This window comes from Mytilus edulis, chromosome 6 (assembly GCF_963676685.1).
Source record: "Mytilus edulis chromosome 6, xbMytEdul2.2, whole genome shotgun sequence".
NCBI classification, from domain to species: domain Eukaryota; kingdom Metazoa; phylum Mollusca; class Bivalvia; order Mytilida; family Mytilidae; genus Mytilus; species Mytilus edulis.
Window position 1 is genome coordinate 90,285,814 of NC_092349.1, and position 72,089 is coordinate 90,357,902.

At 32.4% G+C, this 72,089-nt stretch overlaps 3 protein-coding genes across 3 annotated transcripts; all 3 read left to right on the plus strand.

Annotated features, from left to right (window-relative positions):
• The first annotated feature begins 671 nt into the window (after positions 1-671).
• On the plus strand, positions 672-27,249 carry LOC139528867 (uncharacterized). Its single transcript, XM_071325092.1, has 6 exons — positions 672-815; positions 8,771-9,019; positions 9,736-9,965; positions 19,868-20,060; positions 22,558-22,632; positions 24,675-27,249. The coding sequence occupies exons 3-6, from the start codon at positions 9,897-9,899 to the stop codon at positions 27,158-27,160; spliced, it is 2,823 nt and encodes a 940-aa protein (XP_071181193.1). The 5' UTR covers positions 672-815; positions 8,771-9,019; positions 9,736-9,896; the 3' UTR covers positions 27,161-27,249.
• A 6,696-nt stretch (positions 27,250-33,945) lies between these two features.
• LOC139526749 (putative ankyrin repeat protein RBE_0220) lies at positions 33,946-35,913 on the plus strand. Its single transcript, XM_071321914.1, has one exon. It carries the CDS (start codon positions 33,946-33,948, stop codon positions 35,911-35,913), a length of 1,968 nt encoding a protein of 655 aa, XP_071178015.1.
• Positions 35,914-49,637: 13,724 nt separating this feature from the next.
• LOC139526750 (uncharacterized protein MCAP_0864-like) lies at positions 49,638-51,446 on the plus strand. Its single transcript, XM_071321915.1, has one exon. It carries the CDS (start codon positions 49,638-49,640, stop codon positions 51,444-51,446), a length of 1,809 nt encoding a protein of 602 aa, XP_071178016.1.
• Positions 51,447-72,089: the final 20,643 nt, after the last annotated feature.

The window sequence follows — 72,089 nt, forward strand, 5'->3', positions numbered from 1 at the left end:
ATTTTATACAAAATAACATGATACATCAACAAGGTCATGGTACCTTCCGATGACATTTTTAGGAAAAAGGACGAGGTTCTTTGACGTACCCCTGGTTCATCCACTTACAGTTCAGACACTGGTGACGTTTTAAAAATCCTTGAGTAGTTGCAGCATGCTCTTGAATACCGAATAAGTTGAGGAAATGTATATCCCATATGCAGGTGAAGTTGGTATTTTGTTACTAAGGTAGAGGAAGTTCTCTAGATATAATGTTGACATTTACCAAAAGAAAATTTATTTAAAATTAATATTATACGAACAGCAATAGTAATTTAATGTCTATGGCCACTAATGTCCATAAATTTTCTAATTCAACTATCCTTTCCTAGATTCAGATATTAAGTTTCACACTAGATATTTTTATTCTATTTATACAAACATGTCTATTATGCCTGCAACTAAAGTCCCAAACTAAATATTTGTATCTGTGAAAAAAAGTTAAGTAAACGTTTTAAGAGATCTGTGATTACCTAATCCCTGACTTAATATTGTTCAATAATACATGTGTATATAAGTCTCTGGTTTTACTTAAAGGGAAATAAGACTGAAGAGAACATTAAAAAGGCATCCGGTCATATAAAGGATGTAATATTAGGAGTGTTCTAACTTCCTGACCGAATATAGTTTACAACACAAAGTTTGACAACTATCTTATTTGAAGTGAATAATTATTATGTACTCGAAATTACTTTAAAAAAAGTATTTTACAGATGTAAACACACTAATCACTTGACAAGTTGGAAGCGCAGCCAATCAAAACTCAAAATTCACAGGTATGATTAGATAGTTTTCACAAAAAATAGGCATAACTTTGCAATAACAGCGCACTAGCAGCTTTCAGGATACTGTGATTTTTTCAACAGGAGTTAGACAGGATACTTGAATTTTATTTTGCATTGTTTGCCTCACAAATTCAATTTTATATGGTTACGTACATATTTTTATGGAGTTCTAGGTGAAGCCCTTTTTAACCACCAATCTAACTTGGTGTTTTGTAATTATACAGAAAGGAAATACAATATCTGTTATCAACCGCTTGTGCTTTTGTTAATGTCAGTTTTAATTGGATATTATTTTGATGGAGATTATTAACAAATATATATGACTGCATTACTTGATTTCAGAAATATAAAATTAAACTGTTATTAATGAAATAAATGTATATCACTTAACTGCAAAATGATATATTTTTGTTATACATGAATGATATTCTAGAAAGAAATTATTTTTAAAAATAAATCAAAATAAAGTAATATAAAAAGAGAAATCAAGAAATATCACACACGAATGATTACAAAAAAAATCACTTGATTAAGACAAGGGTTTCATGATTTAAAATCTTGAACTGTAGTATTATCGATAATCACAAGTTAGCCCCAAAAGAACATGGAAGAAAATAACACGAAAAAATCTTTTTTTCAGTACCCATAGTATAAAAAATTCAAAATTATAGAAATATGCTTTTTTGGTCGGGTTGTTGTCTCTTTGACATATTCCTCATTTCCATTCTCAATTTTATAATTCATTAAACATTTCTCTTAATTTTTTTTTACTGAAATAAATGGAGCATTATGAATGTAGCGTGACCGGATATTGTATTTCTTTATTTGTTACGTCGATTTACTTTTTAAATTCAAGATGTGTTTTGTGTGCATGTATTTTTTTATTTTATTTATATGAAATTACAATATGGCGAAACCCGATAATTAAATTAAAAATGTATAAGTCCTAAAGAAAACGAAGTGATAATACATACTACTTGTTAAGGAGGCTCGAGGGTATAAAAAATTCAGAAAAAATTTAAACATTTGTTTTTCATTACAAATTTTATATTTTACCTTTTGTAGTTGTTACTTTATCATATAGTACAAAAAAACATTCAAAACAATTAACTCGTGTTGGCCCCAGATGACTTTTAAAATGTAAACATCATTGAAAAAGTTCCAAATTATCTCCCTTTGGTGGAAAAATGCCATTTTTTGGCTTAAAAATTGAAATATCTCTTTTAACTCATCGGTGACCTATATTTTTTAATATAATTTCGATATATGCTGTACTTTATTAAATTATTGTAAAATTTGAGCGATTTTTGTAATAAATTTCCTTTTTTATTTCGATATTACCTTTATTTCTCCTACTAGTTCAACAGAAAAAAAAAAAACACTTTTACAAAGATGTATGCTTCTTTCGAAGGCAGATTGTGAGCGCAAATGAACGGTGACCCCATTTTTTTTTATTAACTATAAGATAAAGTTCATTTATAGAAAAATATAGAGAAAGCCTATATAAATGATTTAGACCCGCGAACCCCCTTAATTGCACTGAATTGTAAATTGTCGATTGTCTGACATCTGCAAATACATGTATTCAAACAGATATGCATTTTTTTTTTAATTTTTGGGGAAAGTTTGGCTGCACCTGTAGAAACCTAGTTTCACGGAATATCAAATCCTCATTTTTGTCGAGCCAGCGTCTTTTGTCCCAAAAGCGCGACATAGCGATCCTACATTCAGTCGTCGGCGATGTCGTCGTCGTTCACAAATATTCACTCTGTGGTTAAAGTTTTAAAAATTTTAATAATTTTCTTAAAAACTATCCTGGATTTCTCCAAAACTTGGACAGAAGCTTCTTTATGATTATAAGATAGTACTCCAGAAGTAAATTTTGTAAAAATAAACAAATTCTGTTTACCCGTGTATTTTACTTATAAAAGGACTTAGTTTTTCTGCCTTTACTCTGTGGTTAAAGTTTAAATTTTTTTAATAACTGTCTTAAACTGTCCTGTATTCGTACCAACTTAAACAGAAGCTTGTTTATGATCAAAAGCTAGCATGTAGAAGGAAATTTTGTATTATTTCCTGTTTTCCGTATATCACTTTTTCCAGTAAATTTGCCATACAATCTGCATTTCAAGTTTTTAAAAACATTTATTAGATTCATAAACCATCCTGGATTTTTACAATGAATAATGGTATTTAGATGAAAATTTTTAATATTTATTTTCCCATTTTTGTTGAGCCTGCGCCTTTTGTCGCAAAAGCGAGACTACTTAGCGATCCTACATTCTGTCTGAAAATATAGACAACAGCAAAATTAGGCGAACCACTGCATGGGTTCCACAGAACCCTTACACATTTTTACATGGATGTTGTTTGAAACATTTAAATTGTATAAACGATATTTACAATATTACATATATATGGTCTAGTCAACACCAAATTTACGAAAAATACATATAATTTATTTGATATACCGCATAAAATTCACTTCTGAAATAAGCAAAAAGAGGCCAATAAAATTCATGATTGCTTTTTATATGTCATTATCTTAACCTTCTAAAGATAGATTTAGCCGGACTTTATGTCAGAATAGTCACAAAGATTGACAATTATCTTTTTTGAAGTGTATACATATTTTTTCGAAATAAGTTTAAATCAGTTTATTAACAAACGCAAACACACTATAATCGTTTTACGAGTTCAAGCTTCAGATGTCGGATATAATGAAAACGCATCCAGTCAAAACGGTCAGGTAATCAGGTAAGACCAGGTAATCTTCTCCTTGTAAATGAGTGAGATACATTATGCACAGGTATGATTAGATAGTTTGTAGCTTTTCACAAGCAAATAAACCTAACTTTGCAACAGTATTGTACTACTATCTTCGAGGGTAATGTGATGTCCTTCAGATGCGTTTGATAGGATACTTAACCTTTTTTGTTATTGTTGACCTAAAAAATTCAATTTTATATGTTTGTTCATAATAGTTTTACTTCGCATGTCTCCCCTAGTTTCAAGTGAACTCTGATACAACCCCTTGTTTTACTACCATTATAACTTGGTGTTTTGTAATGATACAGAAAGGAAATATAATATATGTTCCTAACCGCCTGAGCTTCCTGTTAGTCTCAGTTTCTGTCGATATATTATTTTAAAGGAGATTGTCAACAAATATTCCTACAATACTTCATTTTATAATTGATTAAATAAATGTATATTGCTTAACTGCTGCAAAATGATATATATCGTTTTTTTTATACTGAAATACTATTTTAAAAACGAAAATATATTGATTGACAATTAAATCAAAACCGTTGCATTTGTTATATTAGATAATTTTATATTTGATAATCTTAATGGAAGCTTCTAATAAGATAATACTGATTTAGTAGATATTTCTTAAAGTATGTAAAACTTTATTTTGGTACTAGCAAACACTACATGAAGCAGCTGTATAAATATGTTAAGGTACAAGTCGATGTTTTCGAACAAATGTACAGATTTTAATAAAATATTATTAATTAAAAATAATCTTAATAAATTAAAAAAGAGAAAGTAAAAAATATCATGCAAAAATGATTTAGAAAAATAACTAAAATATTTTTTTTTAATTAAGACTATGTTTTCATATTTAAAATCTTAAACTGTGTGTATAATCCGATTCTTAAACAGTTGAACTCAATTCAAAGATCACCGAAGAAACAACTAAAGCTAAACACATCAGTACCCATAGTGTAAAAAGTGTAACACAGAAACATGCAATATGAATTATATATACTTTATTACATTTTTTTATTCGATTTTTATAGTAAACAAAATTTTCATGAAACTATTATTTCTATTTCCGTACTATGAAAGACGATCCTGGCGGGTTAAATGTAAAGGAAAAATTAACCATTCACAACAATGAAATATAAAGATTCAAACTTTGCATTTTGTTATTGGAGCACCCATTTTCTTAATAGATGAAATATAGTTTGGCAAATAGCAATATCTAGTCGAACTTTGAACAGTTATTGCCTTCATTTACCAAATGTTTACTTGATCCTTAAAATTGAAGCCCTGCTTTGTAAAGATAAAAATGATCATAAATAAACTCATCATATATACTAGGCTTGAACGTTTGTATTTGCGTAAGCTCATTGGTCACTTAAATCTGAAAATGGATGTATTTAAACTGGTATGCAGGTTTTTTTTTAATTCAATTTTTGGGTAAGTTTGGTTGTACCTGTAGTAACCTAATTTTGCGGAATATCTTATCACCATTTATACGTGGATGTTGTTTGAACAATTTTAATTTTATAAATAAAGGCAACAGTAGAATACCGCGGTTCAAAAGTCATAAATCGATTGTGAGCAAACAAATTCAAGTAACACACAAAACCGGAGGGAATACATCAACAACAAATCTTCGAAAAATACATAGAATTAATTTTAATAACTCATAAAATTCACCGAAATTAGCAAAAGGGGCCTAATAAAATTCATCATTGCTTCTTAAATGTCCTTATCTTAATCTTCTTAAACTTTAAACAATTGTCACACAGTTGGGCAGTTAGGCTTACTTTAAAGCCACCATCTTTATTCGGAAAATATCTGCGCAAAGTCAGGATTTGACGCTTGCTTTCCGTTTGTTCCGTTGATTGATATAATTTTACGTTTTACGTTTTATCGACCTATCTTTTTAGCTCACATGGCCTGCAGGGCCAAGTGAGCTTATACAATCACTTGGCGTCCGTCGTCGTCCGTCGTCTGTCGTCGTCTGTCGTCGTAAACTATTTCAAAAATCCTCTCCTCTGAAACTACTAGGCCAAATACTTCCAAACTTTAACTGAATGTTCCTTAGGGTATCTAGTTTATAAATTGTATCCGAAGTTCTGATCTATCAACAAACATGGTCGCCATTGCTAAAAATAGAACATAGGGGTCAAATGCAGTTTTTGGCTTATAACTCAAAAACCGAAGCATTTAGAGCAAATCTGACGTGGGGTAAAATTTATTATCAGGTCAAGAAAATTATGTCCGGTGACCTGGCCAACCAACAAAAATGGCCGCCATGGCTAAAAATAGAACATAGGGGTAAAATGCAGTTTTTGGCTTATAACTCAAAAACAAAAGCATTTAGAGCAAATCTGACAGGGTTAAATTGCTTATCAGGTCAAGATCTATCTGCCCTGAAATTTTCAGATGAATTGGACAACCCATTGTTGGGTTGCTGCCCCTGAATTGGTAATTTTAAGGAAATTTTGCTGTTTTGGTTATTATCTTGAATATTATTATAGATAGAGATAAACTGTAAACAGCAATAATGTTCAGCAAAGTTAGATTTACAAATAAGTCAACATGATCGAAATGGTCAGTTGACCCCTTTAGGAGTTATTGCCCTTTATAGTCAATTTTTAACCATTTTTCGTAAATCTTAGTAATCTTTTACAAAAATCTTCTCCTCTGAAACTACTGGGCCAAATTAATTCAAACTTGGCCACAATCATCTTTTGGGTGTCTAGTTTAAAAAATGTGTCCGGTGACCCGGCCATCCAAACAAGATTGCTGCCACGGCTAAAAGTAGAACATAGGGGTAAAATGTCAAAAACCAAAGCATTAAGATCAAATCTGACTGTGGTTGAATTGTTTTTTAGGTCAAAATCTATCTGCCCATAAATATTCAGATGGATCGGACGACACGTTGCTAGGTTGCTGCCCCTGAATTGGTTATTTTAAGGAAATTTTGCAGTTTTTAGCTCACCTTTCCTAAAAGGAAATGTGAGCATTTCTCATCACTTGGCGTCCGTCGTCGTCGTCTGTCGTCGTTTACAATTTTTCAAACATCTTCTCCTCTGAAACTACTGAATGGATTTGGATGAAGCATGATTGTTCCTTAGATTGTCCTGCACAAAGTTTGTGCTTCGATTTTTGATCCGTCAAAAAACATGGCCGCCGTTACTTAAAATAGAATATAGGGGTCAAATGCAGTTTTTGGCTTATATCTCAAAAACTAAAGCATTGAAAGCAAATCTGACATGGGGTAAAAATGTTCATAAGGTCAGGATCTATCAGCCCTGAAATTTTCAGATGAATCAAACAACACATGGTTGGGTTGCTGCCACTTAATTGGTAATTTTAAGGAAATTTTGCAGTTTTTGGTCATTATCTTGAATATTAATATAGATAAAGATAAACTGTAAACAGCAAAAATGATCAGCAAAGTAAGATCTACAAATAAATTAATATGAACAAAATTGTCAATTGACCCATTAAGGGGTTATTGTCCTTTCATGACAATTTCTCACAATTTGTTCATCATATTTGCTAACTTTAAAAAATCTTCTCCTCTAAATCTATTCAACCAAATTCAACCAAACTTCATTTAAATGATCAGTAGGGTGTATAAAATAAAGTTTGTGTTTTATTTTCTATTTCGTCAAAAAAACATGGCCGAAGGCATTGTTTAGCAGGTGAGCGATTCAGGCTCTTGAGAGCCTCTTGTTTATTTACCTTAGAGTTTGAATATTACTATTTCATAACATCATAATGGACACAATTTACTTGTTTCTAACATCTAACACAGAGTGTTGATAAGTGTCCGACCTTTTGTCAGAACACTTCCGTTTAAACAACAAAGTTTCACAAATGTCTTTTTTTAAGTGAATAATTATTATGTATTCGAAATTACTTTAAATCAGTATATTTACAGACGAAAACACACTAATCACTTGATCAGTTGTCTGATATAATGAAAAAGCAGCCAGTTAAAACGGTGACTGGTCAAGCTAATCTTATCCTTGTAAATGAATGAGATATAAAATGCACAGGTATGGATAGATAGTTTCTAGCTTTTCACAAACAAATAGACCTGACTTTGCAACAGTAGCGCACTGGAAGCTTGGAGGAGAATGTAATTTCCTTCAGATGCATTCAAAAGAATACTAAAATTTTATTTTTCTTTGTTTGCTTTATATATTTAATCATTAAACACATATACAACTGTTGTTTGAAAATGTTTTTAATTTTATGAACGTATATCACTCATTTTAAATGTTTGTGTTAAAGGTTATGATTTTAATACTGTGGGAGGTCATTTTAATTGTCTTCATCAATATTACGATTGATGTCAGTTTGAATTCACTTAAAACAACTAATATTATAACAAAAAAACCTGATTAATTGAAAACAATGAGATATAAACAAACTATGGCAGACATCAACCTTGATTACAACTCACCTCAGGATCCTGACTCTGTATAGCCACTTATGGAATCGTTGGGCTAAATATTTTTGCAAGCATTTATTACCCATACTTGGACTAAAAGGGCCAAGTGAGCTTTTCTCATCGATTGGCGTCCGTCGTCCGTCGTCTATCAACTTTTACAAAAACTGCTCCTCTGAAACTAATCGGCTAGATAAAATCAAACTTAGCCTAAATCATCTTTAGGGTATCTTGTTTTAAAAAATGAATCCGATGACTCCGCCCATCATTCAAGATGACAGCCATGGCTAAAAATAGAACATGGGGGTAAAATGTCGTTTTTGACTTATATCTCTAAAACTAGAGCATTTACAGCAAATCTGACATGGTAAAAAAGTTCACCAGGTCAAGATCTATGAAATTTCAGATGCACCAGACAACCCGTTGTTCGGTTGCTGCCTCTGAATAAATATTTTTAAGAAATTTTTGCAGTTTTTGGTTATTATATTGAATATAATAATAGATAGAGATAAACTGTTAACAGCAACATTGTTCAGCAAATTAAGCACTACAAATAAGTCAATACTATCATGATGATACAAATTGTCAATTGATCCCTACCGGAGTTATTGATGTTTATATTGTACTTGGCGTTAAGCTGCCGTAAAAACATATAGTATAATTGATGATAAATATAACTTGATATGATTATTAGTGTAAACATTTTAAAGTATTGTGAAGTTTCACTCTTTATACCATGCAGATGATGTTATAGTTAGAATATTTACCAAAAAGATGACATCTGTCACTCAAGAGGAAGAAAACTATGCCAGAATGGGATTGTTACTGACAGGGATTTCTCTTCGTACAGCACGAGCATTGTTTGATAAAGAATTCCACCCCTTCTCTTTAAAAGCAGCCCTCAAAGAAGAGTACAACAAACTACAGGAACTGAAGAAAAAACATGTTATAAATGAGAACCATTGAAATCTTTTATTCCCAAAGTCTTCCAGTAAGTATCAGTACTATTTTTTGTGTTTTCATGTGCCTATAATAATGTTATGTAGGGGCTTTCGTTTCACTTGTTTAAATCCTTTTGTGCATGATAGGGCAAATGGCTAGTCCTGTTTACTCTGTCTATATGTTTAAAGCTATAACTCTAAGATAATGAAGATTATGTGTTAAACTGACGGGAATACATATTAAAATATGTCCCATCTTCAGTTAGCTCGAGGTCAAAACATTGGAAAATCAACTTATTTGTCTTTTCAGAGTCTTTTGTATTTTGTGGTTTGACTTTTGAGGTTTGTTTATTTTCCTCCTCTTTTAGTATCGCAGGCAAATGAAATCAGGCTATATGAATAACCCAAATAACAATTACAAGACGAGCAAAAAGTAAAATCACAAAAATACTGAACTCCGAGGAAAATTCAAAACGGAAAGTCCCTAATCAAACATTCAAATGGCAAAATCAACAGCTCAAACACATCAACCTACGTCCATTTGGTGTTTATGTGCATACAGAGCTGGAGACCGAAATACATGCTTCAATGTGACATGTTTAATATCTTGTTGTGTGTAATGATCTCGTGATAATAATTGAAAAAGATATAATAAAAGGGTTAAACAAATGTGTTGAACGAATTTACTCCCATTTCACCTCAAAGAACCCTTTGTCAACAAAGATCATTATTGTATATAACTTTGATTTTTTTCCCTTATAAACAGGTGTTCCAAAGTCAGAAACCTTTGACCTTACTTTGATCATACTTTTATTGCGAAACTTGACAGACTTTAAATCTCCACATGGTGGCTTTGACCGTCTTCCTACAACAATTGAGACAACGCCTGCTTCTGATTTGGCGAGGATAAAGTATTACAGGAACTATATGGCCCATCGTCATGACGCCAAATTAGACAATCTTTTTTTCAACACTGCCTGGGAGGTAGTCAGTGAGGTTAGTAATATACTATGAATACTATGAATATGTTTGTTTAGTTTTTTATCCATATCAGAGTATAGGTAATAGGTAAGTGTGGTAATATCATTTGGAACAGTTAGCTACCGAGCCAACGTATACAATTATACTGCTAATACCGTTGACTGAAGCTGAGACTTATCACATCATATAAATTACAGGAATTTATTTGTATCAACATTTATTAACACGTGACAAAATATTCTGTGGTTTAACAATACAGTATGACTTTTCATCTGATAAATACGATTTATCGTGCACGTGATAATGCACTTTTCCTCATGTTAATTTTGAGACACTTATTGTGAGGCTGGGGAAGAACAACCAAAACCCTACATTGTGGAAAAAATCTTAACAATGTCGTAGGAATTAAACGTGTCTTACAGGCGCAGTCATTGTTGCATAAGTTATGCAAATATTCAAAGTCAATGAACCATGACTGAGATAAATGGCTAAACACTCTCCATGTAAATGAGATGTGCCAATGCTAATGAAACTGCATACCAAATAGAATTGACTTATTATAAGTCGTTCCCTGTAAACAAACCTTTCAAACACAAACATTAACTTATAAACTATGTAAAAGTTTCAAGGTCTATGAACCATAAAGAGTGGGTGGGCTATATAATTTTCATGGAAAATATACTTGATAATGCCAATAAATAGGCATACCGAAGATAATTGACTTAACATTTGCAGTTCATCTTAAACTTATATAATCACAAACTAATACATGTAAAATAAGAAAAAAGTTTTAAAGTCAATAGACCATGACTGAGGGGTAGGGCAAAGTGAGATGTGCTAATGCTCATACAACTGAATACCAATTAGCATTGCCCTACCACTTATAGATCCCCTTGAACTGACCTAATCACAAATTAAGTACAGCTATTTGTAAGATCCAGGCAGGGGGGATACATGAATGTCTCAGAACAGCTTTATTCTTTTATATAATAGGAAGCTAAGATTGGAATAAAGTTTGCAAGCTTTTTTTTGAATTTTGTTGAACGGTTGCTATGGAAACATGCAGCCATTTTTTTTAGGAATTTGTGATGAAATCAGAAATGAAAACTGGAAAATGTCTACTTTTTGGTTGCAGCAATTTTATAATAATGACAATTTAAAGAAAAAAATAATCTCAACATATAATTGAGCATTATTTGAAGTTTATATATTGATGTTGAGGTTGTGATTTTTTTTTGTGATATAAGGCTAAAATGGTATTTAAAAAGGTGCAACAATCTGTATTTTGACATTTTCTGAAAATAGCTTAAATATCATATTTTAAATCAAGAAAAATTGACATTGGGCAGACAAGTTTTTCTATAAACTATGATTGCATCTTATAGTTCATATATTGAATTATTAAAAACAGGAAAAAAACATCTGTTATTTTTTGAAATTTTGTGTAACAAAAATTGGTAAAATTCATAAAAATGACAAAACACAATACTTGTTCATTATCAGGATTTTTGCTATTTTTTATATTAATGTAATTTAACAGACAATAAAACTTATAATTTGTTTGAAAATGATAAAAAATATATTAGCTTTAATTTAAGTGGCTGAAAGACCATAGCAACATAAAAAGGCAACCGGTCTGAAATTGCTGAATTAATTCAGAATCAGCATCAAATACATAATTTCTAGGTATCGGATACATATAAATAATTGAATTTGAATTGTGTACTCTGTATATTTCCAGCTAAATGTCATTATTTGTTTTTGTCATTAGATTGCTGTGTTATTAGCGTATAACCTACATCTCGTACAGTTTTAGTTTCGTTTTGGTTTACTTTCAAATTGGTGTATGAAAAATCATAACTGAATATAGATTTATTGCTTTTCTTTCCCTCAATAATATGCTTAGAGAAAGAAGAGCCAAGGAGAAATGTACCTCAACTTAGAAAGTTAAATAAACAGAAAAAAAGGTTTTACTTTCCAATCTTAAACTCTCCCTATTTGTTTTCCATATTTTCGTTCAATAAGTTGTTCAGTATATTTATTGACGGGAGCCCTCTTTAATTTTGTATACTTTTTAGGTTAAGGAGAAATGTGATTTTATCCATAAACAAGAGGCTCTAAAGAGCCTGTGTGGGTCACCCGTATTTACTGATGCTTTGGAAATCATGTAAAATAAGGTTAAAATCATAATTCATAGTTTAAGATATCATTAGATACTATAATAATATATAAGATAATAGCAAAAAACTGCAAAATTTCCATAAAATACCTTACTCAGGGGCAGCAACCCAACAACTGGCTGTCAGATTTGTCTGCAAATTTCAGGGCATATATATCTAAATCTAATGAACATTTTGGCCAGCAGTTAGATTTGCTCTAAGTGTTTCAGTTTCAGAGATATATATCAAAAACTGCATTTTACCCATGTACTATTTTGATACATGTCTGCTATCTTGGTTCGCGGGCAGGGTCATTGGACACATTTTTTATACTACAAACTCTTTTGATGTTTGTTGACAAGTTTGATTACATTTTGTCTTAGAAGTTTTAGAGGAGAAGATTTTTGTAAGATACTTATTTGTAGATCTTACTTTGCTGAACAGTATTGCTGTTTACAGTTTATCTCTATTCATAATAATATTCAAGATAATAACCAAAAACGGCAAAATTTCCTTAAAATTACCAATAAAGGGGATCGGGTTGTCCGATTCATCTGAAAATTTCAGGACAGATAGATAGATAAACAATATTAATCCATGTCAGTTTGGCTCTAAATGCTTTGGTTTCAGAGTTATAAGCCAAAAGCTATATTTTACCCCTATTTTCTATTTTTAGCCATGTCGGCCATCTTGGTTGGCTGGCCAGGTCAACGAACACATTATTAAAACTACAAACCCTAATGATGATTGTAGCTAAACCTCTCAAGTTTCCTTATAATGATCTATGAAAGATTCAAACAAAAACTAACCAACCTCCAACCCTCCCCCAAAATGCTACAGTGTATATATTTAAATTTGTTGAGTCTTGTTAATGAGCAAAGACAGTGATGACAGTACTGAGAGTGAAACAAAGTAAAGCATGCAGTTATATTCTCATTAGACAAACGAACATTATTAACATAATTATATGTAATATTTTACATAAAATTATATTAATTATCATTTGATTGGCTGTTATGGTTGATATTTGTTACCGTGGCAACTGTTGTAATAATACTTAACGATTGTAGTTTATAGTTTATATATGCTTCTAAGTATTTTCAGAAAGGTTTGGAAACAATTGAGAACATTGAATTCCCTATACTGCAGAATTCAACAAATAATAACTCTGTTTTGAAGGGGAAAATACGTTAACATGGTAATAAAATTCAAGAGAGCCCCACGCAATGTTTAATTTATTTTGGTAAGGAAGTATTCAAACTTTGTTTCTACAATGCTAGCTATACTTTACATATTTTCATTTTTCGGAAAAACAAACGAGAAAATTTGATCATTTCACAAAACTTTATGATTCAGAAAAAAATAATGTTTGTTAGTATATTTTAACAAAAATCTAAAAGTCGGGATTGAACTGCAATATTAACTAAGCTCTGAAGCTAAAATCAAGTTATATCGATGTTATATATGAAATTTTTGGGGAAAAAATTGATTCTTTTCATAATCAGGCTCTCCAACTAAACAATATCTTTTCAAGAATCTACATATATGATTTTTCTTTAAATAAACCTACCCCCCCCCTTTTTTTCCAATGTTACATACTATATTATCTTTGTTGAACCTTCTGAAAAGAACAGACAAGACTGTGAGTGAAGAAAAGCATGCAGTCATATTCCAATTTGAATATAAACACCCTCTATATATGTATTTTTTTTACATAAATTGCTATTGATACATTTGAAATATATATTGCTATGGGTAATATAAATTTCTATGGTGACAATTGAAGTCAGCAACTCTTAACGATAGTAATTTAGAGTTAGCTTATGCTGATATGTATTTTTGATCAGTTATGAAACAATTCAGTACATTTAAGTATAATTTCTCACGTTTCGTAGTATAGGGAGAAATTATTGTATATACGGTACTAGCGTAGTAGTTTTATAAGTTTACGTCACTGGGTATAAGACACGTGACTTATTTTATAGCGGGAATTTTTTTCCCTGATATTATCACTTTCTAGCCCGCCGCAGACAGGGCAACATTCAATAATGGACACCGGAATATCTAGTACAATTAAAGACGCCATTTCGTTTGAAGTGGAAAATGCCGTTTCTAACCTTCAACAAGATATATTGAATAGCATTTCTACTATAATGGATTCCAGATTATCGTCTTTCCAATCCAACATAAGACAATCTCAACAGGACATTTCACAGTCTCCGATGTACAAAATCGAGCAGACCGTTACTGATGATTACTCATTCAAGAGAAAAGGCAATGAGAACCAGTTCAAACATGAATCCACGATACTTTCCAAGCTGAAAGAAGCAGACGTGAACTTAGAAGGGCCAGATTTGAGTGTCGATTCCGTACAAGTCGCTGAAGCCAAGATAGTAGAAGGTATGGGATTAGTGAAAGAAAGACAGACACTTATCAAAATGGCAGATTCCTCAGAACTAGGGTGGAAGGTTGTGAGTGAATATGTGACAAATCCTATCGCCGACGATTCGGAAGAGGAGAAAAAAATAATCAGGGCACAAAACAGAGCAAACAGAAAACAGAAAGCAGAGAAATCCAAGAAAATTGTCAAAAGAAAAACACCATACACAAGAGAGAAGGCAGAGAATACCAACTCTTCTTGGAAACCTGGCAGGTGTTTCAACTGTGGAGTAAGAGGCCATTGGACGGACAATTGTTCGGATAAGAAGAAGATAAGTACTTTTTAAACTTTATTTAATTTTCCAATCTTGACTAATAGTATTTGTTCAAATTTAAATGATATTGAACAGAGTTCAATAGAAACTGTTGGTCACATGACAGTCTATTGCAATGATGTGGTCAATAATGAGGTCAGTTTTAAATAGCCGTTAAATGTCACGGTTGGTCAGCCTTCATGCATTTTCTCACCTGTTGGTCAGTTAAAATCTAAATTACCTGAATGGAAATCAATTACAAGCAATACACATATTTTGGATTTTATCGAAAACGGATTCAAGATACCTTTCAAGAAGAAATAAAAAAAATTAATTGAGAAAAAATGTATTTCAGAAATAAAAGAAATGCCTTTTGTTGTACAATTAGAACAAACCTAGGCTGTTTTAAGATTGTCAGCATTTCTGCCCACGTCTTTTTAAATTTAGATTTAAGTACAAAGATACAGAAAATGCACGAGACTTTTTTTAAAAAGGGTGATTTTCTATTTAGCTATGATTTGAAATCGGCATTTCACCATATTGGGATAACAGAAATGCACATGTCTTTTCTTGGTTTTGACGGTATTATGCGTTATTTTGTGTTTAATGTATTGCCAATTGGTATTGCAACAGCTGGGTATATATGTACCAAAGTGCTAAGAGAAGTTGTCAAACGCATGAGAGCAGAAGGTAAACGTGTCATCATGTTTTTAGATGACGGTCTCGGAGAAGACAATGATTTTGAAAATTGTATGAATAGTAGTTTTGAAGTTAAAAATACACTCGAAAGATTAGGATTTTTAATAGCTCATGAGAAATGCCATTGGTTACATAGTCAGAGTATGGATTGATAAGGTTACACATGGGTACCAAAATAGGTAGAGTTTTTATTAAGGAAGAAAATATTAAGAAAGCCGAAAATAGTATTTGCAAATTATGCAGAGAAACTACAAACGGTAGATTGTTATTCAGTGCTAGATTTTTAGCCAGTATTTTGGGTCAAAAAATTTCAATGATGATTGTTTAAGGTGACAAGGTGAGATTGCACACACGATACTTATATGATTGTATCATGGGACGAGCAAGTTGGGATGCTCCTGTAAAGATGAACCCAGATGCTCTCACAGAAATTTTATTCGCTCAGAAATTAAATAAGCAGGGTGTTGACATTTGCAGAGTTGATCATGATTTTGTGTCAGATGTTGACATTTTTTGTGACGCCTCAGATGTAGGCTTCGATGGTTATTTATCCACTCAGTGTAGCGTTGTTACTTGTGTTGACAACAGTGAAATGTCAGGTAATTGGACAAGTGATGAAAAGTTGGAAAGTTCAACATGGCGCGAATTGGAATGGGCAAGACGATTATTATGCACTTATGAAAATAAATTTAGTTTAGATAACAAGTCGGTTAGCATTTCCTATCATGATTTTCTTGATAGAGGGTTGCTGCTCACAAGGAAGCTATTAAACCAAGAGTTCCAAATAGTGAAGTTGAAATCATCCCTTCGTAAATTTTACGGACACCATCACGGTTGGTTGACCGTTATGGAATAACCGTATCACAAATGATATCGGATATGTTCCTTACGTCGTAACTACAATCCCATTCCCTTTCCTGAATGTGACCTACCGAATTAGACTATTTACCGGATTTGTTATCACATAAGCAACACGACGGGTGCCGCATGTGGAGCAGGATCTGCTTACCCTTCCGGAGCATCTGAGATCACCCCTAGTTTTTGGTGGGGTTCGTGTTGTTTATTCTTTAGTTTTCTATGTTGTGTCATGTGTACTATTGTTTTTCTATTTGTTTTTTTCATTTTTAGCCATGGCGTTGTCAGTTTGTTTTAGATTTATGAGTTTGACTGCCCCTTTGGTATCTTTCGTCCCTCTTTTAACATTTATTCGGACAATGAAAACGTTTCACGTATACTAACGGTCGGCAGTAAGAAAGCATACTATAAAACATAGCAGTAGATATTCACAATATTTGTTCAGAAAAGAACATTACTTTAGATTCTAAATGGCTAGCAAGGGCAGACAATCAATACGCAAACAAGTTGAGCAGGAACACTGATAACGATGATTGGGGTATTCATGGCGAATTGTTTAATTATTTCAATGGTACATGGGGACCATATAGCATTGAAAGGTTTGCTACTCATTATAAAACACAATGCACACGTTTCAACTCAAAACTTTGGTGCCCAGGTTCAGAGGGCATAGACGCATTCACTCAAATTTGGGGTAACGACACAAACTGGTTCCACCACCATCTCTTGTTCTTATGGTTTTACAAAAAATTCAGAATGACAAGGCTGCATGTACCTTAGTTATTCCGGAATGGAAATCGGCCCCTTTTTAGCCGCAGATTTACAGATGAAAAGGTATAGCTGATTATATACAAGACATAGAATATTTGTTTAGAAAAAGGGGGATAGTAAAAGGAGCAGGGCAAAAACGGAATATTCGTAAAATACCAATTAAATTTAGAATGCTAGCTTTGAGAATAGATTTTTAATAATACAATTGTTATTTGCAGATGTGAACCTTAGACGAAACGTTGGAGCTGCTTTAGTAGAGAGTGGCGTTTCAAAAAACTGTAACATTTACAACTTAGTTAGAAAGATAACCACATTCCTTGTTGATTCGAGAAGTGAGACTACCTTAAAAAAGTACTATACAAGATTTAATAGATGGAAGAAATTCGCAATAGAAAACAGATTAAATGAATTGCTTGACGAGCCTGTTCATATAGCACTTTACATTACAAAATTGAAAGATGAACAATGTTCTCCAAGTGTTGTAAATTCAGCTGTATATTCAATCAAATGGGCCCATGATCTTAACGGTTTTAATGATTTATTTGTAAAATACCTTTTAGAATCCGCCAAAAGACGTAATGGTAGACCTGTAAACAAAAAGGATCCAGTTAACAATGACATGTTGATTGATTTATGCTCCATGTACACAAATAGTTCAGATTTACTTATAGTATGATTTTGTTGTCTTAATCAGGTTTTCTTAGGTTCGATGAGATTAGTAAATTAGATGCAAAGATGTTAGTATTTACGAAGATCATTTAAATCTTTTTATTTCTCATAGCAAAACGGACCAATACAGACAAGGGAATGAAATTCTTATTTCTAAAGGTATTACTATCGCTTGTCCAGTTAACTTGTATTTGCGATATTTGTTTTTAGCTGGTTTAGACGCACAATCTGAACAATTCATATTTGAACCTATTTTTAGATCCAAAGGGGTAGACAAACTTATTTATAAGAATAAACCTATTAGCTACACTGCAGCTAAAGAAAACATTGTAAAGAGACTTAAGCTGGTAGCTCCAAGTTTAAATCTTGGTCTTCATTCTTTACGATCGGGTGGTTCAACTGCAGCTGCTAAATAAAAGATGTATAAAGCGACATGGGAGGTGGAAGACAGATTTTGTCAAAGATGGTTATATCGAAGATACTTTAGAAAAGAGAATTTCAGTTTTACAAAAAATTGGTGTTTGATATATTTTTACTACACTCCGACCCTTTCTTTGGTATTTTTATGCTTGCTGGGCTATCGGAAACACTATATATTGTATTCATTCATGCCTTATAATAGATATGAGCGTATAGGGTATGCGTATAATTTCTCACGTTTCGTAGTATAGGGGGAAATTATTGTATATACGGTACTAGCGGAGTAGTTTTATAAGTTTACGTCACTAGGTATAAGACACGTGACTTATTTTAAAGCGGGAATTTTTTTCCCCTGACATTATCACTTTCTAGCCCGCCGCAAACAGGGCAACATTCACGTTCCATCAATATTATGAATATATTTTGAAACATGCATTCATATATACTTTTCAAAACAATATATATAACTCGTCTAAACATCAACCCAACAATGTTAGATCTGTTAATTTGCTTTCGCCAATGTTTTGTTCTTCCCTCGCCGGGATTCGAACTCATGCTCCTGAGATATCCAAATTGCCTGCACTGTAGCCGTCCCGCTAGACAACACGATCACCTGGGCTTCACAATAATAAAGCTTTCAGTGTCCGTGTGTTACCTTTTCTCGTCAGTTTTAATCTAGCGGCGTACTACAGTACATGATATATAAGACATGGAGATGTTATTGTTACAGATCAGCTCAATTATCTATAGTAAAGGATCCTACAAATTAATGCAAGATACAGTCACAGAAAATAATTATATTAATAAGTACGTCTGAGTCAGTGACAACTCTACAACAGATTTATCCATAGGATACATATATATATATATATTAAGATACATGTATGTAAATAAAGTAATAAATTCCGTTGTTCACTATGCTTGCTGGGCTATCGGCAACACTATATATATTGTATTCATTCATGCCTTATAATAGATATGAGCGTATAGGGTATACGCTTTAAAACTGCAATATTCTGCAAATAATAACTCCGTTTCAAAGGAAAAAATCAGTTGATATGGTGATAAAACTAAAGAAAGTTCCATGCATTTTTCTATTTAATTTGGTAAAGTAGTATCCAAACATTATAACTACAGTGCTAACTATGCTGTACACATTTGCTCTTTTCTGAAAAACACCAGAGAAAATTTGATAATTTCGCAAAACTCCCAAGTTCAGAAAAGTTGAAAATATGCATTTTTTGGCAAATTTTTTCAAAAAATTTACAAATTTGATTTACATGCAATCTTAACGAAAATGAAGCTTAAACCAAGTGTTATCAATGTTACATTATTATGAAAATTAATGAAAAATGCTTGATTCTATTCAAAATCAAGCTCTGAATTGTAGTGATTTAGCTGATTTTTTTTAAAGATTTTACTATGCTTCCCAACCAAAAAATAGAGTGTCCATTATCATGGCAACCACTCGTATTTTCCCACTCACATATATTTTTTTAGCAGCATTCAGTTACTGCTTCTTCTAGGCCATTTACAAATAAAATTTGAAACCCTCATAATCACATGTATATGGCCTGGTTCTTATAAAGAGTTGTACTTAATACATGTTAAAACTAAGCAAAATCTTAGCTTCATTTTTTACATTTTGTAGGCCGTCGGCAGATTAGGTGGACATTCAATGAAGCACGAATGTAATCAATTAAAGAGTAAAACACTTGATCGTAAAACAAATGAGGTTATTAACGAGTTGAAACAGTCATTAGAGAGTCACAAGGCCAAGCTGAAAAGCACTGTGAAGAGGATGAAAACGTCTTATAGGATTGTAGTTCACGAGAAAGCAAAAGGTAATTACACAGTAGTTTATAAGTAAACAAACGATGAACCAAATTCAATTTTCAAGTTTCAAAGTTTTATTTAGAGTCGATATTCCATAAACTACATATACACAAGCTCTAGTGAGCTTTTCAAGTCGACCAAAATGATCTATACGATCGTATTGTTTTATTGACTGCAAAGGTCAATGTATTATTTCTATAAGGCAGGTTTTTAACAATATTAACTACACACAAGGGTCTCGAACGGTCGAGAACGACTTATTTAAAGTTTGATTTGCAATTACTGCCACGAATTCAAAAAGTAAAGAGTAAAATAACAAAAATACCGAACTTCGAGGAAAATATTAATCGGAAAGTCCCTAATCAAATGGCAACATCAAAAGTTCAAACACAACAAACGAATGGATAACAACTGTCATATACTTGACTTGGTACAAGCATTTTCTTATGTGGAAAATAATAGTGGGCAAAATCTGATTTATAGCCAGAAAGACCTCTCACTTGTATGATAGCCGCATAAAATTCCAGTACGATGTGAGAAATAAAATAACAGACATTATAGATAAAAATTTCAAATTGTGTGAATCTCATGGGCAAATTTATACATGAATTTCACGGAAAATTTCCAAATAAAATAATGAAATTTTTCATGATTTTAATTAAATTTGAAAATTATTTTAAAATATCACGTAAAAGAAAAATCACAAAAATACTGAACTCCGTCAAAAAAAAAATAAAAAAAATGGCAAGTCCCGAATCAAAATCAGAAGCTGAAACATATCAAACGAATGGAGTTTCACATGAGATTCATTTGAAACTCTCATGAACTGATTTAATTTGAGTTTCACGTATAAGCTCTTTTGAGGTGAAATTCACGTGGAATTTCTGGTGAGATTCACATGAACTTAAATTAACGTGTAATTGACGTTAGTGAAATTTCCCTGTGTACAGAAGTAAACATTGTGATATGATATTAATCCCTGAAAAACAAAACAATGTATGATGAAGAAAGGTTTCAAGTCATTTTAGAACACAGTATGTTACATTTCAATTTCACATATACTAAAAAAACAAAAATCAACAATAAGCTTTTTATACAATAATGGTTCATTGGAGGAATAACTTTGAAGATATTTAGCTAGATTGCATGTAGTTTACCTTGCAGTATTTTTACATCAGCTAAAAATGTAGTTAGCATGCTAAACTTTGGTTCTGACCCAGATTTTGGGGTTTACTGGACTCACTTATGTGATTGTCTGAGATTGACAGGGTGAATTTTAAGAGTTTATGCAACATGGTAAACACATTTATCTATTGAACTTCTTCGTATTATGTAGAGCTTATGTAAGCTGCTTCTAGAAGAGTCGGTTGTCCAAAAAAAAAAACCAGAAACCTCACCAATCACCGATACACAGCTTCTCTGCAATTGAGTCATATTTTGTTCAAAATAGAGATGGTAGTTGTTTGCTATAGATTACATAGTATTATTTAGACATAACCATATATATATGTATGTATATATATATATATGCAAGTCTAAATTGAAAATTACATTCAAACCTATGATTGCGTTGGATAAAAACCGCATTTTTTTATAGGTGTGCATGTAAAACAAATTTCGTTGTAGAAGGGTCTAATTAACTCTAAATACAGCACAAACAACATTTCCCAAAAGACCAAAAAAGTAAAAAAAGTATATTTAAACAAAACGCATTTGACTAACAGGTTGAACAACGGATGTTCTTTAACCCTGTTGACTGCCATTGGCGATTGCCAAATAAAATTGATCACGAGATGTACCAAAATGGATCTTATAATAAATTTAATACTTAACAGAAAACAATAAACCTGTGGCCGAGATGTTATGCCACAAACATAAGGTGTCAATATTTTTTTTGTACACCAGATTTAGATTTCGACATATATGTCTCTTCAGTGATGTTAGGGATCCAAACGGTATTTGGAAGGCCATATAATTTACCCTCAATTTTAGACACTCTTGAATTTTAAGAGTCAATATAGGATGAACGAATCATATAAACCGGAGGGAAAATATGATACAAGCCCAAACGAAAAAATATAAACAAGTCTAAATTGAAAACTACGTTCAAACCTATCATTGCGTTGGATAAAAACCGCAATTTTGATACGTGTGCATGTAAATCAAATTTCATTGTAGAAGGGTCCAAATACAGCACAAACAACATTTTTCAAAAGACCAAAAACGTGAAAAAGTATGTATGTATATACCACTGTTGCAGTTGACATAAACGCACTGTACCAGCGGATATTGACGTGTTGCTCACAAACCTTATGTTATATTCTATAGGAAACATGCTAACATACTACAACACATCGTTGCAACTATATCTTCTCCGGAAGGTTCAAGCATGGCGTAGATGCAGCGAATAACAATTTTAATTTCCGAGTTTGATCTGATTATGAAAAAACACATATTACTTGTTCTAAATACGCAAAATATGGAAATTAATATTATTATTTTCAGTGAAACAAAAACTACAGTCCGTTCAAGAACAAATGGCAGCTGAGCAAGATGAAGTGATTCCAAGACATATTAGAGGTATTTTATCATACAGGTTTTATCTTGATACGAAGGCAGGAAATAACTGCTTAACTCTTTTAATCTAGAGCCACAGATGAGTCTTGTGCAGAAGAAACACGTTTTTGTGTACCTACATGCAAGCCTGGTATCTGTGATGAGTGTTTACGTCTACCCATACTTATGCAATATGGTCCGTTTGCGTGTCCCCCTGCGATTTCACAGCAACTGCAAGCCAAATTTCCATGATATTATATCACATATACAAGATGATATCCTGCCTTCACCTAGTCAATCATTGGTCAATTCCTTCCTCAATATCCATCCATCTGTTTAAAACTTCTGTTGCATATCAATCTGTTTTTTTTTTTGTCGAGCTTGCAACTTTTGTTCCAGAAAGCTCGACATAGGGAAAGTGATCCGGCGGCGGTGTTAGTTAACTTCTTAAAAAGCTTTATATTTTAGAAGATGGAAGACTTGGATGCTTCATAGTTTGTATATAGATGCCTCATGTTACGAAGTTTCCGTCATTTACATGTCCAATGTCCTTGACCTCATTTTCATGGTTCAGTGACCACTTGAAAAAAACGTTTAATATTTTTTGAAATGTTGAATACTCTCTCTTGGTGTATGGAAATATTTTATGATCTATATGTTAGTCGTGCAGGTTTTATTTCACCTTGACCTCGTTTTCATGATTCATTGTTGCTCAGTGTTAAGTTTTTGTGTTTTGGTCTATTTTTCTTAAACTATAAGCAATAGGTCAACTATATTTGTTGTATGGAAGCATTGTTAGCTGTATGTGTCTGCCTGGCATGGTTATCTAACCTTCACCTCATTTTCATGATTCGTTGATCAATGTTTATTTTCTTGGTTAATGTTAAGTTTATGTGACAATCGTAATAAAGTTTTGTATTTAGTAGTATTAACATAATATCAATGATAAGTAAAGAAGGCGAGACATTTCAGTTTTTGCACTCTTGTGTTTAATTATCGTACTAACTTTATGGTTTCAACTCCCTCAGGCAAAGTTGGCTTTAGATGAATTTGGCCATTTATTTTAGTTATTTTCGACATATAGCTCTTCAACCGTTTCAGTACTTATACATCTTCGGAATTTCAGATGTTTGGCTTTGAGCGTTCCTGATGAAGGTAAATACAGAAAAGCGCTTCTGACGCAAAAATCTATTTAACGTGTTGTTTTCAATTTTTTATGATGAACTATATTAGCCTGAAAACTGCACATTAGAGCTCTTGATATTTTGGTATCAAGTGTAATTGTAATTTGCCAGACGTATATACTCAATCAAACGCTCATTTAATTAACCTAAATGTACACAGATGAAATTTTCGACACATTTTCCTCAGAAAGCTAATTATTTGGTAATTTGCTTTTTGTGTCTGCGTCCTTCTTATTTCCTTCTCATTATTGAGCAAAACCATTTCCTTTTACTCTCGAGCTAGCAATTACTAGTTAATTCGTCCAAAGGGGAATCGTCCCGTAATGTATATCACCGATTTCCATACAAATTAAAAGGTAGTAAGTCGCTTTAGGTAGTATCACAATCCAAAAGATAAGAACAAGTGGTCACAACAGGTGGAAACATATCCGTTTTCAAATGTGATACAGATATTTTATAATGGTCAACCAAACCATGACGGCGTATGTAAAAAATTCTCAATAGTACTATCAAAAGTGGAAAATGATCAGTCTGACATCTTAAAGACTATTGAGGTAAAAAGTAGAGGATTTAAACTTAACCTTAATCACGTATTCTTGTGAGGGAGCTAGAACTTTTGTAATTCATTAAATTGTCATCTTTTCAAGTATTGTTGATAATTGTAGACCATTGTAACTTGAGGTAACAATATCAACAAGTCATTGTAGAGTAAATGGAATGTATTCAGTTCAAACTGTCATGTTATACAATTGCAAATAACTGCACAACACAAAACCACTTCGTTTAAGTCACTTTTTCTATGTCCTTACTCCACAATGTTATGATTCTATTTTATCCGTATAATTAAACGTATTCCAATCATTTGTATTGGTTTTTTTTCAGAGCAGATAAAAGAACAAATTAAAGACTGGCAAAAGAAAGATGATATGTTTGTGGCCACGAGAGCGAGTGATTACGTCATAAAATGTTTAGAAAATCACAATTGTGTGACATTAACAGCACCACCAGGAGTTGGTAAATCATTTATCGCAAGACATACAGCTCTGCTTTTACGGAGGACAGGGTACAAAATAATTCCTGTGTATTTACCAATAGACATCAGAAATTATTATCAACCTGCTAAACAAACAGTCTTCATTGTTGATGATATTTGTGGAAATTTCACTGCAAACCAACAACAAATTGAGAATTGGAAACAATTATTACCTCTGTTAAACACGATAATAGCAGACAAATGTTGTAAGATTATTGTATCTTGTAGGTTACAAGTCTATAAGGATGATAAATTCAATATGTTACCCCCTTTTAAATCATGTGAATGTAACTTAATATCAGATGAGCTACGGCTCATATCTGAAGAGAAAATACAAATTGCAAACATGTATATGGGTACAAGTTGCGAGGGTCTAAACGAAGCAGCAAAGCAGTGTGAATTCTTTCCACTTTTATGTTATCTTTATCATGACAAAGGAGATGTTGATGCGACAGAATTCTTCAAAAATCCATTTGATGTCTACAAAAATGAGTTGGACAATCTTTGTAGGCATGGCGATGAAGGAAACTATAAAGTTTGCAGTCTTGCATTATGTGTTCTATTAAATAATCAAAATATTGCAAAATGGTTTCGAGGTAAGGTTACAAGTGAACAACGAAAGATTATAGAAGACACATGTGAGGCCTGCAAATTGAACAAAAATACACCAAAAGCAGTACTTAAAGAAGCACTTGATACTCTAGATGGTACATTTATACATAAAAAGAACGGTATTTATAGGACTTTACACGATAAACTGTTTGACTTCCTTGCTCATTACTTTGGTCAGAAAATGATTGAATGTTTGATAGATCATGGTGAAAGTGATTTAGTACGCGAACGTTTCATATGGCACAAATCACCAGATGACAAGGATAACGTAGACTTTATCATTGAAATACCAGATGAATATATAGAATCTTACTTAGAAAGGTTGATAAAGGACTGGTCGTTTGGAAGGGTGACATGTGTTTTTGATAACACTAATGTGGCGGTATCATCATTTAGAAAGCAGTTAGTACGGTACTTACTACAACTAGACAAATCACAACAGGAAGCTTTGGCCAGTACCAAGGATACGGCGATACCAAAGGGGATCAATGGATCAGGTAATACTCCACTGATATTGTCTTGTTATCTTGGTTTCACTGATATGGTTCAATGGTTGTTACATAATGATGTGGATGTGGATCAGTGTAGGGATGATGGAGTATACGGAATGTACATGGCCTGTCCGGAAGGGGAAACTACTATTGTTAACATGTTATTGGAGAATAATCCTAATCTTGATCTTTGTGACAATGAGGGGGTCACTGCACTTTACTGGGCATGTTATGAAGGCCATACTGCTATTGTAAAGATGATTATAGAGAAGAATTATCAAGTTAATATATGTAACAATAATGGGCGTAGTCCTCTGTACCGGGCATGTGTGAATGGATATACTGATATTGTTAGGTTGCTGCTAGAGACGGATGCTTATATTGACCTATGTGACAAATTTCACTGTAGTCCTTTATACATGGCAAGCCAGAGTGGACACACTGACATTGTGAAGCTGCTGTTAGAGAAGGATGCTAATGTTAATCTATGTGACAAAAGTGGCAATAGTGCTCTGATACAGGCATGTCGTAATGAACATACTGAAATAGTAAGGTTGCTGTTAAAGAAGAATCCAAATGTGGATCTGTGTAACAATGATGGCAGTACACCCCTGATCAGGTCATGTATTAAAAACAACATGAGTATAGTACAGTTGTTAATAAATCATAAACCAAACATTAATGCTCAGACATATGATGGTGGGAATGCTTTATATTTCAGTGCATTGAACGGAAACAGAGGAATAACACAGTTGTTATTAGAGAACAATGCTGACTGTAATATCTGTATCCATAGTAAACAGTGTATAGCAGATACACTGACTAACCATCCAAGGATAACATTAGAAAAAGAAAAACAAGCATTCTTGTATAGCTTGGATAAGAGCACATCTTCTTATCTAAAAGATTATGTCAGTAAGATGTCAGTAGATTATGCCTTTGATGTAGTAGCTGGTTCTACCCCGTTGCACATAGCCTGTTTTATGGGTAGGACAGATATTGTTCTTTGTCTTCTAGACCACAGTGCTAACATCAACATGGAAAAAGAAGATGGTGCCACGCCATTGTTTTATGCATGTGAAGTAGGACATCATGACATCGTACGTATATTGTTAGATAAAGGAGCAAATTTAGAAATGTGTCGACTTGACAACAAATCTCCTCTAAACATAGCAACAGATAATGGACATGACAGTGTGGTAGAAATGATAGCAAATTACCAATTAGAATAACATTCTAATGTCGGTTCTGTTCAAATCTCCTCTTAACAATCGCAACAGATAATGGACATGACAGTGTGGTAGAAATGATAGCAAATTACCAATTAGAATAACATTCTAATGTCGGTTCTGTTCAAATCTCCTCTTAACAATCGCAACAGATAATGGACATGACAGTGTGGTAGAAATGATAGCAAATTACCAATTAGAATACAATTCTAATGTCAGCTCTGTTCAAATCTCCTCTAAACAATCACAACAGATAATGGACATGACGGTGTGGTAGAGATGATAGCAAATTACCAGAAAAATCAACATCAACATTCAAATGTTGGCTATGTTCAAATGAATTGTGGCTGTGTAATTTTCATAAAATTCATTTGAGAACAGAAAGATAGAATTAACCTTGAAAGGAAAGAAAAATATATATGTAACAAAGACAAAAACTACAGATCATATATCATTGTACATCACTTGATAAAATACCAAAACATAACGAAAAAAGGGGACATTTCAAGATTTGACTTCAACATCAAAAGGATACAAATACCAAATAGTCAAAAGAACAAAGATCTGACACCAACAAAAAATCGTGTAACAAAAACTTCCTTTGGCAAATGCAAAAAATAGTAGGGGAAGGTCTAAAGAGCTGACACCACCAAATGTTCGAACACGCAACTTAATGTCATCCGAAGATCAGACATCACCGTATTGAATACAAAGTAATGACAAACGTTATGCGAATAGCTGACTTTAAATAAGTACTCGAATAAGAATAATCACATGTCTCATCATTCTGGTGTACAGCTGAAGATACCAACAGTCATTTAAAATACAAAGGCTGGAATAACATACGATATATAATACGAAAATGTATAATGCATTTATAGCCTGGGGTCAGTTTTTTATTTTGGAATTATATGAATATCAATTAAGACCAAGGGTCTTCTGGTCTATAATACAGATATTATGTTATGGAAATTTGGTTTACAAACATTTGAACATATTTTTTGATTAAGGGATATGTCTCCCTCACGCAAAGCTCTGAATCGTTGACCGGGTTTGGTTGCATGTTTTGTCATATTTTATTCCTAAACTTGTCATGTCTTTAATAAACTTTTGAATTTTCAAATGTTTGGCCTTGAGTATCACAGGCGATACCTTTATTATCGAAATCCGCATCTGATGTAAAAACATTAATTTAGTTATGTTAAGATTGTGATTACTTATTCTTAAACACGTGCACAAGGATTAAATTATCCCATATCTTGAAGGACTAAACCCTTCTTTATCTTTCGATCTTGGTGTTTCTATTTTTGTATTAGTCTCTATATTTAATTTTCGTTTTGCATGACGGTCTTTTTAATAGTCAATATTTATTCTTCTTTTGTACATTTATACAATTGTATGTTTTATTATTCATCTTTTAAACTTGGTGATCATTGTCAAAAATGTGCATGCAATAATAAAAATATATGTAAAACAAGCAATAATTATTTGATTCGCATCAATGTATCAATTGCTTTCTACACTGGCTTCAACTGAGTCGCATTTGTTTTAAAGCAATTGAAAGAGTTTTCATATTTCTAAATCTAACTTGTAGAAAATATGTATACCATAATCATATAATTATGTACTCATTGTAATCATTATGATTTAATACGATTAAGTGTTGTGCTTACTGAGTGTCTTTACACTTCAGATTGTAAATGAGCTGCGACTGATAGAGATATTATGCAAAAGAGGGACGAAAGATTCCAAAGGGACAGTCGAACTCATAAATCTAAAACAAACTGACAATGCCATGGCTTAAAATGAAAAAGACAAACAAACAAACAATAGTACACATGACACAATATAGAAAACTAAAGAATAAACAACACGAACCCCACCAAAATACTGGGGGTGACCTAGGTGCTCTGGAAAGGTAAGCAGATCGTGCTCCACATGTGGCACCCGTGCTTTAATAAATGATCATACATGTACATGTATAAGACTTTGATTAGTTTTGGAAGATACAAGAAATGGAACATTAATGTTGGTCTGTTTAGTTACCCAATTTCAAAACTGTTACAGACTTTGCATAAAGAATTTTTATGCCCCACCTACGATAGTAGAAGGGTAGTATGTTTTCTGGTCTGTGGTTCCGTTCGTCCGACCCCAATTTCACGGTCCACTGAAGTTAGAAAATGAAAGTGGGAGTTTCAGGTTAAAGTTTTAGGTCAAGGTAGTTTTTGATGAAGCTGAAGTCCAATCAAATTGAAACTTAGTACACTTGTTGCTTATGAGATGATCTTTCTAATTTTAATGCCAAATTAGATAATTATCCAATTTCACGGTCCATAGAACATTGAAAAGGATAGTGCGAGTGGGGCATCCTTGTACTTTGGACACATTCTTGTATTAACCTTAAATAAGTTAACAGATGCATTGATAAGTACTGATTATCAGGTTTTCTGGCTGTTGAAATTGTAAAATATCAGCTGCGCATAACAATATGAAGCTTTTTGTCAAGTAAGCGCAGCAAACGAGATCAAAAATCTTCATATTGTGTCGAGCAGCTGGTATTTTAAAACTAAAATATGCAGATAACCTGATAATTGATCTATCCTGCTGTTTTGGCGCCTTTTGAAAGTATTTTCCTACCTGTACATCTTTAGCTTTATATTTTAGAAGGTGGAAGACTTGGATGCTTCATAGTTTGTACATAGATGCCTTATGTTACGAAGTTTCCGTCATTCACATATCCAAAGTCCTTGACCTCATTTTCATGGTTCAGTGACCACTTGAAAAAAAAACTTAAGCTTTTTTGTAATATTGAATACTCTCTTACTATAAGTAATAGGATAGCTATATTTGGTATATGATCACCTTGCAAGGTTCTCATGCCCGTTGGACAGTTTTCACTTGACCTTGACCTCATTTTATGGATCAGTGAACAAGGTTAAGTTTTGGTGGTCAAGTCCATATATCAGATGCTATAAGCGAAAGGTCTAGTATATTCGGTGTATTGAAGGACTGTAAGGTGAACATGTCCAACTGGCAGGTGTCATCTGACCTTGACCTTATTTTCATGGTTCAGTGGTTATAGTTAAGTTGTATTTTGTTTTGGTCTGTTTTTCTTATACTTTATGCAATAGGTCTACTATATTATTTGTATGAAATGATTGTAAGGTGTACATGTCTAGCGGGTAGTTGCCATCTGACATTGACCTCATTTTCATGGTTCAGAGGTCAAAGTTAAGTTTTTGAGTTTAATCTTTTTATCTAGTACTATATGTCAAATATATATGGTGTATGGAAATATTTTATGATCTATATGTCAGTCGTCAGGTTTTATTTGACCTTGACCTCGTTTTCATGGTTCATTGTTCAATGTTAAGCTTTTGTGTTTTGGTCAATTTTTCTTAAACTATAAGCAATAGGTCAGCTATATTTGTTTTATAGAAGCATTGCTAGCTCGAGAGTAAAAGGAAATATGATGCTGCGTGTAGAATGAGAATGCCATGATATATGTATGTTAAAGAATCCTTTGCTGCAATAGTTTAGGTTTTTGTCGTTTGTGGCATGTTGCAAATATCATCAATTGACATCCTTAAGTGACGGTTCTTCTTCTTCTTTCGAATACCAGATCGAGTAGGCTCGTATGTAGGAGTGTAAAACCTCTCGGAACTATTAGACGAGTGACATTTTCAGAAAAGACGAAAGCTTGCATTTTTATCTGCAAACGTTTTGACTGCACAAACGTGAGTGAAACTAAATGCAGTCGTAACAAAAAACATGTTAAAAATTACAGTGTTTGTAAAGTATATAATCCCAAATGTCAAAATAAAGGTCACCGTGGGACCTAACTTTAGTTTGTAAATCACCGCATTCTAATTTTGCATCTGGGGTCAGTTTCACAACAAATCTTACGACTAAAGCTGGTCGTAAGTCATGAATAGATCCGTTTACTTACGATTAATCTTGTCCTAAGGTTTTTTGTGAAATCCGACTTCTGTATCTAAAGTTTAGTAAACCTTAGTTTTGCAGCTATATATGTCGCGGACAGGATTCCGTTATGATTGGATCCATATCATAGTGACCTGATTTTAGTTTATGACCACTAGAACCCCTATTATATGATGTATATGCATACTTAGTTTGGAAAACCCAGGTTTAACGGTTCAAAAGATATGGACCGGACACAAACAAGACAAGAACGAATCAAACAATGTTTGAAAACTTGACGGCTCAAATGTCAATGCCAATGTCAAAATGAAGTGATTTATGAAGAACCACTGGCCATCCCATAATACATCTCTGAACTAAGTGTGTTTAACATCAGTTCTATAGTTCAAGGCAATGCATTTTATATTTGAAATAATTGGTTTTTGTATGAACTGTATATCTGTATACATGTATAAGTTACCTGATTTAATTCGACACGGGCCGCAAACAAGTGGGGACTGACGGACGGACAGACTTAAGATATGATTCATATATCCTCTTTAACTTTGCTTGTGGTTGTATTAAACATGTAAGATAGTGATTTCCGATCTTTGACACGGTTTGTAGGCTGTTAACAAACAGGAGACTATTGTCACTGTTGATGTGACAAAGATGTCTACTTTTTACCCTATTTATTTCGTTGTTTTCTCTCCCTTTTACTAGCCCAACTTACAAATATTTCATCATGTTTTTTTATTTTGCATGGCACACCATCAATTATAATAAATATTAACACATTTAAGGTTAAATATTTGTTATTATACGTCGTTTTTGTAGAAAGTACCGTTTACCTATAGCAGAGTGAAAACCTCAAAATGACGTCAATTATCGCCAAACCATGAACGATATGCAACTTAGAATCAGAGAGACGTTATCATAGTATCGTGTAAAGAAAATTTGAATTAGCTATATTACTAGCTGCTTCAAATAAGACAATAATACTACAAAAGTGTTATTCTTTCAATTTTTTATGAATGACCTTTGACCCAAATTTAAAAAGAAATGCACCACATTTCACTTTTACGACCGGGAAAAATGGAATCTACACATTTTTTCCTTTCGAATTATATATAATATAGCTGTGTGTTAGATAGGTGCATTAAAAACATATTTTAGGTCTGAATGTCACTCGCCTATTTGTTATATGCACTTATAAACTTAATTAGTATGACTATAAACAATTAAGTAAATTAGGTTGTTAATATGCGTCTTTCTGATATGATCATGAACTGTATAACCGAAAGAAACTTAAATACCAGAAATACAAACTGGACAAGACAAAAATATAAGTAAACAGTTGACCCTTGTAGAACCACGAGGATTTTCTCCCCTTTGGTTTACTTGAATATATGAGATATAACATGGCCACCAAAGTTTGAATTATTTAGTGAGATTATATTATCGTAAGAGCGGGATGCAAGTTTCAGATACTTATCGTAAGCTTCTTTCTATTCTTCATGGGAATCCCCTGTATACAGTCTGTGTCATACGAAAAACAAACCAAGTTTGCAGATAGAGCAGCATATTGGTTTCCATAGGAATGCCATAGAGGTATAGGGGAGGGATGAGATGTCACAGTTTTTCTCCATTTATATGTTTCTGGGTTTAGTGTGGCGTCCATTTTTGCTGAAATCGTACACAATTTTGTTTAGGAGCTAGCTGAAGCCCGCCTCCTGGTGCGGGATTTTCCCGCTGTTTTGAAGACCTTTGTTTGTTTGCTTTTGGTCAGGTTGTTGTCTATTTTACACATTCCCCGTTTCAAATTTCAATTGCATGACAGTTTTTAAAAATGTCGTCAAAACGTATCTAATATTGTGTCAAACAAATCTAGCATCTTAATAAATCAGTTTCAGAAATGTTTGTTTCAAACAGTGTTTTAAAGTACAATTTATTCCTTCCTACAACATGATATTTGTATTTATGTTTATATTTCAAAATAAGTGTTCATATTTGAATGTTTTTGTGCCAAGCGAAATGATGTTTTACTGTATACCTTGAGTTTTAAAATGCTTTATCACATATTGTTAATATTATGAAATCATTTAAGTTAATAAAACTCCGAGTGAGAAATTGTCTGTTTAGATGTAAAGGCCTTGGATTGAAAATCTGTGATTAGTATTGAACGTTTCTGTGTAGTTTTAGGAAATGAAAGCCTCGATGGGTATGAGAGATGTTGATGTATTAATTCGTCCAAAGAGGAATCGTCCCGTAATGCATATCACCGATTTCCATACAAATTAAAAGGTAGTAAGTCGCTTTAGGTAGTGTCACAATCCAAAAGATAAGAATAAGTGGTCTCAACAGGTGGAAACATATCCGTTTTCAAATGTGATACAGATATTTTATAATGGTCAACCAAACCATGACGGCGTATGAAAAACATTCTCAATAGTACTGTCAAAAAGTGTAAAATGACCAGTCTGACATCTTAAAGACTATTGAGGTAAAAAGTAGAGGATTTAAACTTAACCTTAATCACGTAGTCTTGTGAGGGAGCTAGAACTTTTGTAATTCATTAAATTGTCATCTTTTCAAGTAGTGTTGATAATTGTAGACCATTGTAACTTGCACTAACAATATCAACAAGTCATTGTAGAGTAAACGGAATGTATTCAGTTCAAACTGTCATGTTATATAAGTGCAAACATCTGCACAACACAAAAACACTTCGTTTTGGTCACTTTTTTTATGTCCTTACTCCACAATGTTATGATTGTATTTTATCCGTATAATTTAACGTATTCCAATCATGTTTTTTTTTCAGAGCAGATAAAAGAACAAATTTAAGACTGGCAAAGAAAGATGATATGTTTGTGGCCACGAGAGCGAGTGATTACGTCATCAAATGTTTAGAGAATCACAATTGTGTGACATTGACAGCACCAACAGGAGTTGGTAAATCATTTATTGCAAGACATGCAGCACTGCTTTTACGGAGAACAGGGTACAAAATAATTCCTGTGTATTTACCAATAGACATTAGAAATTATTATCAACCTGCTAAACAAACAGTCTTCATTGTTGATGATATTTGTGGAAATTTCACTGCAAACCAACAACAAATTGAGAATTGGAAACAACTATTACCTCTGTTAAACACGATAATAGCAGACAAATGTTGTAAGATTATTGTATCTTGTAGGTTACAAGTCTATAAGGATGATAAATTCAATATGTTACCCCCTTTTAAATCATGTGAATGTAAGTTAATATCAGATGAGCTACGGCTCATATCTGAAGAGAAAATACAAATTGTAAACATGTATATGGGTACAAGTTGCGAGGGTCTAAACGAAGCAGCAAAGCAGTGTGAATTCTTTCCACTTTTATGTTATCTTTATCATGACAAAGGAGATGTTGATGCGACAGAATTCTTCAAAAATCCATTTGATGTCTACAAAAATGAGTTGGACAATCTTTGTAGGCATGGCGATGAAGGAAACTATAAAGTTTGCAGTCTTGCATTATGTGTTCTATTAAATAATCAAAATATTGCAAAATGGTTTCGAGGTAAGGTTACAAGTGAACAACGAAAGATTATAGAAGACACATGGGAGGCCTGCAAATTGAACAAAAATACACCAAAAGCAGTACTGAAAGAAGCACTTGATACTCTAGATGGTACATTTATACATGAAAAGAATGGTATTTATAGGACTTTACACGATAAACTGTTTGACTTCCTTGCTCATTACTTTGGTCAGAAAATGATTGAATGTTTGATAGATCATGGTGAGAGCGATTTAGTACGCGAACGTTTCCTATGGCACAAATCACCAGATGACAAGGATAACGTAGACTTTATCATTGAAATACCAGATGAATATATAGAATCTTATTTAGAAAGGTTGATAAAGGACTGGTCGTTAGGAAAGGTGACATGTGTTTTTGATAACTCTAATTTGGCGGTATCATCATTTAGACAACAGTTAGTACGGTACTTACTACAACTAGACAAATCACAACAGGTAGCTTCGGCCAGTACCAAGGATACGGCGATACCAAAGGGGGTCTATGGATCAGGTAATACTCCGCTAATATTGTCTTGTTATCTTGGTTTCACTGATATGGTTCAATGGTTGTTACATAATGATGTGGATGTGGATCAGTGTAGGCATGATGGGGTCTATGGAATGTATATGGCCTGTCAGGAAGGGGAAACTACTATTGTTAACATGTTATTAGAGAATAATCCTAATCTTGATCTTTGTGACAATGAGGGGGTCACTGCACTTTACTGGGCATGTTATGAAGGCCATACTGCTATTGTGAAGATGATAATAGAGAAGAATCATCAAGTTAATATATGTAATAATAATGGGCGTAGTCCTCTGTACCGGGCATGTGTGAATGGATATACTGATATTGTTAGGTTGCTGCTAGAGACAGATGCTTATATTGACCTATGTGACAACTTTCACTGTAGTCCTTTATACATGGCAAGCCAGAGTGGACACACTGACATTGTGAAGCTGCTGTTAGAGAAGGATGCTAATGTAAATCTATGCGACAAAAGTAGCAATAGTGCTCTGATACAGGCGTGTCGTAATGAACATACTGAAATAGTAAGGTTGCTGTTAGAAAAGAATCCTAATGTCGATCTGTGTAACAATGATAGATGTACACCCTTGATTAGGTCATGTGCCAATACCTACACCAGTATCAATAATAACATCAGTATAATACAGTTGTTAATGAATCATAAACCAAACATTAATGCTCAGACATATGATGGTGGAAATGCTTTATATTTCAGTGCATTGAACGGAAACTGAGGAATAACAGTTATTGTTAGAGAACAATGCTGACTGTAATATTTGTATCCATTGTAAACAGTGTATAGTAGATACACTGACTAACCATCCAAGGATAACATTAGAACAAGAAAAACAAGCATTCTTATATAGCTTTAATAAGAACACATCTTCAAATTTAAAAGATTATGTCAGTAAAAAGTCAGTAGATTAAGCATTTGATGTAGTAGCTGGTTCTACCCCGTTGCACATTGCCAGTTTTATGGGTAGGACTGATATTGTTCTTTGTCTTCTGGACCACAGTGCTAACATCAACATGGCAAAAGAAGATGGCGCCACGCCATTGTTTTATGCATGTGAAGTAGGACATCATGACATCGTATGTATATTGTTAGATAAAGGAGCAAATTTAGAAATGTGTCGACTTGATAACAAATCTCCTCTAAACATAGCAACAGATAATGGACATGACAGTGTGGTAGAAATGATAGCAAATTACAAAATTAGAATAACATTCTAATGTCGGCTCTGTTCAAATCTCCTCTAAACAATCGCAACAGATAATGGACATGACGGTGTGGTAGAGATGATAGCAAATTACCAGAAAAATCAACATAAACATTTAAATGTTGGCTCTGTTCAAATAAATTGTGGTTGTGTAATTTTCATAATAAGGTCGAACATTCATTTTCTACCATTTATGTTTTTGTTATTGTTTTTAGATTCAGAGTTAGTAATGCGGTGTGTAAAGTTTTCCCTTTTTAGACCAATTTAGTATCGCTCCTTTTTAATTCATCAGCTGATTGACACTTTTTGTTGGTACACAATATTCTCAAGAAATCATTGATTACCAGACGTGTTGAATGAGTAGGGACAATGAACATATTAATTTCGCGGTCATATCATATCAAGTTTAAAAAGAAAAATAGTAATCTGGACAGAAGTGTAAAAGAAGGACGAAAGATACCAGAGGGATAGTCAAACTTATAGATAAAAAATATACTGACAACACCATGGCTAAAAATAAAAAGACAAATAAACTAATAATAGTATAGACGACACAACATAGAAAACTAAAGACTAAGCAACACAATGATATCACCGAATTGAGAAAGAACCCAAAGGTTACGATGTAAATCTCAACACTCCATGCGGAAACACAGATTGAATGAAGTGTCAACAGTTGATCGGACATCTCATAATGGGGAAGAAACAAAAAGTAAGGAAGTATTAATAAATGATGAGACATACACAAATACAGACAAAACACAATACATAATATTTAACAACACGTATGAAATCTAACGAATCAACAACTAAATGGTATTAAATTTATAAACGTGGATCTGGATCATTATAATGGGAAACAATCAAAAGGTTGGATATGAAAACAGATTCTAATGCAACAACGTTTGTAACGTTCATTTTGATTGGATAACGTCACTTTTTACATGGCATCGATTGACAACTGATGCTATGGGACGTACGCCCAAGCGCAGACGGCATATGACAGATTTTAATTACATGTTTTAACGTTGTTTTCTGTCAGTTTCATTAGAATGGAGATAACAATATTGTATTTTCAGCTCCGACGGCATCAATTGGGGATGATGGTCGCAAATACCCGTTTACTGTCTCCGCTAACGCGTCGCCAGTAAACTTAATTTGCGACCATCAAATCCCCAATTGATGCCGTCGGAGCTTAAAATACAATACAGTTATCTCCTAAATATAAGACATCATAAAAATGTGAGACATTCAAAAAGTATGAATATGTGAACAGACGATATGACATCATCAAAATGCGAAACCACCAAAGTGTATAAATATAAAAATCGAAGATCTGATATCTGTAGAATGTGAGACCGCCAAAAAAAAAATGAATATAAGAACAGAGAATCTGACGTCATCAAAATGTGAAACAGAAAAAAGTATGGATATGAGAACAGAGAATCTGACATCATCAAAATGTCAAACAGCCAAAAAATATGGATATGAGAACAGACGATCTGACATCATCAAAATGTGAAACAGCCAAAAAATTTGGATATGAGAACAGAGAATCTGACATCATCAAAATGTGAAACAGCCAAAAAATATGGATATGAGAACAGACGATCTGACATCATCAAAATGTGAAAAAGCCAAACAATATGGATATGAGAACAAAGAATCTGACATCATAAAAATGTGAAACAGCCAAAAAGTATGGATATGAGAACAGAAAGATAGAATTAACCTTGAGAGAAAGAAAAATATATGTAACAAAGACAAAAACTACAGATCATACATCATTGTACATCGCTTGATAAAATACCAAAACATAACGAAAAAATGGTAAATTAAAGATTTTACTTCAACATCAAAAGGATACAAATACCAAATAGTCAAAAGAACAAAGATCTGACATCAACAAAAAGTCGTGTAACAAAAACTTCCTTTGGCAAATGCAAAAAATAGTAAGGGAAGGTGGTCTAAAGAGCTGACACCACCAAATGTACGAACACGCAACTTAATGTCATTCGAAGATCTGACATCACCGTATTGAATACAAAGTAATGACAAACGTTATGCGAATAGCTGACTTTAAACAAGTACTCGCATAAGAATAATCACATGTCTCATCATTCTGGTGTACAGCTGAAGATACCAATGAAAACAGTCATTTAAGGTGGTACCTATTGTCGAGAAGACCGCCGGACCGGCAACGTCTCGGAAGAAACATTGTAACCAAGGTCGACGTCACAACGGCGACGTCACCTTTATCTGTTAGCCACATACGAAAATCTACAACAGAAGAAGAAGTTACTCGACAAACTGAATGAACAAATTGAGAACGCATCGGAAACAGAGGATATAGAGACGGAAATCGTAGACACAGATGAGTAAACTACAAATTTTGTTACTAAACTGAGACATTTTAAGATATTCATAGATAAAACATCACAACCTATTTCCAATCAACCATCACATTCGTCTTATCAAGTTTTAAATGTAGACAGTCCACCGTTCATTCCTACTAGCTCACCCGAAATTGCACAGACAAGTTATGCCGCCCCGTCATTGCCACAGTCAAATGATGCCGCTCGAATTTTAACAGAGACAAGCCAAATTGCCACATCAATTCCCACGTCAAGTTATACTGTCCCGTCCGCTATATCCATCAATCACCGTTTGCCAAAATTAACTTTACCTACATTTAATGGCAATATTTTAGAATGGCCGAGCCTTTGGGATTCTTACGAATCGACAGTTCATTACAACCCAACATTGACAGATGTTCAAAAGTTTAATTATTTGAAGGCCCAATTAGAAAACGAAGCCGCTCAGACAATTGCCGGATTTTCTCTGACTAACGCTAATTATGCCGAAGCCGTAAATGTTCTGATAGAGAGATTTGGACAGACTCATAAAATAACACAAGACCACCTACAAGCACTGCTTGATATTACGCCACCCCGAAATGACCTCATAAGCCTGAGAATGTTTTATGACAAAATGGAGAGTTAAGTTAGAGGACTTGAATCGCTTGGACAGACACAGGACTCATACGGTAATTTATTAGTCCCGATTATAATCAACAAACTGCCAGGCGAAATTAGAAAGCATCTCGCTCGGGAGCATGGTACAACAAGATGGCTATTACGAGATCTTAGAAGAAGCATACATAAAGAGATACAAATCATGGAAGCCGGACAAGTTACACAGACAGCAAGTACTAGAAATGATAATCAGCATTTAACAGAAAAGCCGTGCATTTTCTGCAAAGATATTCATTCGCCTGCCAACTGCCAGAAAGTACGCGATTTAGATGAACGCATCGCTATTGTTAAACGTAACAATTTATGCTTCAACTGCCTCGGTACATATCACATAAAAGAATGCAAATCGAAAAGCTCATGTCGTAACTGTGGTAAACGACACCACACTAGTTTATGTAATGAAGTTGGACTAACCGCGAACCCCGACCAGAGAAGTGAAAACCGTTTCACTGACACGAAAGATTCCGCTCACAGTTGTACGAACGCAAGTACGACATCTACACCGACTGTAGTAAATCTCGTGAAGGATACCGAGATACAAGAAGACTCAACAATATTACACTCGTCAGCACAATTTTACTCAAATGTATAGTTGAAAACTGCCGTGGCCCCCGTTTGGTCAGTTCATAATTGCACAGATACGAATATTTTGTTTGATGAAGGCGCTCAAAGGTCTTTTATAACGGAGAATATTGCGCGAGAATTAAACCTGCAGAGAGAAGGAGCCGAAAAGATTCAACTCTCATCATTTGGAGAAACCAACACTAATGCTAGGCAACTCGATAAAGCCACAGTTTATGTTGAAACTGAAACTGGACATAAAATCCCAATACATGCATTAATCGTTCCAATGATAGCTACGCCGTTACAGAACCACATTCGTTACATTGACAGGAACAATAACTATTTGAAAGGACTAAAGCTCGCACATCCAGTTACGCAACAGGATACATTCGAAATTTCACTATTAATTGGAGCCGATTTTTATTGGGAAATAGTTGAAGATAAAGTTGTATGCGGAAACGGACCCACCGCAGTCAAATCGAAATTAGGGTACTTACTTTCTGGACCATTAAATTAAGAAAAATCACAGCTATCAACAGTGTCAAGTATTTCCAATGTACTTATTTCACATCAAACAGAGGAACACAACTTAGAAGCGTTTAGGAAAATTGAAGCTCGAGAAGTAGAATTTCAACAAGTACACGACGACAATGAGAACTATATAAGAACTTCAATTGAGCTTCGCGACAACCAAGATTATGCAAAGTTACCATGGAAACACGAAAACGATTAAAGAGAACATTAAACTTGTTTTATGGACTTTTGAAATAAAGTGAACAAGCATATTTATTTAAAAATGTGTTACGAGATGAATATGGACTGTAATGCGAATTTGTTTTATGAACTACGTTAGTTCAACTGTGAAAGAACTGTGAATTTTTTATTTTGAGAGACTTTAATCTTAATTTAATGTTATTTATATATTGTATTTCAATTTTCTTTTCTACGTAAAGTATTTTTTTTTAGGCCCCGAGAATGTCGAGAAGACAGCAACGTCTCGGAAGAAACATTGTAACCAAGGTCGACGTCACAACGACGACGTCACCTTATCTTTTTCTTAGTAACTAGTAAACGTCAAACTACAAAGCTGTTGTGTATTTTATCAGAGTTATATTATAAGATATCGTCCCCACACCTTTCACTACAGGGAGATAACTCTGTAAAATCAGCTAAACGTTTTAATTACGTGTTGTTAAGGGAATATTAAGCTTCTCAATGATCAACATAAGTGTTTGTCAAACTGCTATATAACCAGTGTAATTTTTCTGATAAAACGGTTGGTTCAAATTTTTTGAAATTTTTATATTTTTGTAAAAGGGTAAAAGTAAATACATTGTCAAAATGTTAAGAAAATTAAACAACCTAAATTAATTTTAGCTAAAGTGTTGGGTACCACCTTAAAATACAAAGACTGGAATGACATACAATATAATACAAAAATGTATAATGCATTTATAGCCTGGGATCAGTTTTTTAATTTGGAATTATATGAATATCAATTAAGACCAAGGGTCTTCTCGTCTATAATACAGATATTATGTTATGGAAATTTGGCTTCCAAACATTTGAAAATATATTTTGATTAAGGGATATATCTCCCGCACGCAAAACTCTGAATCGTTGACCGGGTTTGGTTGCATGTTTTGTCATATTTTATTCCTAAACTTGTCATGTCTTTAATAAACTTTTGGATTTTCAAATGTTTGGCCTTGAGTATCACAGGCGATACCTTTATTATCGAAATCCGCATCTGTTGTAAAAACATTAATTTAGTTATGTTAAGATTGTGATTTCTTATTCTTAAACACGTGCACAAGGATTTAATTATCCCATATCTTGAAGGACTAAACCGTTCTTTATCTTTCGATCTTGGTGTTTCTATTTTTGTGTAAGTCTCTATATTTTAATTTTCGTTTTGCATGACGGTCTTTTTAATAGTCAATATTTGTTCTTCTTTTGTACATTGTATACAATTGTATGTTTTATTATTCATCTTTTAAACTTGGTGATCATTGTCAAAAATGTGCATGTGATAATTACAATATATCTAAAACAAGCAATAATTATTTGATTCGCATCAATGTATCAATTGCTTTCTACACTGGCTTCAACTAAGTCGCACTTGTTTTAAAGAAATTGAAAGAGTTTTCATATTTCTAAATCTAACTTGTAAAAAATATGTATACCATAATCATATAATTATGTACTCATTGTAATCATTATGATTAAATACGATTAAGTGTTGTGCTTACTGAGTGTCTTTAAACTTCATATTGTAAATGAGCTGCGACTGATAAGGATATTATACAAGTGCTTTAATACATGATCATACATGTAAATGTATAAGACTTTGATTGGTTTTGGAAAATTCAAATAAGAAATGAAGAATTAATCCTGGTCTGTTTAGTTTCTCAATTTCAAAACAGTTACAGACTTTGCATTAAGATTTTTTCAACCTGAAATAAGTTGACAGATGCATTGATAAGTACCGATTATCAGGTTTTCTGGCTGTTGAAATAGTAAAATATCAGCTGCGAATCACAATATGAAGCTTTTTGTCGAGTGAGCGCAGCGAACGAGATCAAAAAGTCTTCATATTGTGTCGAGCAGTTGGTATTTTAAAACTAAAATATGCAGGGAGGTTTATCTAACTACAAAACCAGGTTCCACCCTCTATTTTGTCTTTAAATATCCTGTACCAATTCAGGAATATGACAGTTGTTATCAGGTAGTACGTTTCTATGTATGTTGGCCTTTTTACTAGCATGTTGAAGTTCAGTGTTTCTGTTGTTCCTTTGATTTCCACTCATAGTGGATGTGTTTCCATCGGTTTATTTTGTAAACCAGATTTGTTTTCGCTAAACCGATTTATGACTACATGGACTACTAAACAACATTGTACTACTGTTGCCATTATTGTACAAGAGTAACACAGCAGCTGTTGCTAGTTGATAGAAGCTGATCAACAGTTTACTATGGGGTAGGTCATGCTTTGTCTTTAGTTTTCAGTGTAGTATTTTGCAAAAATTTGTCTTCGTCTAATTTTAAATTTTTTGAGTTAAGTGTGGCATCCATTTTGCAGTGCTAGTTTACATTATAATTAACATTAAAGTCATGCCGTAGTGTTTATCTCGTTATAATTCAATTTTACATTTTGACATTATTTTACAGCTTACTCCACGAAATTGCGTCTTTCTCAGTTTGTTAGACTGGATGTTAACATTTAGTTGATGACATCCGCATCATTAAGTTTCTTATGGATAGGTATTATTACGTCTCAATAAATGAAGAGTCACAAAAACCAGTGAAACCTAGAATTTAACAAAACAAAATTTTAGTTTGCCAAGTTTACAAAATTAACTCGCAGTCCGATTTGATAAAGAAAACTTCAATGTTTTATATTCTATACAGTTTGTTAATTCCAGTCACTTCCGATTAAATGTTCTAGTCTATACTTTAGTCAGCACTACTATTGTTCTAAAGTGAAGTATAATTCATCATTTATTTACTGTTAATTTGATGTTGAATTATTCAAATGGATGAATGTTGTTGCTCTTAGCCATATTTGATACAATTATTCCGAATCTTTAGTTTTCAATGCAATTCAACTTCGAGGTTCGTTCATTAATTGAAAATAATTTCAATTTCAAATTGCATTACAACAAATTCCAATACAACAAAATAATCAAATATGATGAAGGAATGCAGGAAAAGGAATTTACCAGGCGGGATTAATGTATGTCAATAGATAACATAAATGCTTATCATTTGAGAAATTTTAAAGCCTGTAGACCACCATTTCTATGAGAAATTGAAAAATCGTCAAAAAGAACTAATCCACAATGCCTTTCAACATAAAAATAGTAGTATACGCTATCGTCCATGTCCCACACCTTAGTTTCAATATACCAACTTCACCTAAATATGGGATATACATTTCCCAACTTGTTCAGTATGTTTGCAGCTTCTCTTCACCAGTGTCAGAGCAGAAAGTTGATGAACCAGCGGAATGTCAATGAACGTCTCGTACTTTTCTTTAAAAAAAGTTCATCGGAAGGTACTAAGGCCTTGTTGATAACAATTCCATATCAAATTTCACAAATAATGCACGATGGTCTTGAAGTATAGATTCTGCGTACTGACATTATCTAAATACGTGATATAGTTTTCTTTTATGTGTCTTTATTAATATTACTTTTACTGTTTGGTCTGTTTTTTGTGATATCCTTTTGACTTGGCTCTGTACTTATGCATCCCGTCATTGTGTTGTTTGTATTGTATTTCATTTTTGCTTTGTCCATGTGACCTTTTTTGTTTCTTTGATACAAATGACGTAGCTCTGTACTTAACATCATGCTTTTGTGTTATTCTTCTATCATAGTTTTTTAGTATTTTGGTCTTTCATATTTGCTTATGCTTTGTCTATATGCCCTTCTGTGTTTCGTTTATACATAACGACGTGGTTCCGTTTCAGAAATACAAAATAAGTATATAGACATGTGGCAAGAAGGAAATAGTAGGGTGCCCAATCAACAAATTTTATCGATTTGCCTAAACGGAATAACATACGGCTATATTTTATATCGTTGGAAAGAGGAGAACAAGCCTCATCGAAATAGCGTTGTCGTCGTTGTCTGCCGTGGTCACGTTTTTTTTTAATCAGGGTCAAAGGTCAAAGCAAAAATCAAGAAAAATGTACAGTCACATTTAGATAGCTTGTTTCTCCTACAAATATGCAATTTGAGCAAAATAAAAACAACCAATTTGTAGAAAAATATCTTTTGTATCTACATTTAGAACTTGTTTTATATTCTTATCGCCAGAAATGACTTTAGATTGACTTTTTGCATATAGGGTGCAAATTTGAAATTTTCAAAAAGCTGTTAAATAACAGTGACCTTGACCTATTTCAATTTCTAAATTTGATTTTTTTGTATTCAATTCGGTACAAGTACCATCTAAAGATGTTTTTAAGATCTTAACTTTAATCATTTGTCGAAAAAATAATTGTGATTTTCACGTCTTTTGATAGTTAGGTGTTCGTCAATTTCTAGGCAAAAATCAACTTTCTGTTATTGGGTGTTAAGGAGTATATATAAATGATTTGTTTCGAAATTAACGTCGAATTCGGTTGAATATAAAGCTCTTTGTATAGCTTCGCTTTACAGAAGTACAAATTACTACAAACAGAGAAAAGGGGGGAGGGGTAAAAGTTTTGAAAACAAAACATGTGATTATATACAGGTAAAACACCTTATCCTACATATACAGATGACCAAATGAGCAACAATTGGCTTTAATGTTTATAAGTATTCCAAAAATATAATAAGGGAAAGGGTTATGTACAGCACCCATGTATTTTACAAACAATTGCAAACACAATAGGCGTGAGAAACCAAAGGAACATTAAAAACTTATAAAATGAAGACAAGCAGACTTCAGTATGGCAAAAACACGAAAAAGAAATGCAAACAGAAAATTATGATCATGGCTAGTTTTACCTACACTACATTCTATGGTCTTATGTAGTTCCCCGACCAACGTCAAAGAACATATAGTAGGTTTTTTTATTATTTGTTTAAATACATATCTTTCCCCACTAGGTAGATTATTATTATATTTCCCACGATTTCAAAATTGAGTAGATGTTTTATTTATTATTTAGAAAATATTATGGACTGCGTTATTTTCATTCGATAGCTAACTATCATAAGATACTGATACAGAAAAATGAAATCTTATACATCGTCATCTTCGTCGTCATCAATGTGTCTAACTACAACCACACGAGTATTTACATTTTGACATATGTCATTTGCCTGACATGGGCATACATCTATACATGATAGATTTTGTTCGAAGCAAATGCAATCCTTTGAAAACACAGAATTCCCCTTACAAGTAGAAACTAAATCTTGCAGCAATTCAGATGACATATGACCTTCGAGATAGAAAGGAACAAGTCATTGTCCATTCTGAAGAGGAGAATGTTAAGGTAGTTCTGCTACATGGGAAGACATCAAATTTACGTCTGGAGTGAAACTCTTATTACATATTGTTTAAAAGTAGATTCGCAAGGTTGACAAGTGAGAAATTTTAAATTGTAGCCAATTTTACGCCCAAATTGTTTAGGTCACGGTGATCTATTTTTAGTTTTGACTTGAGATCATTCAACCTGACAACAAGATCTCGATCTGCATCTATAGGTTCAGCGAAGTCACAATAAGAATGGTTTGACAAATCGGTAAAATCATCTGGACTGTCCTTCAAGACTAAAAAAACAGTGCGCATACTGATCCTAAATAGGGTCCAATACGTTGTATCGCATCATGTAACAGCATGGCAGAAAGTTACAGATGGCAAACCCGAGACTATTACATATTTTGTGGACAGGTATACAGAAGGGGTCGTTTGTTTATGTAACTTATACGTGTTTCTCGTTTTTTTTTTATATCGATTAGACCGTTGGTTTTCCCGTTTGAATGGTTTTACACTAGTAATTTTTGGGCCCTTTATAGCTTGTTGTTCGATGTGAGCCAAGGATCCGTGTTGAAGGCCGTACATTGACCTATAATGGATAACTTTTTAAATTGTTATTTGGATGAAGAGTTGTCTCATTGGCACCCACACCACATCTTCCTATATCTATATAGATGCGAAAATCTTATATACAAGTTATAGTGTCTGTTTGAAACCATAGCTCCTGTGTATGCTGCATGGAGTGGATGCAAGGAAAGCATAAGAGTATACCATCTATATCTTGTGACTTTCTTATTATCCTACCCTTGATTCCTTTCCAACCTATCTCTTTGTCTTCATGAATAGCATGCATAATTATGTAAAATCATGCGAGTATCTATGACATCGGGCGTACAACAAATTCTTAAAACCTAAATACTCTTTCTGTGCTGATATAGGGTCCTTGGAAGTGCTAGCTAGAATATGACTTTATCGTGTATCATAGTTACTGTTGATCTATGATATCATGATGCTAACAGACGAACAAGAACTTGATTCAGCTTTAAAAAAAACTTCAGTTGTGTCTGCTAGTGTAAGATTTGTAGCAAGAATGATGCTACAACATTTTGTAATCATCAGTACGAAAATGGTCTAGGTCTGAAGCATCATACAATAAACTCAAATCTTTCCGTGCTCCCATAGCCTCGATAAAGCTTTTGTTTGTGCTTATTCCTCGCTTATTGATAAGCAATTCAGTAGAAAAACACTGACATATAACACACTTATCCCATTGTTTTTCACGCTAATTCATTTCTGGCTTGATGGGCATAGTTTAACATGACTGTAAATGTGTGCCATATTCCGGGTCTGAAACGTGATCGAAGGATTTGATTTGTATATTACAATTATAACAAAACTATCAATACAAAAAAAGATTAAAGGTAAAAAATCAACAAAAAATATTTCCAATTACAAAACAACGATATTCAAACTAACTGGACTATTCAAAATATACAATTTTACCATACAATAAGCAAGAAATATAATAAATGAAATAAGTGACAATGGTCCTAGTTAATGACCTGGTAGTGTAAGCTACAAAACGATTAACAGCACGAGAAAAGGCGTGTTTGAAACAAGGCAGAATTATCACTAAATTTGTGTTTTAAATTGCTTTTTTCTTCTCACCGATTAACATTACACAAAAGATATTTGGCACACATATGGACTATGTGGTATTGGTGTAATCAGAGTAAAAATCCCGTGAAAGTAACACGTAATACATTTTCTTTTGTTCAAAATGTGGTAAATTTCAGCTAAAAAAATAGCCTGACTAAAATCATGAAATATCTATGCTTAAATTATATAAATCTTTTCAGCTTTCGTTATATGATAAATTTAATTTTTAAGCTAAATGATAAGTATCATTTGAACAAATAACACAGAAAGCAATAATTTTAATTTTCGTGTTGAAGATGGTCTGTATGATGAGGTATCTGTGGGTACCCTACGAAACCACAAAATTTTGAAAGATGTGACCACGGCAGCATACGACGACATTCATGATTAAAAAATATAATGATTTTCCAATCGTTTGCATATACATATAGCCGTATGTTATCCGTTAACTTAAACTCGTTAACTAGACGTCTTTTTCGATACTGGGCACCCTACTAAAAGGTAAACTTCTAATTTATATTCTACAGAAGGTATGCATAAAAGAAATATAGACTATATTCTTTCATAATTTAAACGACAACACTGTTTTATGTCTCTACCTGTGTGACGTTTACATTCTGACGTCAATCGCACAATTCTACGCCAGAGTCAATTTTAAAGCAATGAATGAAGGTTAAATGTGATATATGCCTTTATCATATTTTTGTGCTACTTTGTTTAATATTTGTTTGTTTTAATGTGATTAAGATATTTGTTGTACTTGTAAAACCTGTCATTATATTATTGTTTATGATATTCTCGTATTCTTCTCTTTCATTTTTGCTAATGGGCTATGTCTATATACCTTTTGGTGTTATTTGATACATATAGCGTGGTTCTGTACTTTTACATCCTGATATTGTGCCATTGTAAAACATATTGTATGCTTGTCATTCAATTTTGCTATGTACTTAGTCTATATGCCTTTTTATGTTTCTTAGATACGTATATGACGTGGCTTTGAAAAGATGGGCGAAAGATACCAGAGTGACCAAACTCATAGATAAAAAATGAACATCATGGATAAATTAAAAAAAAAAACCAGACCAATAATAGTATACATGACACAACATAGAAAACTAAAGACTAAGCAACAGAAACAACCAGCAAATACTTGGGGTAATCTCAGGTGCTTCGGAAGGTTAAGCAGATCCTGCTCCACATGTTGCACCCGTCGTTATGCTATAGTTATTAAAACCCAGGTAAATAGTATAATTAGATATACAATAACATTATCATTCCGATACATCAACTAAAATGACACTGGTCAAGAATAATGAACAATAACTGTATGAGTTTGACCGTTAACTGGCGGCCTCCATGTCATACACACGATGTAGCCCCTACGAGTAAGAAGTTAAATAGATGGTCTGAAAATGGTCAGAGAGGACTGAGAGTTGAAAATAAGTCAATTGGTAATACAATACAAAATATACAGGCGTTAAATTGGAGTCAATGCAATCCAAAGCTACAAACATTGAAATCATGGCAAATAGTACAAAAAAAGGGGGAAACTCGCCCCATAAAGACGGACACATAAACTTTTGAAAGTCGTCCAACCAAGCATCGTTCAAATTGAATAAGGACAGCGTGCTTGTCTGGAGGAGGGCATTATTAACTCGATACTTTATAGACTTGGGGAACGAAACCAAAGCAGATGTAAAGTGGACAGACCACGACGAAACATCGAGGGTAGTGACAATCAACGACGAGAAACGTACGTTTGAATGGAAAATTCCGCAAAAGGAGCTGTTCAAGTCCGTAGCAAATGTAACAATAAATAAAAAGAAAAAATTTGTTATTACTTTATTTTATACAACAAATACCGCATTAGTACAGGGTCAACTAACAGCTGAATGGGTAAAATTTGAATTCCCAAGAATCAAGAAAGTTGTAGATAATTTAGTATGTACAAAGGGGGATAAGTCGGTCAATGTTGTTAAAGAAATAAAAAACATTGAAATGGATGATAATTTTTTCCAAAGAGAATTTGTAGAGAAAGAAAACAATAAAGTAGAGGAAGAAAGTATAGTAAAAGAGGTAAACACCACAAACTCAAATCATATTCAACAATCACAAATTAACAGTTTGAACAAAACAAATGATGATCTCATACAAGAGCCTGAAGTGGGTAAAACTAGCACATGTATAAACATAGATGACCAAGATAATACAAGTAATAAAGATGATGGCAAAGATGAAAATTCACTTGAAGGTGTACTGAAAAAAATGGAATTACAGGAAAACGAAATAAAAACACTAAAATCAGCATTCCATAAGTTAGAGAATGAACACATTGTCAGGGATGAAAAAATCAATAATCTAACAATTATGTGTGAAAAAATCATAACAAAATTTGAAGATATAGACCAAATAAAATCAGAAGTACACAAGATTAACCAATCAGTTGAGAAGCTAGATTTTGTTTCAACAAATGAAAATTACAAGGAAAATAAAGCTCAAAATCTTTTGAATAATTCAAAATTAGCTGAAAATTACAAAGAAATACAAAGAGTTAAGGATCAAGGTAGTGAAATATGCAAGGTAGTAGATAGTTTGAATATAAAGACAACACAAATAGAAAAGAAAGTGCAAGAGATAAAAGAAGAAATAAATCCTCAATTACAGGAAATGCATGAGAATTTACATGTAGAAAACAGTGAGCTAAAACAATTGGAAAATTCAACAAAAGAAATGAAGGAAAATATCCTGGAAGAAATAAATAGACATTTTATGGATTTAAGGATAGGTGTTAACACAAATTTCAAGACATTAGAGAGAATACAAGAGGTAAACAAGACATGTTCTGAAATGAAAGATCTGTTTAAAGCAAGATGTACACAAAGTGTTACACAGTCTGATAACAATACACAAAGTATGATAGAAAAAGAGTCTGGAAATAGTATTGAAAAATCCAAAAACACAAACATACAAAAAGTGGATTTATGGGTCATAGGATCATCAATTGTGAAAGACCTTGATGGTAAAAAAATGTACAAGAATAAACAAGTGAAAATCACTACTTTGAGAGATAAAACTGTAGAGGGAGCAACAAAATTTGTGAAATTGGGAACAGTACATGCTAAAAATGTTTTGCTACAAATAGGGTCAAATGATTTGGAACAAAAAACACCAGATGATGTACTACAAGAGGTTGAATTACTTGTTCGTGAACTTAAATCTACTCTACCAGAATATACAGTTGTGATCGGGGAACTTTTACCAAGATATTATCTTGTTGACCGAACCAAAGCTGATGCATATAATGAAAAATTTGGTCTATACAATATTTTACTTAGAGACTATTGTGTTGATACTGGGTTACACTATGTACAATTTGAAAATATGATTCATTCAGATTTCTATGATGGTATTCATCCAAATTTTAAAGGTGTAAAGCTTTATGTCAGATGTATTAAGGAAATTTTAAACCCACTGTTATCAGTTAGATATGATAAAAATTATCCAAGGTCCTTCAACAATGGCTATTCAGTGAGGTCAAATTATGACCAGAATAGAAGTGGGTACAATAAAAGAGATACAAATGGATATCAGGGTTACAGACAGGACAAGCATAACTCTTATAATAGATATACAGAGAATACAAACAATGGATACACAGATAGTACAAACAACAGATATACAGATAATACAAATAACAGATATACAGATAATACAAATACTAGTCACATGCACATGAACAATGATAGGGACAACATGTACAAAATGTTTGAATACATGTTTAGTGGAATGAGAGATGGACATTATTAAGTAATAAGAAATAAAGATCTTTTTGTTGACATTTTTAAACATTTGATTTTTGGTTAAACATGTTAAACTAGGCAAAATAGATAAGCCTAAGAATATTTGTAAGAAATTAAGTTTTTTTAATATTTTTCATATTATCATGTAGATATATTAAAAGAAATATGATAGATATTATAATGTGTATACATATGATATACCTGGGAACAGTTAAAAATAAGAAGGTTGGTAAAATTGGATAACAGATCAAACTGACAAAAGAGAAACTTAAAAGTGTTATTTTATATGTTAATTGTTTACCATAAATCATAAGGCAATGAGAAAATTTACCATATTTAATATATATTAAAAAAGTAATTCATAAACAATCATTTTAAAGTTGGAATTCAACATGTTTAATCAATATATTTGGATGTAAGTGTAAAGAAATAATTTTAAAACAGAAAATAGAAAAGAAAAAAAAGAAACATTTTTTACTTGCTTATTCAAAGATTTTGAGTTATCTTTCTTTGTCCTCAGATATTGTTTAAATGATGACATATTGTTTATTGCTTGATATTTCTTATATGTACAAATGTATGGTAAATGTTTTGAAATATGAATATATCATATATATGACAAAGAGAGTTTTATATTTTAAAGATAAACCAAAAGTCAATAATTGGCAGTAGAAAAACTCAAATGAAAACTATAACAATGAAACTTATAATGATTTATTTTCAGACCATTTATTTAATTATTTTACAAAAACATTTAGTTTACCAAAAAAAAAAGAGGAAGGAATTTGATCATGGGAACTCATGAGAATAAACGCTATTTAACTATTTCTGCTTGGAATGTGCGTGGCCTTGGGGACAAAACTCAAGATGATTTTTTTATAGATAAAATTCAAAGTGACATAAATATATTACTTGAAACCTGGAAAGGAGAGTGTAAAGATTATAAAATATCAAATTATAATACTTTCTCAAAAATACGCAAAAAGAAAAAAAAAGCACGTCGACATAGTGGAGGAATTATTGTCTATTACAAAAAAAGAAATAGCAAAAGGTATAACCAATATTAATGGTACAAAATCACAAAATAGATTATGGCTAAAACTTGAAAAGGAATTCTTTGGTTTCAAAGAAGACTTATATTTATGTGCATTATACATTCCCCCTATAAATTCAAACTATTTTGAAAATGATTATAGCTTTTTAGAAAATGAGATCAGTACTTTTGCAAGACAAGGAAAAATACTTTTAATGGGGGACATGAATGCAAGGACTGGTAAATGTCCTGATTTTATTACAGGAGATTCTTGTCAAATAAATAATTTTGATGCTAAAAATCTAATACCAAATTATTATGAAGTTGACACTGAAATTTCTAGAAACAATCAAGATAATGTAACAAATGTACAAGGTAAATCCTTATTAGAACTATGTATTGCCTCAAGGTTACGCATATTAAATGGCAGATTTATAGGGGACAGCCTAGGCTACTATACTTATATGTCAATAAATGGATACAGTGCTGTAGATTATGCATTAATAAGTGAAAGTCTCCTGTCCTCAGTGAAATACTTTAAAACTGATGATTTTACTTACTTGTCAGATCATGTACAGATTCAGTTAACATTAAATTGTAATATAAAACAAACTTTTGACCTTAAAAGTCATATAGAAAAAAAATGGAAATATTTTAAAATATATTAATTGACTGAAAATTCACATAACTTGCTACTTCAAGCTCTTATGTCAGAGCATATAAAAAATGATATAATGAAGTTTGAATTAAATGAGTATCAGGAAAATCAAAAAGGGGTTGATGGTGCAACTGAAAATTTAACTAACATTTTTGAAAATATCTCTGATATTACTTGTAAAATTACAAAAAGAATTAAAAGTAAGAGAAAAAAATATAGACAGGCATGGTCAGACAATTGTGTATATGAGACAAAAAAAGAAATAAACAGGATTGGAAATAAACTTAAAAAATGTCCAAATAATCAACTTAAACAGAAATATTTTGAATTGTTAAAAAGTTTTAAAAAAATGGTAAAATTTAAAAAAGCACAATACAGAGAGAAAATATTTAACTCATTAACAGATAGTTTTGATAAGAAACCTAAAGATTATTGGGAAATACTTAAAGGAATGAAAAACAAAAAAAATACTGGTAATGAAGTGCCAGAAATTTTAAAAGATGAAGAAATAATTACGAAGCATATTCAGGACCAAGGAAAACCCACATTTGTAAATATAAAATGGAAAGAGGAAATAGAAAAACAACTTGTTAATATTGAAAAAAACATAATATCTAATAGAGAAACAGATGCTCCAATAAAATACTCTGAAATAAAAAATGTTATTAGTAAGCTAAAAAAAGAAAAAGTGCCTGGGCCAGATACCATTATAAATGAAATAGTAAAATTTAGTAAAAATGTGTCTATCAAAAGTATTGTTAAACTGTTTAACCTTATTTTGAATACAGGTATTTACCCATCAAAATGGAAATACTCATACTTAATTTTATTGCATAAATCAGGAGTAAAAACTGATCCTAATAATTACAGGGGAATATCTCTGATAAGTTGCTTACCAAAATTGTTTAATGCTGTATTAAATGAAAGATTGATTAAACTGATGGAAAATACTATAAGTAATACTCAATTTGGCTTTAGAAAAAATCACAGAACCTCTGATAGTATATTTGTGCTTAAGTCTTTAATAAACAAATACTTACACAAAAATAAAAATAAAATATATGCCTGCTTTGTAGATTTAAAAAAGGCTTTTGATTCTGTCTGGAGAAAAGCTTTACTTTATAAACTGTATAAGGCAGGAGCAGGGAAAAAAATATTTAATATTATTAAAGGACAGTATGAGGAAACAAAATCTGCCTTCAAGCATCAAGAGTGGCATTCAGAATATTTTGAAATCACACAAGGGGTTAAACAAGGGGATTCATTGAGTCCTACTTTATTTAATTTATTTATTAATGATTTAGATGCAGAGTTTTCAAATGAAAATAGCTGTCCATTACAACTAATTGATACTAAAGTAGGATCTTTACAATTTGCTGATGACCTTTTAATATTATCTGAAAGTAAAGAAGGCCTACAAAATAGTCTGAACAACTTAGAAAAGTATTGGGAAAAATGGCAATTAACTTTAAATATTAATAAAACTAAAACAATGATTCTGCAGCAAAATAATAAAAAAGTGGAAACATCTTTATCAAAATATAAAAATGAAAGTTTGTCAAATGTCTCTGAGTATTCATTTCTTGGAATTCTTGTGAAATCAAATGGAAACTTATTGCATAGCTCTGAAGAGCTTGTAAATAAAGCAAGGAAAGTGATGTTTGCCATTAAAACTTATACTGGTTCCTTAAATAATCTGCCAGTTAAAGTAGCTTGCAGTCTTTTTGATTCTATAGTTAAACCAATAGCCACTTATAATTCAGAAATAACTTATATGGATACTTATGTTACAAAATTTAGAGCAGAAAAACGTGCAAATATTTCCAAAACAAATATAGACCCCCTTAATTTTACTGATAAATCAAGTTTAGAAAAATTACATTTGTCTTTCTGTAAATATATCCTCGGAACAAGAAAATCTTCATCAAACATAGCTGTGAGAACAGAGCTAGGGAGATACCCACTAGAGTTGCATATAAAAACTCAAAGTATACTTTACTTATTAAGATTACTAAATTCTGAAATTAATCCATTATTATACGAATCCTTTTTACTTTCTAAAAGTTTAGATAATTCAGGTTGCTATACCTGGTTTACATATGTTAAAAATATTTTGAAAGAGGTAAATATGGACGCATCCATTCTTGAGGAAAACAAAAGAAAAAATTACTCAAAGTTGTTAAAAAAAACCTTAAAACATCAATTCTTACATTTCTACACAAATATATTTGAACAAAAATTTGAAAAAATAAATAAAAAAAGTAAATTGTATTTATATAAAAGTTTAAAGCAAAATTTAGAAATGGAAAACTACTTAAACTGTAAATCTTTTGAAAAGAGAAGGAACATAACAAAAATGAGAATTAGCGATCATAATTTAATGATAGAAAAAGGAAGACATTTAAAAATACCTAGAGAAAAAAGACTATGCACATCCTGTAATACAATGGAGGATGAAGCCCATTTTATTTTATACTGCAAAAAAATTGCTAAACTAAGAGATAACTTAATAGGAAATGTAATTAAACATATGCCAGATTTTATGTCCTGGCAAGAAAATGAAAAAAATTAAATATCTTCTTTGTCCATCAACCTCAAAAGAAGTAGAAAGCTTAGGGTCCTATTTTAAACAGGCATTAGAACTGAGGACAGGGGACTCTTGATTTATTTATAAAATATATTTATATATCATATAGATAGATTGTTTTGCTTTTTTGCTTTTTTTGTTTTCATGGTTTTGTTTGTTAAATGTATTTTGTGTATGTTTATATTATTTGTCACAAACTTATTGTTCAGAGTTTATATGACAATAAATATTTGAATTGAATTGAATTGAATTGAATTTAATTACATTATGAAATTGACTTTAGTATGAAGATAAAAATGTTAACTAAAAAAAACCTAGTTATCACTCCTTTTAAACATATCTAATACATTTATGTACATATACATGAAAATATCTAATCAATTTAACATAGTGACATTATCAAATATAGCTACAAAAAGCAAACGATATCAAATATAGATGCATACAAAAACATCATTAAGGGCATATGATACAGTAACAGGAAAGGTAATGACGTTACTAACGTAAGTTGTTATTTTCGCGACGTCAAACGGTGACTTATCGGGAAAAGATGCAGTTTTCAACCGATTTGATTTGATCATTCAAACTGATATAACTTCATAACGAGTTCATGGACTCCGCTTTTTTTAAATGACATTTAGTGTTATTACGTAAAATGATTATGTTTACCAATTAATAAGTATACAGCAAAAAATTACGTTGTTTTTTTCTACATTCATGCACATTTGATAAATATGAGTTATTTCTTTTTAGAAAAATGCACAAATTAATAGGACATTTATATAGAATAGATGTTACAACAATTTAACAAAAAACAGCTTGTGTTTATCTTTTTATCTTTTTTTTTATTTAATTCTTTCGAAATGAAAAGTACGTCACTGTTTCGAATTTCTAACAAATATCGGAAATTTCGACCTCATTTTACACACAAAATAGCACATGAAGGTATATTCTTTATTACATATTTGATTTAATCAGGTAAAACATAACTAATTTTCAACAAACAATATGGGATCAAAACTGTATCGTACGCCCTTAAAAAAAGATACATACAAAAACATATATATTCAATATAAACTGACAGAAAGAATACATAATGTGAAAACAATGATATGGAGTGTATGTGAATTAAGAGATAACTGTATTGTATTTTAAGCTCCGACGGCATCAATTGGGGATTTGATGGTCGCAAATTAAGTTTACTGGCGACGAGTTAACGGAGACAGTAAACGGGTATTTGCGACCATTAAATCCCAAATTGATGCCGTCGGAGCTTAAAATACAATATTGTTATCTCCATTCTAATGAAACTGACAGAAAACAACGTTAAAACATGTATTTAAAATCTGTCATGTGCCGTCTGCGCTTGCGCGTACGTCCCATAGCATCAATTGTCAATTGATGCCATGTAAGAAAGTGAAATGAAATGAAAGCATGACATGTCCATGAAAATTGAACCAAACAAATAAAATTTGTTTGTAAACTTGTACCTATTTATCATTCTACTACAAACATAGAAAGAAATTATTTCTAAGGTAATTAAAGGGTCTAAGCTTTTTTTGTTTTTGAATACTGAAAATGCTTCCACTAGAGGTATTTTAGAAATACAATCTCAATTTTAGGGGTATCAAACGGTAAGGACCATTCTTACGTTTAAAAAAAGGTACGAACAAACTTAATAGGAGCATACATTTCATCCCACGATAACACTAAGAGTATTTGGTTTATACGATAAAACAGTCTTCTATTTTGAAACAAACGTATCTTTGAAAATTTAAGAGTATCGCAAATAAAACGAGCATTTTTAATTCAGAAAATAACGAATGTAGTTTAAAATATACTAACGTCCGATACATTGTTTATGTTAACCACTATTACCCACATATTCACGAGAACCGCTTATAGAGCATGCTGTTTGTAAATGTTAAAATAGAGACTTATGATACGTCACTGGCTTAAACCATTTAAATATAAAAGAATTACATGCGGTATTTAACTCTTACATTTAACGACAAAATTCACAATTGTTTTTTTGTATGAGTATGCCATCATCAAATTGTCAAAAGGAATCAAAAACTGTAATGTATGGAAAGCTACATCAAAAATGAAAATTGAGACGGTATAAAATATGTGGTTGAACTTATTTTTTAGACTATGTTTTAAAATGTTATATTTCCTAACTTCCACTGCATCAAGTAAATAAAAATTAAATAAGTACAAAACACATTGTCACAAAACTATTGACTATAATGTATAATAATAATTCAAAATACTAAACAACTACAATTAACGACACTACTGAATTACATTTTAAAAGTATTCGAGTAAATTGAGCATATTACGTTTGTTTCTATCAATACAAATCAACAGTCACAGTTACCAAAATTTAGATTTTTCTTGGTGTGTTATCCCGAAGTATCAATTGCACAAAGCAAAATGCAAGATATATGCAATACAAAAAAAAAATCTATTTCGACAGTTTACTAAAAATCAATGGCTTCCACGTAAAGCGTACAGACCAAAAATAGAAAACATATTGTCTCAGAAATGATAAAGAGACCTTATCACAAAAACTAAAGGTTTACCAAAGTACCATTAAACTAATTAACACTGTCAGACGGGCATGTTTCCAGTCAAAATTTTGTTTTTCTGCATTTAATGATGAATGATATTCTGTTGATACTCCTTTCCTTCCTCTCGGATTATTGTGTTATTTGTTGACGTTAGATCTTCAAATGTATTGTTTTAGTCCCTTTTATACCTTAAGGTTTTCGCCATTTGGTGGGACCAGAACTGCTGTTGATATTGCATAATTCTTTGTTGTTTCTTCAATGTATTTTCGTAACATTATTACCACGGATTCATGCCCATTATATGTTGCAATATCAAAAGGGGATTTTCCACCTAGTCTACATATCTGTGTATCGGCTCTGTTATCTAACAATAATTGTACAATACCCTCATGTCCTACTTCACATGCATAAAATAATGGTGTTGTTCCATCTTCTTTTGCCATGTTAATGTTAGCTTTATGTTTTAGAAGACAACGGACTACATCTATAAAACCATTAAAACATGCAATATGTAATGGAGAAGAACCAGCTACTACATCAAACGCATACTCTTTGGAGTTTGACATTTTCTTCCTGACATAGTCAAGAACATTTAGGGACGATGCTTTCTCCAGATACCAAACATATATATTCCGTGTTAAATTATCAAATGTTCTCTTGCTAATAATTTTATCTATTAAAGACTGTTTACTATGACAACATATATTACAGTCTGCATTATTCTCTAGTAGTAACTGTACAATTTCTACGTTTCCATTTAATGCGCTGAGAAATAAAGCACAGCTACCATCGATTACCTGGGCGTTGATGTCTGGTTTATGTTTGATTAACAGTTCAACAATACTGGAATTATTATAGAAACATGAAGAATATATTGCAGTTGTAAAACAAATATTTTCAACACAGTCAATATTTGGATTTTTCTCCAACAACAACATTACTATATCAGTGTGTTCATACCGAACTGCACAGTGAAGGGAACTAAAACCATTATTGGAACATATATTAACATTAGCATTTTTTTCCAAAAGCAACTTTACTATGTCAGTATGTCCTGCAATACTTGCCCTGTAAAGGGGACTACAACCTTTATTGTCACATAGATCAATATTAGGATTGCTTTCTAACAACATCCTTACTATACCGATATGTCCGAATGTACTTGCAGTGTTAAGAGGACTACTTCCGTTATTTGTACAGATGTTAACATTAGCATTCTCCTCTAAAAGCAACTTTACTATATCAGTATGTCCTTTTTCACATGCATAACATAATGAAGTCTCCCCATCTTCTTTTTCCATATCAATGGATGCTGTATGTTCCAATAGACAACGGAAACCATCTTTTCTTTGCATGCAGCATGCTATGAATAACGGAGTGAAACTAGTTACTACATCAAATACAGGATCTATGAACAGTTCACCGAATACTGACTCTTCATTCTCATGATGTACAGACTCCTCATTGCCATATCCAAACACTCTATCATTGTCAATGTCATAATCTTTCGCAATCGATAACAAGTTATTCACAATATCAAATATATATTGTTTTTTCTGCTTTATTTTTTTATTCGTATGGTTAGTTAATGCATCATTTATATATTCTTTACTGTCGATACATATATTACAGTCAGCACTGTTTTTTAAAAGTAACTGTACTTGTTCTAGGTTTCCATTTATTGCACAAAAAAATAAAGCGTTTAGACCATGTAATGCTCTGGCATTGATATCTGATTTATGTTTAATTAATAACTGGACAACGCTTGTGTTGTTATTCATACATGCTTTAATCAGTGGTGTAAAGCCATCATTGTCACATATATCAACGTTAGCCGTCATCTCTAATAACATCTTTACTATATCAGTATGTCCTACTTCACAGGCATAAGATAATGGTGTTGTTCCATCTTCTTTTGCCATGTTAATGTTAGCTTTATGTTCCAGAAGACAACGGACAACATCTGTCCTACCAATAAAACAGGAAATATGTAATGGAGAAGAACCAGCTACTACATCAAAGACATAATCGACTGCTTTCTTATTGATACTGACATAATTTAATGATTTCGTCCAGAATTGATATAGGGACTTCTTTATCACATGTTGTTTTACATTTGATGATGAATTATTCTTAAAAATGTCAAATATATCTTGTTTTTCCTGCTCAAATGATTTCTTTCCATAGTCTTTAAATATACATATTATACGCTCTTTACTGTAGAAACATATGTTACAGTCAGCATTGTTCTGTAAGAGTATAAGTGTTATATCTTGGTTTTCATTCAGTGCACTAAAAAATAAAGCATTACCTCCATCAACTGTCCTTGCATTTATATCTGGTTTATGTTTAACTAATAGCTTGACTGTACTAGTGTGGTTATGTAAACACGACGTGATCAGTGGTGTAAATCCATCATTGTCACATATATCAACGTTAGCGTTCTGATCTAACAATATCTTTACTATATCAGTATGTCCTACTTCACATGCATAAAATAACGCAGTTGTTCCATGATCATTTGCCTTGTTGATGTTAGCTTTATTTTCCAGAAGACAATGAACAACATCTAAACGACCCATAAAACACGCTATATGTAATGAGGAAGAACCAGCAAATATGTTAAAGACATAATCTAATGACTTATTACTGACACACTTCGTTATATAATTTGGTGTACCTTTAACAAGAATATCAAAGAACTCTAATTTTTTTTGGTATACTTTTGTCATTATATAATCACATAGTGATTCTATTTGATCTTTACTTTGAATACAATTATTACAGTCCGCATAATTCTCTAATAAAACTTTTGTTATTTCTAGGTTTCCATTCAATGCACTAAAAAATAAAGCATTAGTTCCATCAACTGTCCTTGCATTAATATCTGGTTTATGTTTAATTAATAGCTGGACTGTACTAGTGTGATTATTTAAACATGATTTGATCAGTGGTGTAAGGCCATCATTGTCACATATATCAACGTTAGCATTCTGATCTAACAATATCTGTACTATATCAGTATGTCCTAAATCACAGGCATAAGATAACGGAGTTGTTCCATCTTCTTTTGCTAGGTCAATGTTAGCTTTATACTCCAGAAGACAACGGACTACATCTGTCCAACCCATAAAACAGGCTATGTGTAATGGAGAAGAACCAGCTACAACATCAAAGGCATAGTCGACTGCTTTATTCCTGAACACTGATTCATGGCTCGGGTTGTATGTGACATTTAGTTTTGACAATACATCAAGATCAAAAGTATTTAATATATCTTGTTTTTTCTGCTCAAGGCTGACAAAATCTTTCATCTTTGATGATAAAAATATCAAAAATTTCCGTTTATAGTAAGTATAACTTATATTATCTTTATTATATATACAAAGATTGCAGTCAGCATTGTTCTCTAAAAGTAACTGTGTTAATTCAAGATTTCCTGCAAGTGTACTGAAAAATAATGCATGTCCTCCATACAATGTCTGGGCATTAATGTCTGCTTTATGTAGCAATATGTGCTGGACTATATTGATCTGATCATTTGATGTAAAGAAACCATCACTACAGAGGTAAGCAAAATTGTGCTGGTCTAAGGTATTCCTTCCTAATTCATGATATCCATTCATACTTGCCAAGTACAGAGGACTATAGCCATCATTGTCACATAGGTTAACATTTGGGTTCTTCTCTAATAGTAACTTTACAATATCAATATATCCTTTCTCAATTGCCATGTTGAGAGGACTACGACCATTGTTGTCACATAGGTTAACATCATGGTTCTTCTCTAACAGTAACCTTACAATATCAGTATGTCCATTCTTACTTGCCATGTACAGTGGACTCAAGCCTTCATTGTCACATTGGTCAATTTTAGGGTTCTTCTCTAACAGTAACCTTACAATATCAGTATGTCCATTCTTACTTGCCATGTACAGTGGACTCCAGCCTTCATTGTCACATTGGTCAACATTGGGGTTCTTCTCTAATAGTAACTTTACAATATCAATATATCCTTTCTCAATTGCCATGTTGAGAGGACTACGACCATTGTTGTCACATAGGTTAACATCATGGTTCTTCTCTAACAGTAACCTTACAATATCAGTATGTCCATTCTTACTTGCCATGTACAGTGGACTCAAGCCATCATTGTCACATTGGTCAACATTGAGGTTCTTCTCTAACAGTAACCTTACAATATCAGTATGTCCATTCTTACTTGCCATGTACAGTGGATTCCAGCCTTCATTGTCACATAAATTAACATTAGGCTTTTTCTCTAATAACAAATTCAAAATAGTAGTATATCCTTCTTGACATGCCATAAACAGTCCAGTCACCCCATCGTCCCTACATTGATCCACATGTACATCATTATGTAACATCCACTGTACCATATCAGTATAACCAAGTTTACAAGCCCTTATCAATGGATAATCACCTGTTTTGTGGATGTCATATTTTATCATCGTATCCTTGGTATTTATCAATGCTACTTGTTCTGATAGTTCTAGTTGTTTTAAGTACTGCAATAAATGTTGTCGACACGATGTATCTTTCATACAATTGTTATTAAACATTAATGTCACCTTTCCTGCTGACCATTCCTTTATCAATCTTTTAAGGTATGCTTCTAAATAATCATCTGTTATTTCAATTATAAATTCTGTGTAACTACTCTTGTAATCTGAAGAGTTTTGCCATATAAAACGATCTTGTATCAAATCAGTATTACCGTGGTGTATTAAACATTCGGTCATTTTCTGACCAAAATAATGAGCAAGGAAATCAAACAGTTTGTCGTGTATAGTAGTATAAATACCATTCTCTTTACAAATGAATGTTCCATCTAGAGTGTCAAGGGCCTCTCTTAGTTCTCCCTTTGATGTACCTCTGTTCACATTACAAGCTTCACATGTATCTTCTAAGAGCTTTCGTTGTTCGTCTGTTACCTTACCATGAAACCATCTATCTTCAAGTTTATTATTGAACAAAACACATAAAGCAAGACTACAAACTTTATATTTTCCTTCATTGCCATAACTGCTCAGACTATCAAACTCTTTTTGATACTCATCAAATGGATTGCTGAAAAACTCATTAATATCTACATCTTTTTGTTTATGATAAAGATAACATAAAAGTGGAAAGAATTCCCAACTCCTTGCTACTTCATTAAGATTCTTACTATTTGTACCAATATACATTTTAGCTATATCATTTTTCTCTTTTGCTGAAAGACATAACTCATCTGATATCAAATTACATTCACAAAATTTAAAAGGTGATAATATGTTAAACTTGTTATCTTTATAGACTTGTAACCTACACGATATAATAATCTTACAACATTTGTCTTCAACAATAGTGTTAATAACAGGTAACAGTTGACCCCAATTCTCAATCTGCTGTTGATTGGCAACAAAGTTCCCACAAATATCATCAACAATAAAGACTGTTCGTTTATCAGGTTTGTAATAAACTCTAATGTCTGATGGTGAATATACTGGTATTATGTTGTATCCTTCTTTCCGTAGAACGAGTGCTGTATGTCTTGCAATAAATGATTTCCCAACCCCTGCCGAGCCAGTTATAGTAACGCAACTTTTATCATGTAAACATTCCCTGACATAGTCACTGGCTCTCGTAGACACAAACAGCTGGTCTCTCTTTTCCCAGTCTTTAATCTTTTTATTTATCTGGTCTGAAATTAAATCAAAAGTAAACACGCTGAAATGTCTCGCCTGCGTTACTACAGACCATTGCTTTTATGCCGAACGTCTTAATGATAAGTTTCTTACATTTTTTAGAAATCCATCACATATGATATCTGTCAGACAGACGTGCACACCTTAGAATTTTTCCTTACTCTAAATAAAGTTGATCTCTTGTTTATACTAGTTGAAAAACAGACAAAAACGCAAACGTTTACCATTTACCAATTAACCAAGAAATTAAGGTCATGGTCAAAGTATATACTTATATACTTACCAAATATATTTTACCAACTGCGTATAGTATTTAAAATAACAGGCACATAGTTTTCAAAGGTATCAGGCTTATAATTTAATACACCTGACGCGCGTTTCGTCTACATTAGACTCATTAGTGACCCTCAGATCAAAATTGTTAGAAAGACAAACAAGTACAAGGTTGAAGAGCATTTTAGAACCAAATTTCCAGAACATACACAACAGCAATACAATGACCAATGAACCATGAAACGAGGTGATAGTCAGATGATACCCGCCAGTGAAACCTGTTCATCTAATTGCTAGAAGTATTTAACACACAGACCAAACTTCAAACGAAATTAACATTGACCAATGAACCATGAAAATGAGGTCACGGTTAAATAAAACCTGCTAGACAGACAGGTTTAACTAAAAAGCCTTCACCAAATACACTAAATAAGTCGACCTATGCATATGGCTTATAGCATTTGAGAAAAAACACAAACATTAACATTGAGCAATATATCCTGAAAGTTCAAATGACACCTGCAAGACTGACATGAACCTCTTGCAAGCATTTTATACATCACATCTAGCTGACCTTCTGATTAAATATTTTAATAACTAACATTAATTTGTAAACTTGTGTGATTACTGAACTCATAGTCAGTGGGAAATTCATATGTCAAAAAACAATAAAGTTTATTTTAGCAGTTGCTGAACTATGAAAATGACATAAAATGGGCATAAGACAGATGGACACTTCCAAACATGAGATATTCATTGTATACAAGGTATGAAGCATCCTTGCTACTGCTATTGATGGTTGTTTCTGATTCCTGTTGTTGATAATGGGCGGATAAATAAGCTGTTTATATTGGTTCTTGGTAGTTTACAGGTGGGTGATGTTACTGGTAGTCGAGGAGGATTTTTTTTTTAAATTCTAACGGGGAAAAGTCTATGCAAATAGCATATACTAAACTGAGATATAACAAACAGAACTGTAAGAGAAGTAACACATATGTTGTAATACTAATGTATTTAAATAAACTCATCATAGATACCAGGGCTAAATTCAGTATATACGCCAGACGCGCGTTTCGTATACAAAAGACTCATCAGTGACGCTCGAATCCAAAAAAAGTTAAAAAGGCCAAATAAAGTACGAAGTTGAAGAGCATTGAGGACTAAACAATTGATCCAACTACTTCTAATAAATATAAAACTGAATGGTTATTTACCTCTGATGTTTTTTGGAATAACTTCATCCTGCTCAGCTTTTAATTTCTTCATTTCTGTTAATTGCATGTGACAATAATTAATGTGAATAACAATTCATTGTATATAACATTGACACGAAACCGTACAATGAACCTGATAAGGAATATCATATATATAGAATAATGTTTTGAAATCTGTCTCAAATTTGCAGATTTAGGCAAATAATTAGACCGATTATGTACAATGCAAGATGGCGATAAACAGCGAATTTACCTTAAGAAAAAGATTTAACATATTTATTTATTTACAAATATAGACAACAGTAGTTTACCAGTGTACAAAAGTCATAAACCAATTGAGAGAAAACAAGTTAGGGTTACAAACTAAACACAGGGAAACACAGCAACGGTAAGGAGAAATCAAAGTAACAACAGGAACAATTAAGTTACAAATGATTTCTCGAATTTGTGAGGTAGATATTAAGCCGATTACTTTAAGATCAGTTTCTATGTGGTTGATATCATCAATCGTTTCTTCAAAAGAATCATAGAATTGCTATTTGCTAAAATTAATTATGACTGGTGTATAAAGTATTTACAAATGCATTGTTTGCATGTTTGTATTATTGTTGGTCTTATTAATTGAATATCGCCTTTTACTAAATATACGTAGTGATCAGTCGTTGCATGTCTAAAAAGAAACATTTATTTTTTATCCGTAATAGCAAAAGCTGAAATGTGATCTTAGGCACAGGTGTACAAATACGACGTGGAAACATAAACTAAAAATATCCATTTATTCTACTTCTTTTGTGTGACTGCAATCGCTGGTAATCGCCTCTAGAACCTAACAGACATTGTTACTATATATTTTTGTCAAATTGCAAAGAAAATCTACTAAGTATTTACCAGATTCGTGATCCTTCACTATCGTCTTTAGTTCCTCAATTTCACTTTTCGAGTTTTTGATTTCCAGAATAATTTCTTTATTAGTCTGATCAAGTATCTTTGTCTTTAACTGGTCACATTCCTGCTTCAAAGACTGTCCACCTAATCTACCAATGGCCTATAATAAAACTTAAAGATAAAGATAATATTAAAGAATCAATGATGTGTCAACACGGAACTTTAAATCGCCTGTTTACTGTTTCTTTGTCATTTGGTCTCTCGTGGAGAGTTGTCTAATCGGCAATTATACAACATCATCTTTTTATATTTGACGTAGAATCGCACTCGACATCACACAGGTTGAAACAAAATAATTTCGTCGTTCAATGTATGACGGAATGCATAAGTATAGAGTCACGTAAAATAGATACCGCAAAAACAGACTTAACACTAAAAGTAAAAAGGCATAAATCGTAAATCAATTTTAACAACCTTATTTTGATTTTTTTTGTTCGATTTTATTCATATACGTATAATCCACCATGATAGAGGATTGAAAGATTTTAAGTCATTGGACCGAATATTGGCCCTGACAGACACGTGGTAAGATTAATATTAACTTTGAGTATAATTGAGCGTCTGACGTATAAGACGTCTACTTTCTAAATATATAAGGCATGCCATTTTTTACTATTCGAAATATAAAGCTTTATTCAAATAGTTTACGCTGCCGAATTTACATAATGATATCTCATATTTTGGGACGAAAAAAAACACCAATACACATAATAAATTTGTCTCTAATCAAATAAAAAAATGTGTCTAACATTAATCACTATTTAATCACGAAAAACTTACAAAAACAAAAGCTGCCTTAAATTATTTCTGACATTTATCGTGGGTTAAACATCCATGAACGTTCACGAAAAAACTGTTTATTCAATTAAATAACATACATGTAAGATCAACAAGATCTTATTATTTTCACTCGCACGTGTGTAGACTTCATCAAAAACTGTTATGGAAATTATATGCTTTTGTGTTTATATCTGGACAATGGTAAAGTATCATTTAAAGGTAAAATGGAAATAACACTATCATTTATCTGTTTCCGACTTGCTACTTAGGTTCTATTCTTATAACGAGAGCTCAAATCCAAACAAAAGTAAGCAAACTACAAATATTTGCCTGAAGGAGTTCAAATCATTTTTTTCTATTGTTTATTCATGTAACATTTGTAAAGAGGCAAACATATTGATGAAATGTTAGGAAAAATGTCGCTTATGACATCATTCTAATGTGTCAACAAGGACAACTAAAATATACGGTAAATTAACAAAACCAAATAAGCCTAATGTATTCTTTACTTTTCAATGCTGATATGTATGTGATCGGCATTGGTTTTATATATACTTGTTTATATAGAAATATAGTAATTATTAACTTAGCCGTATTGGCACAACTTTTTTAGAATTTTGGGTCCTCAATGCTCTTCAACTTTGTACATGTTTGGCTATACAACTATTTTGATCTGAGCGTCATGGATGAGTCTTATGTAGACGAAACGCGCGTCTGGCGTATTAAATTATAATCCTGGTAACTTTGATAACTATTTGTTACCTGCACATTTAATTTGCATACCACTTAATAGGGCAATATCTCCGGGATATTTAACAAAACATGATATACGTTTGTGTTGTTCAATCAGTAATAAAAGTGAAAAAAGGAAATATTCTCAACATAAGCTACGAAACATCGCTGATGAATTATTCACTTGCAAGTTAATAATTTGACCTTATTGAAATTGTAATGTCGTGACCTTTAATTTACCTCCTTCGTTAGAGATGGTTTACGCATGCATTTTATTAAAAGGACAAGAATGACAAAATTGAGAGTAAAACAAGGGTAATTTTATTTGATTTAATAATTCTATTCCACAAAATATAATTTAGATATACGTTTTTTGTTATAAATCAAATATGAGAATTTGAGACAAATCGGTGAACATGAATTTGACAGCTAATGCCCCTCTTTACTTTGTGGTAAATGTCTAATTGTGGTATTATACAAACCTCACTTATGTCATCCCAAGCAGATACGAAAAACACGTTATCTATCTTTGCGTCATCAAGATGGGCTAAGTAGTTCCTGTAATACTTTATCCTTGCCAAATCTGAGCCAGTCGTTGTCTCAATGGATGCAGGTAGCTTGTCAAATCCACCATGTGGAGAAATGACATTTGTCAGATTTCTCAATAATGTTATCATCAAAGTTACGTCAAAGTTACTAGACATTGGTTTATCTGTCAAGGAGAAACACTGACACTGATTAATCAGGAGAGATAATAGGTGACAATTTTTATGTTGAAACAGAACCATGTTTTGAGCTAGTCAGACATTTTATTCTCATCTTACCTTCCGTAAGTTTTTCCTTGTACAAACGTCTGTATGACATTTCAAGACAACTTTCAGAATTGAAGCTTCGTAGATAAAAGAAAAAATAGTCTACTTCTTTTTAATATTGATAGATCGATAAAACGAAAATGAATCTGGGTCACAAACTACAACCAAGGGAAAATCATCAAATATTAGAGGAAACCAACGGAACAGCAGAAACATTGAACTGGAATAAAAACAAACACCAACATACATATGAACGCACTTTTTGGTATAACATTTGGCAAATATCTATCTTGGTAGTAGATATTATTTAGAATAAATGTTGGGTTGAACCTGGTTTTATGACTAGCCAAGCTACACGCTTTTATGGCAATGTTAACAATACCACTAAAATGACAAACAATACGTAACAGATATATAGAACAAATAGACGCAAGAACACTCTGGTAAGAAGAATATAAATAAATAATATAACAGTACATAATAACATGTAAACTACAGAATCCGGAATAAACATTTCAGAAACTGAATTTTTGGCTCTACCTTGAAACCATTTGCGAGTATGGTCTTGAGAAAACGATGATAGTCCGTCGGCAGGGTATGATAAATGGCCGACCCGTGTTAATAGAGAGCCATATCTCTTGCACGTAAAGGACACCCTTGTAGATTTCCAAAAAGAGCAGGCCAATTTTCTTTTCTTTTTACTTTTGAAAGTAGTTGTATATGGCTGTTTGATCCAAGTTTTAATTATGTATTCGATGTTTCTGAAGGCACAGCCATTCGGATTTCACCTTTTGACTAATTCCAATATGCCCATCAACTTCTATTCACGGAACATCAAACATTCAAAAATCGTTCGTCTCAATAGTTCATCAATGCTTTGAACCAAACATGACCATTTGACAAATGTCATTGAGATGTAAATAAGTAGATGCGATATAACTGAAATTGAGGAAACAACTGCTAATATCAAATATAACGAGGAATGTTAACGACCTTAGGGTATCATACAACCTTTTCTAATGAGAATATGAGAATATTCTATATTGTATCGGAAGCTTAAAACGTTCCAGAAATAGTAAACTAGATATAGATAACTTGTGACAGTTCCTGAGTACTTTGCTACTGAAAAAGAAACCGAGTAAAATACAGATTCGAGAAAAGACGGTTTACAACATGCGTCAGTTCTTGACAACTTTTCTACTTTTCTACTTTTCAGGTAACCGGGTAAACAACAGAAACCACTTATGTTGTATTGCTAGATACGTCAGTAGTTAAGACATGTCAGTATTTTAGTACCACAATACTTACCATTAAACCATGTAAACAACATATTTTTCTAATAGATATAGAAAGATGTGGTATGAGTCCCAATGAGACAACTCTCTATATCCAAATAACAATTTATAAACCATTATAGGCCAAGGTACAACCTTCAATACGGAGCCTTGGCTCACACCGAACAGCAAGCTATAAAGGGCCTCAAAAATTAGTAATGTAAAACCATTCAAACGGGAAAACTAACGGTCTAATCTATATAAAAACTAGAAACGAGAAATACGTATGAACTACATAAACAAACGACAACTACTGTACATCAGATTTCCTAACAAACATTTGCATAACGTTTTAATGGTACCAAACCTTCTCCCTTTTCTGAAACAATAGAATAACATCACAACATAGAAAAACACACTATAAAATATCAATTCGAAGGCTTAACTTAATCGAATGCAAATTAACACACAATGAACGAATAAATTTGATCTTCGATACCTGAATGCAAGTTCAAAGTTAATAAAATGTATCAGGGATAAATAATTTAGGTCAAAAGTAAATAAACAGGCTGAAACAAAGTTAAAGTAAGACATAGTGTCTTGATACTTACTTGGAAACCAATAGAATACAATGAGTTCACTGATAAAGTAAGTTATATGTTTATAGGCCGAATACATTGATACATACCAGGAAACCGAGGAAATAACAAATTCCACTGAGGCTGGCTTATACGGTGTTTATTCTTCATTTCAAGCAGCTTGTTATACTCTTTCTTCAAGGTTGCATCTAAACAGGAAGGGTGAAACTCGTGATCAAACAAAGCTCGTACTGCACGTGGAGATACTCCTGTCAGTAACAAACCCATTCTGACATAGTTTTCTTCCTCCATGGAGAGAGATACCATCTTGTTTGTTTGTATGTTTCTGAATACGGTGTTCAGTTATATTTGAATTATGTCAATTTCACATATAGATCAAGTTACATCGATCAAATTTGATTGTGGTACTATTTTACGAATATTCGTGTTATGTCATCTTCACAGAAGTCTCATTCAGGTAATGCCAAATAAATAGAAATATGACAACAAAATAAATCCCAAAAAATGTCATAGAATGTTTATATCATGACAATTTAAATTAGATATTGATCTGATTGAGGTTTAAGTTATACGTTAATTGATAGCAACTTCATTGTAATATTGATATGATAGAAATTTAACGTATGTGCTGATTTAAGGACAAATATCGAACCAACTACAACTCCATGTTAATCTTATTGTTTTTTCACTTTAATGCTGATCTGTTTTAAACTTCATTTGACCATTGTTAGCATTGCATTCCACTTATATGTTGGTCATGCAAATTCACTTACATGTTGATTACACAACTTCCCTTGGATGTTGGTCTGAAGGCAACGTCTTTTAAAAGTCGATATAATGTCAACTCTAATTAAATCTATATATCATCATAACCTCTTTATGTGCTGATTTCATGAAAACTTCACTTTGGAATTACTGCTGATTGCATGGCGTAAACTATAAAGTTTATCTGATGGCAGCCTTACTTTGAGATAATGTACATGCTTATAGGTTGGCAGTTTCAATTATATTGTTATCTATTGGCAACTTCATTTAAGGGAAATTTGTATGATCATAGTTCTGTTGGTATCATCTTGGTCGTATCATTAAGACCGTTCCTGAAAAAGAATAAAGACATTATTGTTTTAAGGATAAAATTTAAGGTAACAGAAAATCATTATATTACACCTGTTCACTGTTTTTCATGAACAATTGAACTCTTTATTTCTCCATGGTTGGAAAAACTGTCTAAACAAATAGTTGTGACCCTTATATCTAAATTAAAAAAATAGAAAGATGCTTTACAGCAGCAAAGATATATGTTTATGACCTTGAATTGTTTTACTGCAGTGAAATGTAGGATGTTTGCTTGTTATGTTTTGGAATGTTTGTCATAGTTTAGAAATTCTCTGGTTTTATCCATTTGAATGCCTTAAAACATTTTTCCTTTTATAAATCTTTTACATGTATAATAATAAGC

Excerpts from the sequence above, each read along its gene's own strand:
- LOC139526750 (XM_071321915.1), top strand. The coding sequence starts at position 49,638 with ATGGATGATAATTTTTTCCAAAGAGAATTTGTAGAGAAAGAAAACAAT.
- LOC139526749 (XM_071321914.1), top strand. The coding sequence starts at position 33,946 with ATGTTTGTGGCCACGAGAGCGAGTGATTACGTCATCAAATGTTTAGAG.
- LOC139528867 (XM_071325092.1), top strand. The coding sequence starts at position 9,897 with ATGGCCCATCGTCATGACGCCAAATTAGACAATCTTTTTTTCAACACT. Across the intron at positions 9,966-19,867 it reads CCTGGGAGGTAGTCAGTGAG|GCCGTCGGCAGATTAGGTGG; the intron begins GTTAGTAATATA and ends TACATTTTGTAG. Across the intron at positions 20,061-22,557 it reads AGTTCACGAGAAAGCAAAAG|TGAAACAAAAACTACAGTCC; the intron begins GTAATTACACAG and ends TATTATTTTCAG.